The 70,159-nt window shown below is 51.3% G+C and overlaps 3 protein-coding genes across 3 annotated transcripts; 2 read left to right on the top strand and 1 right to left on the bottom strand.

Annotated features, from left to right (window-relative positions):
- Positions 1 to 9,324: 9,324 nt before the first annotated feature.
- On the bottom strand, positions 9,325 to 10,278 carry LOC144505412 (beta-1,3-galactosyltransferase 5-like). Its single transcript, XM_078231524.1, has one exon. The coding sequence runs from the start codon at positions 10,276 to 10,278 to the stop codon at positions 9,325 to 9,327; it is 954 nt and encodes a 317-aa protein (XP_078087650.1).
- Positions 10,279 to 30,428: 20,150 nt separating this feature from the next.
- On the top strand, positions 30,429 to 31,382 carry LOC144505411 (beta-1,3-galactosyltransferase 5-like). Its single transcript, XM_078231523.1, has one exon. The coding sequence runs from the start codon at positions 30,429 to 30,431 to the stop codon at positions 31,380 to 31,382; it is 954 nt and encodes a 317-aa protein (XP_078087649.1).
- A 15,788-nt stretch (positions 31,383 to 47,170) lies between these two features.
- On the top strand, positions 47,171 to 69,115 carry LOC144505315 (uncharacterized). The gene is made up of 3 exons (XM_078231430.1): positions 47,171 to 47,356; positions 49,836 to 49,938; positions 68,048 to 69,115. Exons 1-3 carry the CDS (start codon positions 47,219 to 47,221, stop codon positions 68,431 to 68,433), a joined length of 627 nt encoding a protein of 208 aa, XP_078087556.1. The 5' UTR covers positions 47,171 to 47,218; the 3' UTR covers positions 68,434 to 69,115.
- The last annotated feature ends 1,044 nt before the right edge of the window (positions 69,116 to 70,159 follow it).

The following is a 70,159-nucleotide window of genomic DNA, read 5'->3' as shown; positions in this document are numbered from 1 at the left end:
CGTCACAGGTGGAGAAGGTTATGAATAAGGCATATGGCATGCTTGCCTTTATAGGATGGGGCATAGAGTATAAAAGTTGGGGTCTGATGTTGCAGATGTATAGAACGTTGGTTCGGCCGCATTTGGAATACTGCGTCCAGTTCTGGTCGCCACACTACCAGAAGGACGTGGAGGCTTTGGAGAGAGTGCAGAGGAGGTTTACCAGGATGTTCCCTGGTATGGAGGGCTTAGTTATGAGGAGAGATTGGGTAAACTGAGGTTGTTCCCACTGGAAAGACAGAGGATGAGGGGTGACCTAATAGAGGTGCATAAAATTATGAAAGGCATAGATAGGGTGAACGGTGGGAAGCTTTTTCCCAGGTCGGTGGTGACGTTCACGAGGGGTCATAGGTTCAAGGTGACGGGGGGGGGGGGGGGGGGGGCGTTTAACACAGATATCAGAAGGACGTATTTTACACAGAGGGTGGTGGGGGCCTGGAATGCGCTGCCGGGCAAGGTGGTGGAGGCGGACACACTGGGAACGTTTAAGACTTATCTAGATAGCCACATGAATGGAGTGGGAATGGAGGGATACAAAAGAATGGTCTAGTTTGGACCAGGGAGCAGCGCGGGCTTGGAGGGCCGAAGGGCCTGTTCCTGTGCTGTATTGTTCTACCCAGACCCTCTCCCCGTTACCCCACATATTTACCCCGCTAATCCCTCTAACCTACGCATCCTGGGACACTAAGGGGCAATTTACCATGGCCAATGCACCTAACCCGCACATCTTTGGACTGTGGGAGGAAACTGGAGCACCCGGAGGAAACCCACGCTGACATGGGAAGAACGTGCAGACTCCACACAGACAGTCACCCAAGCCGGGAATCGAACCCGGGTCCCTGGAGCTGTGAGGCAGCAGTGCTAACCACTGTGTCACTGTGCCCCCGGGAATCGAACCCGGGTCCCTGGAGCTGTGAGGCAGCAGTGCTAACCACTGTGTCACTGTGCCCCCGGGAATCGAACCCGGGTCCCTGGAGCTGTGAGGCAGCAGTGCTAACCACTGTGCCACTGTGCCCCTGGGAATCGAACCCGGGTCCCTGGAGCTGTGGGGTAGCAGTGCTAACCACTGTGCCACTGTGCCCCTGGGAATCGAACCCGGGTCCCTGGAGCTGTGAGGTAGCAGTGCTAACCACTGTGCCACCGTGCCCCCGGGAATTGAACCCGGGTCCCTGGAGCTGTGAGGTAGCAATGCTAACCACTGTGCCACTGTGCCCCCGGGAATCGAACCCGGGTCCCTGGAGCTGTGAGGTAGCAGTGCTAACCACTGTGCCACCGTGCCCCCGGGAATTGAACCCGGGTCCCTGGAGCTGTGAGGTAGCAATGCTAACCACTGTGCCACTGTGCCCCCGGGAATTGAACGCGGGTCCCTGGAGCTGTGAGGTAGCAGTGCTAACCACTGTGCCACTGTGCCCCTGGGAATCGAACCCGGGTCCCTGGAGCTGTGAGGTAGCAGTGCTAACCACTGTGCCACTGAGCTGCCCCAATAGGCTGGAGTTTTGTTTCCTCAGAGCAGAGAAGGCTGAGGAAGGGAGATGGTTGAGGTGTACAGAATTCTGAGGGACATAGATAGCATGGATAGGAAGAAACTTTTCCCCGAGTAGAGGGGTCGATAACCAGAGGCCAGAGATCCACAGTGAGGAGCAGGAGATTTTGAGGGCATTCAAGGAAAAGCTTTTTCACCCAGCGGGTGGTGGGAATCTGGAACTCACTGCCTGAAAGGTGGTGGAGGCCGGAACCCTCACAACATTTAAGAAGCATTTCGACGAGCACTCGAAACGGCCGAGCACACAAGGCTACGGACCAAGTGCTGGGAAATGGGCTGAGGATAGATAGGTATTTGAAGGCCAGCACGGACAAGATGGGCCGAAGGAGCCTCTTTTTGTGTAAAACTCGATGAGATAACTGGCAACCGCCATCAATCTTCTCTGCTGGGAAAGCAGGTGAACTTGTCTGAAATGAACCTGTCTTCATAACCTCCCCATTTAAACAAGAGACCAGTTTCTCTAATGGAGGGACCACTCCCTTCAGGAATTGGAAGCTGTTTAACAAAGGGTCTGTTGATTGCCCCCTCCCCGCTCCCCCTCTCCATTTACCCAGGATTGTTTGTGGTGGTTTCTGCATGAGCTGCTGGACTCCAGGGTTTACACGCCCTGGGCTGGGGGACAGATCACACAAACACACCTTCTCAACAATAAAAATGGAATGAGCGTTTCGAATCGCGCCTGGTGTTTCGATTCCCACACACATTTGTTGTTTTAGTCAATAATTACTCGGCACTGGTCCAATCAGCTCCGATTATTCTCTCTATCAGTGGCAATTCCGGACACAGCGGTGAGTTAACCGTGCAGTGCAAACGCTCCGAACCAAAGTTCAGAGTCCTGCCCTCCGCACACAACGTTTTGAGTCTTATCAAGTCGTTCTCAATGAGGAACATCTCTCGCCCACCCCCCCATCGTGTGATGACCCAGCTGTGGGCTATAAATGAATTTAACAGCTGAACCTGGGTCAATGTTCTGCCATTGCCACCTCCCAGCCACCAGGAAAGACAGCTCCGCTTTCATCAGCAGGTCAGAAATCCACACTCGACCATTTTAAAAGGGGCCTGACCTCTTCGTTTGGGAAGCCGTGTTGCTTCTGTTTGCTGGCGGGCACATTTGGTCTAGTTTTTCTCATAACCTGCCCCTCTCACCTTAAACCTATGCCCTCTAGTTTTAGACTCCCCTACCTTTGGGAAAAGATATTGACTATCTCGCTGATCTATGCCCCTCATTATTCTATAAACCTCTATAAGATCACCCCTCACCCTTCTACGCTTCAGAGAAAAAAGTCCCAGTCTATCCAGCCTCTCCTTATAACTCAATCCATCAAGTCCCGGTAGCATCCTGGTAAATCTCTTCTGCACTCTTTCTAGTTTAACAATATCCTTTCTATAATCGGGTGACCAGAACGGTACACAGTATTCCAAGTGTGGCCTTACCAATGTCTTGTACAACTTCAACAAGACGTCCCAACTCTTCTATTCAATGTTCTGACCAATGAAACCAAGCATGCTGAATGCCTTCTTCACCACTCTGTCCACCTGAGACTCCACTTTCAAGGAGCTATGAACCTGTACCCCAAGATCTCTTTATTCTGTAATTCTCCCCAACGCCCTACCATTAACTGAGTAAGTCCTGCCCTGGTTCAATCTACCAAAATGCATCACCACGCATTTATCTAAATTAAACTCCATCTGCCATTCGTCAGCCCACTGGCCCAATTGATCAAGATCCCGTTGCAATGGGAGATAACGTTCTTCCCTGTCCACTATGCCACCAATCTTGGTGTCATTTACAAATTTATGAACCATGCCTCCTATATTCTCATCCAAATCATTAATATAAATGACAAATAACAGTGGGCCCAGCACTGATCCCTGAGGCACACCGCTGGTCACAGGCCTCCAGTTTGAAAAACAACTGTCTACAACCACCCTCTGGCTTCTGTCATCAAGCCAATTTTGTATCCATTTAGATACCTCACCCTGGATCCCGTAAGATTTAACCTTATGCAGCAACTTACCATGCGGTACCTTGTCAAAAACGTTGCGAAAGTCCATGTAGACAACATCAACTGCACTGCCCTCATCTACCTTCTTGGTTACCCCTTCAAAAAACTCAATCAAATTTGTGAGACATGATTTTCCACTCACAAAGCCATGCTGACTGTCGCTAATCAGTCCTTGCGTCTCTAAATACCTGCAGATCCTGCCTCTCAAAATACCTTCCAACAACTTACCCACCACAGATGTGAGGCTCACTGGCCTGTAGTTCCCAGGCTTTTCCCCGCAGCCCTTTTTAAACAAAGGCACAACATTTGCCACCCTCCAATCTTCAGGCACCTCACCCATGACTATCGATGATTCAAATATGTCGGCTAGGGGACCCGCAATTTCCTCCCTAGCCTCCCACAATGTCCTGGGATACATTTCATCAGGTCCCGGGGATTTATCTACCTTGATTTGCTTTAAGACTTCCAGCACCTCCTTCTCTGTAATATGTACACTCCTCAAGACATCACTATTTATTTCCCCAAGTTCCCTAACATCCATGCTTTTCTCAACAGTAAATACTGATGAGAAATATTCATTTAGGAACTCACTCATCTCTTGTGGATCCGCACATAGATGACCTTGTTAATCCTTAAGAGGCCCGACTCTCTCCCTAGTTATTCTTTTGGCTTTTATGTATTTGTAGAAGCTCTTTGGATTCTCCTTTGCCTTATCTCACAATCTCGTATCCCCTTTTAGCCCTCCTGAATCCTCTCTTAACTTGGGCGGCACGGTAGCGCAGTGGTTAGCACTGCTGCTTCACAGCTCCAGGGTCCCGGGTTCGATGCTCGGGTCACTGTCTGTGTGGAGTTTGCACATTCTCCTCGTGTCTGCGTGGGTTTCCTCTGGGTGCTCTGGTTTCCTCCCACAGTCCAAAGATGTGCGGGTTAGGTTGATTGGCCAGGTTAAAAATTGCCCCTTAGAATCCTAAAATGCGTAGGTTAGAGGGATTCGCGGGTAAATATGTGGGGGTAGGGCCTGGGTGGGATTGTGGTCGGTGCAGACTCGATGGGCCGAATGGCCTCCTTCTGCACTGTAGGGTTTCTAAAAAAAAAACTCTACTCCTATACTCTTCAAGGGATTCACTTGGTCCCAGCTGCCTATGCATGTCATGTGCCTCCTTCTTCTTCTTGACCAGGGCCTCAATATCCCGAGTCATCCAGGGTTCCCTAATTCTACCAGCCTTGCCCTTCACTCAAAGAGGAATGTGCTTACCCTGAAACCTGGTTAACACACTTTTGGAAGCCTCTCTCTTACCAGATGTCCCTTTGCCTTCCCACAGACTCCCCCAATTAACTTTTGAAAGTTCCTGACTGATACCATCAAAATTGGCCTTGCCCCAATTTAGAATTTTAACTTTTGGGCCAGACCTATCATTCTCCATAGCTATGTTAAAACTAATAGAATTATGGTCACTGGTCCCAAAATGATCCCTCACTAACACTTCTGTCACCTGCCCTTCCTTATTTCCCAAGAGGAAGTCAAGTTTTGCCCCCTCTCTAGTCGGGCCATCCACATACTGACTGAGAAATTCCTCCTGAATACACTCAACAAATTTCCCTCCATCCGACCCTCTAATACTATGGTTGTCCCAGTCAATGTTGGGAAAGTTAAAATCCCCTCCTATTACCACCCTATTTTTCTTGGAGCCATCTGTAATCTCCTTACATATTTGCTCCTCAATTTCCCGCTGACTATTTGGGGGCCGATAGTACAACCCTATCAAAGTGATTTCCCCCTTCTTATTTCTCAGTTCCACCCACATAGACTCAGTGGCCGAACCCTCGGATATATCCCCTCTCAGTACGGCCGTGATGCTTTCCCTAATCAAAAGTGCAACTCCCCCTCCTCTCTTACCTCCTGTTCTACCTTTCCTATACTCATCTGTACCCTGGAACATTGAGCTGCCAGTCCTGTCCCTCCCTTACCCATGTTTCAGTAATTGCTATAATATCCCAGTCCCACGTATCCATCAATGCCCTGAGTTCATCTGCCTTGTCCGTCAGGCTTCTTGCATTGAAATAAATGCAGTTTAATCTGGACTTCCCTTGCTCTCTGTCTTGCGTTTGCCTGATCTGTCGGGTACTAGGATTACTGACACTGCCTTTACTACTTAATGTACTCCCTTTAACTTCTGTGCTGTCCTCAAACTTGTCTTCTGTCCCCCTACTGCTTTGGGTTCCACTCCCCTGCCAAACTAGTTTAAACCCTCCCGAGTAGTTCTAGCAAATCTCCCCGCCAGGATATTAGTCCCCCTCCAGTTCAGGTGTAACCCATCCCTCTTGAACAGTTCACCCCTTCCCCAGAAGAGATCCCAATGATCCAAAAATCCAAATCCCTGCCCCCTGCACCAGCTCTCAAGCCACGCATTCATCTGCCTAATCCTCCGATTCCTCCTCTCACTAGCACGTGGCAGCGGTAGTAGTCCTGAAATTACTACCTTCGAGGTCCTGCGCTTCAGCCTTCTGCCGAACTCTCTATATTCACATTTCAGGACCTCATCCCTTTTCCCACCTATGTCGTTGCTACCAATATGTACAACGACCTCTGGCTGCTCCCCCTCCCCCTTAAGAATGTCCTGCAATCGCTCAGAGACGTCCTTGACCCTGGCACCAGGGAGGTAACATACCATCCTGGAGTCTCGATCGCAGCCACAGAAACGCCTGTCTGTGCCTCTAACTAGCGAGTCCCCTATCACTACTGCTCACTTGCTCGTTGCCCGACCCTGTCCCACAGCAGAACCAGCTGTGGTGTCACAGGCCTGGCTGTTGCTGGTATCTCCCCCTGACAGGCTGTCCCCCTCAACAGTATCCAAAACCTGTTTGAATGGGGAATAGCCACAGGAGACTCCGGCACTACCTGTCTGCCTCTCCTGGCGGTCACCCATCTACCTGACTGAACCTGTGGTGTGACACCCTCCCTGTAACTGGTGTCTATCACACTCTCTGTCCCCTGTACGCTCCGCAGTGCATCCACCTGCTGCTCCAACCAAACAATGCGATCTGCGAAGAGCTGCAACTGGACACACTTCCTGCAGACAAAGATGTCAGGGAGACTAGATTGCTCCCCAGTTTCCCACATCTGGCAGGAGGAGCATACCACTGCCTTAGCTGCCATGCTGCCCTTATACAGGTAAAAGTATAAAAGAATCTCAACTCACCTTTTCCTTGCTTGTGGCCCTCCCGACGTCCTTTTTTTGTTTAGAGGAGGAGGTAGGAAGGGAAACACTGAAGCAGTGTTTGGGGTTTAACTGTCACTTCACAACAGCTCCTCCACAAACCACCTTCTGGTCGCAGTGACTGCGCCGATGCAAATCTTGCCTGCAACTGCCAATCAGCTCCGCCGCTCTGCTGCCCTCACCTGCGAGGATGGTTAATTCTTTAAATCCTTTGCATAATGGCCGATTGGAACCAGAATGGGAACACTACATGCTGCTACTGAGGCTGTATCTCGATTAACCTATCTCTGAACCTCCATTGTTCCTTCACTTTACCTCGCTCTGCTTTCATTCACATGACTATCCTCATTTCAGTTTAAAACGCAAGCCTTGGACCTGCTCTTCTCTCCCTCAAACTGAAAGTTCAATACAAACATATGATCACTGACACCTGGGTGCGCCTTTGCTATGAGGTCATTAATTCCTCTGATCTTGTTGAATAATAGCATAGCGTGGTGGTATAGTGGGTTGGCACTGTTGCCTCACAGCGCCAGGGACCCGGGCTCCATTCCACCCTTGGGTCACTGTCTGTGTGGAGTCCCCACGTTCTCCCCGTGTCTGCGTGGGTTTCTTCCGGGTGCTCCGGTTTCTTCCCACACTCCAAAGATGTGCAGGTTAGGTGGGTTAGCCATGCTAAATTGCCCTTAGCGTCCAAAGATGTGCAAGTTAGGTGGATTGGCCATGCTAAATTGCCCCTTTACTGTCCAAAGATGTGCAGGTTAGGTGGATTGGCCATGCTAAATTGCCCCTTTACTGTCCAAAGATGTGCAGGTTAGGTGGATTGGCCATGCTAAATTGCCCCTTTACTGTCCAAAGATGTGTAGGTTAGGTGGATTGGCCGTGCTAAATTGCCCCTTAATGTCCAAAGATGTGCAGGTTAGGTGGTTTGGCCATGCTAAATTGCCCCATAGTGTCCAAAGATGTGCAGATTGGGTGGATTGGCCATGCTAAATTGCCCGTTAGTGTCCAAAGATGTGCAGGTTAGGTGGATTGGCCACGTTAAATTGCCTCTTAATGTCCAAAGATGTGCGGGTTAGGAGGATTAGCCATGGTAGATGCCGGGAATTATGTGAATTGAGCAGGGGTTGGGCCTGGATAAGCTGCTCTTTTGGAGAGTTGTGTAGTCTCAATGGGCCGAATGGCCTCCTTCTGCAGTGTCTGGATTCTGTGCATTCTATAGCCTTCTGTCTGGTTGGCTGTAGAATGTTCTGTTGTCAGTAGCTATCTCAAAAATGTTCTTTGAATTCCCCTCAGCTGATGAATCAGTTTTCCTCCATGTTGAACAACACTTGGAGGAAGCACTGAGGGTGGCAAGGGCGCAAAATGTACTCTGGATGGGGGATTTCAATGACCACCACCAAGAGTGGCTCGGCAGCAGCACTACTGATCGAGCTGATCGGGTCCTAAAGGATGTAACTGTTAGACTGGGTCTGCAGCAGGTGAAGGAACTAACAAGAGGAAATACCTCATCCTTACCGATCTGCTGGCTGCAGATGCATCTGTCCAGGACAGGATCAGTAAGAGTGACCACCGCACAGTCTTTGGAGACAAAGTCCCGCCTTCACATTTAGAATAACCTCCCTCGTGTTGTGTGGCACTATCACCGTGCTGAATGGGACAGACTTCGAACCGATCTAGCAACACAAGACTGGGCATCCATAAGGCGCTGTGGGCCATCAACAGCAGTGGAACTGTATTCCAGCACAATCTGCAACCTCATGGCTCAGCAGATCCCCCACTCAACCATTACCATCAAGCCCGGGGATCAACCCTGGTTCAGTGGAGAGTGCAGGAGGGCATGCCAGGAGCAGCACCAGGCAGACCTAAAGATGAGGTGTCACCCTGGTGAAACAGGACTACTTGCATGGAAAACAGCACAAACAGCAAGTGATAGACAGAGCTAAGTGATCCCACAACCAGCAGATCAGACCTAAGCTCTGCAGTCCTGCCACATCCAGTCGTGAATGGTGGTGGACAATTAAACAGTTCACTGGAGGAGGAGGCTCCACAAATATCCTCTTCAAATATGGTCAGTGCAGGCTCGATGAGCCAAATGGTGTCTTTCTGCACTGTAGAGATCCTATAATTCTGTGAACACCATTATAACAATTAGATTTAATCCATTTCATGTGATCTATGCTTTTATTTGCCATCTGATTTTAATGATTAAAACATTTCAGTTACTGTACAAAAATTGTGAAAAATTTCTACCTTCCTGAAAGCACCTATTAGCCTCGCATTCCATCCACTGCCCGACCTGATCAAAGCTCTCTCATTACAGCTCCTCCAATTATATCCGTAATTCCCTCTTGAAACTTCCTGTCAAATCAGCTCCCCTCAGTCCCATTTAAGCAGCCCAGTGTCGATCCAAACACCTCGCTGTGCAGAATTGTCCTCACCCCCCCGCTGTGGCTCGTGCAGTTTTGCCATTTTTGACGGGGGGGTCAGTGTGAGGCCTCTCCAAAATGGCCTCCCTCCTTCACTCGTCTCCAGGGCAACGCGTATCTGCTGCATCCTCCAGTGTTTTCCAGAAGCTCAGCAGCTCAGAGGGATTCACGCTGTGAGAGGTGACGAGTTTCCGAAAACCACAAACAGAAAATGGTATTTTCCAGTGGTGGAATTTCCGTTCCGAGTGGATTTCCACAGGATCAATCTTCAACTCCGCCAAGCACAACCCGACGTAAACATCCTCCAGTTTAAAGTAGGGAATGATCCTGGAAACAGTCCAGATTCCATTGGCAACATCGGTTGAAAGCACGAACCCAGTGCCGGAACAGAATGGTGGATATTTCTCCTGAGGATATTCCTGTTCACTAATATACCATTGACTGGATCGGTCCCTGTTGGGCCTTAAACTCCTCATGATAAAGCCGGTGAAGAAGTCCTTGCGATTCTTTCCCAACAAGAGCTCGGTCAGATAATCCGTGTTGACAAACATGTCGGAATCGGTCTTCATCACGAAGGAGGTGGACGGACAGAATCGGTTCACCCACTCCAGCCCCATCAGTACCTTGGTGGTCAGGTTGTAATAAGAGTCGGTGAAATTTTTCTGGATGATGTCCTTGTGCAGTGAACTTTCTTTCAGCAGCTGCTCCTGATGCTCTTGGCTGTACCCCAGCAGGAAGTAGGTCACCACCCTCTGGCCATGGGTTGTCCGCTCTCTCCCCCATGTCTGCCGAATGGCCGAGCGAGCTTCCAACAGGTCCTGGGCACTGGTGACCAGAAGGACCAGAAATGGGGGATTGGTGTCACAGCTGCTGTTGGGCAGCATGAGGAAGGAGTGGTCATCAAACTTCATCAAATGCAGAAAATCAAGCCTGAACTGGCTAAAATATCCACGTATAATAAATATCAGCAACAAGGGGACAAAAACCAAAAGATTTTTCTTTTCTCGACATGACTGGAAATGTCTTGCAGCAGAAAATAGCCCCATGCTTGGAACTCCCTGCAAAATAAAATAATAAGCTTGGTTTTCATGGAATCCCGGTAATCTAAGGGAAAATACTTTCCAAAATTAAGAGTATTTGGCTTGCCTTCAAACACGGGAACAGGAGGAGGCCATTCAGCCCCTTCTCCAGCCTGTTACACAGGAACAGGAGGAGGCCATTCAGCCCCTTCTCCAGCCTGTTACACAGGAACAGGAGGAGGCCATTCAGCCCCTGCACCAGCCTGTTACACATGAACAGGAGGAGGCCATTCAGCCTCTTCTCCAGCCTGTTACATAGGAACAGGAGGAGGCCATTCAGCCCTCTGAGCCTGTTACACAGGAACAGGAGGAGGCCCCATTCAGCCCCTTCTCCAGCCTGTTACACAGGAACAGGAGGAGGCCATTCAGCCCCTTCTCCAGCCTGTTACACAGGAACAGGAGGAGGCCCCATTCAGCCCCTTCTCCAACCTGTTACACAGGAACAGGAGGCCCCATTCAGCCCCTTCTCCAGCCTGTTACACAGGAACAGGAGGAGGCCATTCAGCCCCTTCTCCAGCCTGTTACACAGGAACAGGAGGAGACCCCATTCAGCCCCTTCTCCAGCCTGTTACACAGGAACAGGAGGAGGCCATTCAGCCCCTTCTCCAGCCTGTTACACAGGAACAGGAGGAGGCCCCATTCAGCCCCTTCTCCAACCTGTTACACAGGAACAGGAGGCCCCATTCAGCCCCTTCTCCAGCCTGTTACACAGGAACAGGAGGAGGCCCCATTCAGCCCCTTCTCCAGCCTGTTACACAGGAACAGGAGGAATTCCTTTAATCAGAGGCTAATGAGAAGTTCAGTAAAGGTACGAACAGAGCGACAGAACCATTCAGTGCAGGTGGACAAAAGAAAACACAAGCAGTTGTCACAGAACAAAATACCTCAGGGATTGGTCAGTCCTCGTGTAAGATGTTCGATTTCAGGGTCACGGTTGAGGTTCCAATTGGGTCTGTCTGTTTCGGGGTGTGGTGATGCTGATGGTAAATAATGGACCCTGAAGCAGCCTCGATAACAAACGGACACAACTCCACAGCTCAGATCTTGCCCGCAATCACTACCACAAGCACTGAGTCTCCTCTGTGACTGCAAGCAAGAAGGTGTGGCTTTGGAATGCATCAGAAAACTTTCACTGTCTCCTTTCGGTTAATGTGTAAACTTGCTGTTTGAAAATCCTTGTCAGCGAATCTTATGAGCTTCCTCCAGATGACGTGTGTGCAATAAAATGGCCCATCCATAAAATTCCTACAGTGCAGAAGAAAGACATTTGGACCTATTGAGTCCACATCAACTCTCCGGAAGAACACGTTACCCAGGCCCAACTTGCTGCATTATCTCCGTAACCCCACGCATTTACCATGACAAATGTGTCTAACCTGCACATCTTTATACTGGGATGAAAGTGGAGCACCGAGGAAACCCATGCAGACACGGGGAGAACATGCGGACTCCGCACAGACAGTCCCAAGATTGAAATTGAACCTGGGTCCCTGGCGCTGTGACGCAGCAGTGCTAACCACTGTGCCACAGTGCTGCCCAAGGAGATTCCTTCAAACCGCGTCAACAATAATCAAACTCAGAGTCCAATATTACTGGATAAAGAAGAAAAATGTTGTAAGCATGGACATTGTTGATGGCCAATTGAAATCCATTGAAGAGCAGTGAGTCTCTCCATTGAAGAGCAGTGAGACTCTCCATTGAAGAGCAGTGAGACTCTCTCCATTGAAGAGCAGTGAGATTCTACATTGAAGATGAATGAATCTCTCTATCTGGGAGGAGTGTGATTCTTCCTTCGTGTAGTAACCCTGTCACTACCCATTCAGTCTCCTTTAAACCCCTTTCAAGATTCCACTCATTTCTGACTCTGTCCCTGATCTCCCTCAGTTCTATCCATCTGTTCTGATTTCACTTTTGTGTTGTTTGTGCAGGACTTTCTCTTTCAAACTCTTTCCAAAGCAATGTGGTGATAATTACTCCCTCTCTGAACATCTGTCCGTGTTACTGAATTAATTTATTGATATTTTATGGTCCTTTCCGGATAACAACCTTGTTAACTGTTGCTCTTTGCTGCAGCCAATTCTAGAAGCATTTTATGGCAGCAGTTCCTCTTGGAGCAGGGAAGCAGAAAGGATGAGTTTTGAAAATGGACAGGGTCTTTGATCAAGCAGTGGCTGATGACAAGATCTCACCAAATCCCTTTCCATTTTTCCATTTCAGTGTTTACCCAGTTCCCTTTTACTTGGGGCATTGTGCGCATAAATCATTTAAAAAATATTCGCTTCTGTGGTGGGTAAACGCTGGCATTATACTACTCTGCTTTTTTTCTGTGTTGTTGAGACCTCTATATGACAATCTTCCAGGAGTTCCCGTTAGTTTGAGGATCAATGCTTGGGATTGGGAGTCTTGGGAAGCATTGGGATGTGAATTGGAGGTGGTCTGATGCTGTGAACTACCCAAGTCAGTCCAAGCACATCACATGTAAATTCCTCAACACATTCTTCAATTGCTCCTTACAGATACATTTCCTGTTTCATCCTTCAATACATTGTACTTTAGCTTGTGGTAAACACTAACAGTGGTTAGCACGGTTGCCTCACAGCACCAGGGACCCGGGTTCAATTCCCGGATTGGGTCACTGTCTGCGTGGAGTTCTCTCTGTGTCTGCGTGGGTTTCTTCTGGGTGCTCCGGTTTCCTCCCACAGTCCGAAAGACATGTGTGTTAGGTTCATTGGCCATGGTAAATTCTCCCTCAGTGTAAGAGAACAGGTGCTGGAGTGTGTCAACTAGGGGATTTTCTCAGTAACTTCACTGTGGCATTAATGTAAGCCTACTTGTGACACGAATAACAAAACTATAAAAGCTACTTTCAGTGAAAATAAACATAATAAATAACATTGTCTTGTGCATTTGCAACTGTTGCCAGTTTTAACCCTTTGTTTGAAATTCAACGAGTAAGAAGAAACAAACCTTTCTTATCTCCTCATGCAAATTTCCATCCACGCTCTATACTTATCCCAACTTAACTTTGTTCATCGCCACTTCAAACTGCCTGTCTTGACATTTTAATGATTTAAGCTTTGCAGTCAGAGCATTATTGAAAAGAAATTATATCTCCTGACACAAGATATTACTGGAGGAACTCTTATATTGTTTAAGATGACATGACTCAGTGAGGGCCAAAGGGACACATCTGTTATTGAAGGAACTGGAGGAGGCCATTCAGTCCATTGAGCCTGCCAGGGAGGTACAGGAGGAGGCCATTCAGTCCATTGAGCCTGCCAGGGAGGTACAGGAGGAGGCCATTCAGTCCATTGAGCCTGCCAGGGAGGTACAGGAGGAGGCCATTCAGTCCATTGTGCCTGCCAGGGAGGTACAGGAGGAGGCCATTCTGCCCTGACAATCATTCACAAAGAAAGAAGAATTGCACTGTCCAAATGTTCCGTTGGGCTCCAACACAGAGCTTCCGGGGACTGAGCTGATGCAGGCTCATTGAGCATTCAGTGAAAGATAGGTGCAAACACGTGGACAGAATAATACGCTGTAGCTAAGCAGGACAAAGGGCCAGCAATCTTCATTGAATGAAACACCTGAGGGAGTTGTCAATATTTATGAGCAGTGATTGACATCAGGGTCACGGTTCATCCAATCAGGTTCCAATTGGGTTTGACTGTCTCGGGGTGGATGCTGATGGTAAATAATGGACCACGAAGCATTCTCAATAACATATGGACACAATGCTACAGCTCAGATCTTGCCCATAATCATTGCCACAAGCACTGAGTCTCCTCTGTGACAGCAAGCAAGAAGGTGTGGCTGCGAAATGCATCAGACAAACGTCACACTCTCCATAATGTTAACATGTGAATTCGCTGTTTGGAAACCATTGTCAAGAAACGCTTCCTGCAAATAATGTCGGTGCAGAAAAGCTGTACAACTCACAAAGAGAAGACAACAAACCGTACCAGAACTGGCCAAATGTCAACTCCTGCTGCTGACACGAACAGGATAAAGGAGTCGATGCTGCAAATGCTTAACTTGCAGCAAGAATGGACAATCTTCAATCCATTGAGGGGCAGAGCGATTCCCTCCATTGAAGAGCAGTGAGACTTTCTATGTTGAAGAGCAGTGAGACTCTCCACTGAAGAACAGTGAGTCACTCTATTGAAGAGCAGTGAGCATACCGATTGAAGAGCAGTGAAACCCTCCATTGAAAAGCATTGGGTCTCTCCCCATTGAAGAGCAGTGAGACTCTCCATTGAAGAGCAGTGAGACTCTCCCCATTGAAGAGTAGTGAGTCTCTCCATTGAAGAGCAGTGAGACTCTCCCCATTGAAGAGCAGTGAGACTTTCCATTGAAGAGCTGTGAGACTCTACATTGAAGAGATGTGAGACTCTCCATTGAAGAGCAGTGAGACTCTTCGTTGAAGAGCAATGTCTCTCTCCATTGAAGAGCAATGATTCTCACCATTGAAGAGAAGTGAGTGTCTCCAGTGAAGAGCAGTGAGTCTCTCCATTGAAGAGCAGTGAGACTCTCTCCATTGAAGAGCAGTGACTCTCTCCATTGAAGTGCAGTGAGTCTCTCCATTGAAGAGCAGTGAGACTCTCCAATAAAGAGCAGAGAGTCTCTCTATTGAGGACAAGTAAGTCTCTCCATGTCTGAGCAGTGAGTCTCTCCATTGAAGAGCATTGAGTCTCTCCATTGAAGAGCAGAGCAATTCCCTCCATTGAAGAGCAGTGAATCTCTCCATTGAAGAGCAGAGAGTCTCTCTATTGAGGACAAGTAAGTCTCTCCATGTCTGAGCAGTGAGTCTCTCCATTGAAGAGCATTGAGTCTCTCCATTGAAGAGCAGAGCAATTCCCTCCATTGAAGAGCAGTGAATCTCTCCATTGAAGAGCAGTGAGTCTCTCCATTGAAGAACAGTGAGTCTCCCCATTGAAGAGCAGCGAGTCACTCTGTTGAAGAGCAGTGAGCATCCCGATTGAAGGGCAGTGAAACCCTCCATTGAAGAGCATTGGGTCTCTCCCCATTGAAGGGCAGTGAGACTCTCCATTGAAGAGCAGTGAGACTCTCCATTGAAGAGCATTGGGTCTCTCTCCATTGAAGAGCAGTGAGACCTCCATTGAAGAGCAGTAAGTCTCTCCTTTGAAGAGTAGAGAGACTCTCTCCATTGAAGAGCTGTGAGACTCTCCATTGAAGAGCTGTGAGACTCTCCATTGAAGAGCAGTGAGACTCTCCATTGAAGAACAGTGAGTCTCTCCATTGAAGAGCAGTGAGACTCTCCCCATTGAAGAGCAGTGAGACTCTCCCCATTGAAGACCAGTGAGACTCTCCATTGAAGAGCAGTGAGAATCTTCGTTGAAGAACAATGTCTCTCTCCATTGATGAGCAGTCAGACTCTCTCCATTGAAGAGCAATGATTCTCTCCATTGAAGAGAAGTGAGTGTCTCCATTGAAGAGCAGTGAGTCTCTCAATTGAAGAGCAGTGAGACTCTCTCCATTGAAGAGCAGTGAGACTCTCCAATAAAGAGCAGAGAGTCTCTCTATTGAAGACCAGTGAGTCTCTCAATGGCTGAGGAGTGAGTCTCTCCACTGAAGAGCAGAGCGATTCCCTCCATTTAAGAGAAGTGAGTCTCTCCGTTGAAGAGCAGTGAGTCTCTCCATTGAAGAGCTGTGAGTCTCTCCATTGAAGAGCAGTGAGACACTCTCCATTGAAGAGCAGTGAGTCTCTCTCCATTGAAGAGCAGTGAGACACTCTCCATTGAAGAGCAGTGAGTCTCTCTCCATTGAAGAGCTGTGAGTCTCTCCATTGAAGAGCAGTGAGACTCTCTCTCCATTGAAGAGCAGTGAGTCACTCAATTGAAGAGCAGTGAGACTCTCTCCATTGAAGAGCGGTGAGACTCTCTCCATTGAAGAGCAGTGATACACTCTATTGAAGAGCTGTGAGACTCTCCATTGAAGAGCAGTGAGACTCTCTCCATTGAAGAGCAGTGAGACTCTCTCCATTGAAGAGCAGTGAGACTCTCTCCATTGAAGAGCAGTGAGTCACTCAATTGAAGAGCAGTGAGACTCTCTCCATTGAAGAGCGGTGAGACTCTCTCCATTGAAGAGCAGTGATACACTCTATTGAAGAGCTGTGAGACTCTCCATTGAAGAGCAGTGAGAATCTTCGTTGAAGAGCAATGTCTCTCTCCATTGATGAGCAGTCAGACTCTCTCCATTGAAGAGCAATGATTCTCTCCATTGAAGAGAAGTGAGTGTCTCCATTGAAGAACAGTGAGTCACTCCATTGAAGACCAGTGAGACTCTCCATTGAAGAGCTGTGAGTCTCTCCATTGAAGAGCAGTGAGACACTCTCCATTGAAGAGCAGTGAGTCTCTCTCCATTGAAGAGCAGTGAGACTCTCTCCATTGAACAGCAGTGAGACTCTCCAATAAAGAGCAGAGAGTCTCTCTATTGAAGACAAGTGAGTCTCTCCATGTCTGAGCAGTGAGTCTCTCCATTGAAGAGCATTGAGTCTCTCCATTGAAGAGCAGAGCGATTCCCTCCATTGAAGAACAGTGAGTCTCTCCATTGAAGAGCAGCGAGTCACTCTATTGAAGAGCAGTGAGCATCCCGATTGAAGAGCAGTGAAACCCTCCATTGAAGAGCATTGGGTCTCTCCCCATTGAAGGGCAGTGAGACTCTCCATTGAAGAGCAGTGAGACTCTCCATTGAAGAGCATTGGGTCTCTCTCCATTGAGGAGCAGTGAGACCTCCATTGAAGAGCAGTAAGTCTCTCCTTTGAAGAGCAGTGAGACTCTCCCCATTGAAGAGCAGTGAGACTCTCCATTGAAGAGCTGTGAGACTCTCCATTGAAGAGCAGTGAGACTCTCCATTGAAGAGCAGTGAGTCTCTCCATTGAAGAGCAGTGAGACTCTCCCCATTGAAGAGCAGTGAGACTCTCCATTGAAGAGCTGTGAGACTCTCCATTGAAGAGCAGTGAGAATCTTCGTTGAAGAGCAATGTCTCTCTCCATTGATGAGCAGTCAGACTCTCTCCATTGAAGAGCAATGATTCTCTCCATTGAAGAGAAGTGAGTGTCTCCATTGAAGAGCAGTGAGTCTCTCAATTGAAGAGCAGTGAGACTCTCTCCATTGAAGAGCAGTGAGACTCTCCATTGAAGAGCAGTGAGTCTCTCCATTGAAGAGCAGTGAGTCTCTCCATTGAAGAGCAGTGAGTCTCTCCATTGAAGAGAAATAAGTCTCTCCATGAAGAGCAGTGAATCTCTTGAATGAAGTGCATTGAGTTTCTCAATTGAAGAGCAGTGAGACTCTGCATTGAAGAGCAGTGAATTTCTCCATTGAAGAGAAGTGTCTCTCCTTTGAAGAGCAGTGAGACCCTCTCTGATGAAGAGCAGTGAGTCTCTTCATTGAATAGCAGTGAGTCTCTCCATTGAAGAGCAGTGAGTCTCTCCATTGAAGGGCAGTGAGACTCTCCATTGAAGAACAGTGAGACTCTCTCCATTGAAGAGCAGTGAGTCTCTCCATTGAAGAGCAGTGAATCTCTCCATTGAATAGCAGAGAGACTCTCCATTGAAGACCAGTGAGTCTCTCCATTGAAGAGAAGTATGTCTCTCCATGAAGAGCAGTGAGTCTCTCGATTGAAGAGCATTGAGTCTTTCCATTGAAGAGCAGTGAGACTCTCCATTGAAGAGCAGTGAGACTCTCCATTGAAGAGCAGTGAGTCTCTCCATTGAAGAGAAGTAAGTCTCTCCATGAAGAGCAGTGAATCTCTCGATTGAAGTGCATTGAGTTTCTCAATTGAAGAGCAGTGAGACTCTCCATTGAAGACCAGTGAGTCTCTCCATTGAAGAGAAGTAAGTCTCTCCATGAAGAGCAGTGAATCTCTCGATTGAAGTGCATTGAGTTTCTCAATTGAAGAGCAGTGAGACTCTGCATTGAAGAGCAGTGAATCTCTCCATTGAAGAAGAGTGAGACTCTCCATTGTAGAACAATGTGAATCTCCATTGACCATAGAACCATAGAAAATTAGAGCTCAGAAACAGGCCTTTTGGCCCTTCTTGTCTGTGCCGAACCATCTTTTGCCTAGTCCCACTGACCTGCACTTGGACCATATCCCTCCACACCCCTCTCATCCATGAACCCATCCAAGTTTTTCTTAAATGTTACAAGTGACCCCGCATTTGCCACTTTATCCGACAGCTCTTTCCACACTCCCCCCACCACTCTCTGCGTGAAGAAGCCCCCCCCTAATATTCCCTTTGAACTTTTCTCCTTTCACCTTTAACCCATGCCCTCTGGTTTTTTACTCCCCTAGCCTCAGCGGAAAAAGCCTGCTTGCATTCACTATCTATACCCATCAAAATCTTATACACCTCTATCAAATCTCCCCTCAATCTTCTGCGCTCCAGAGAATAAAGTCCCTACCTATTCAATCTCTCTCTGTAACTCAGCTTCTCAAGTCCCGGCAACACCCTTGTGAACCTTCTCTGCACTCTTTCAACCTTATTTACATCCTTCCTGTAACTAGGTGGCCAAAACTGTACACAATACTCCAAATTCGGCCTCACCAATGCCTTATATAACCTTACCATAACACTCTAACTTTTATACTCGATACTCCGATTTATAAAGGCCAATGTACCAAAGGCACTCTTTACGACCCTATCCACCTGTGACGTCAGTTTTAGGGAATTCTGTACCTGTATTCCCAGATCCCTCTGTTGAGCTGCACTCTTCAGAGTCCTACCATTTTCCCTGTACGTTCTACTTTGGTTTGTCCTTCCACTGTGCAATATCTCACACTTGTCTGCGTTAAATTCCATTTGCCATTTTTCAGCTCATTTTTCTAGTTGGTCCAAATCCCTCTGCAAGCTTTTGAAAACCTTCCTCACTGTCCACTACACCTCCAATCTTTGTATCATCAGCAAACTTGCTGATCCAATTGACCACATTATCATCCAGATCATTGATGTAGATGACAAACAACAATGGACCCCACACCGATCCCTGCGGCACACCACTAGTCACAGGCCTCCACTCAGAGAAGCAATCCTCCACAACCACTCTCTGGCTTCTTCCATTGAGCCAGTGTCTTATCCAATTTACTACCTCCCCATGTATACCCAGCGACTGAACCTTCCTAACTAACCTCCCATGAGGGACCTTGTCAAAGGCCTTGCTGAAATCCAGGTAGACAACATCCACCGCCTTCCCTTCATCCACTTTCCTGGTAACCTCCTCGAAAAACTCTGATTGGTCAAACATGACCTACCACGCACAAAGCCACGTTGACTCTCCCTAATAAGTCGCTGTCTATCCAAATATTTGTAGATCCTATCCCTTAATCACACCTTCCAATAACTTGCCCACCACCGACGTCAAACTTACTGGCTTATAATTTCCTGGATTTCTTTTGGAACCTTTTTTAAACAACGGAACAACATGAGCCACCCTCCAATCATCCGGCACCTCCCCCGTGAATACTGACATTTTAAATATGTCTGCCAGGGCCCCTGCAAGTTTAACACGAGCTTCCCTCAAGGTCCGAGGGAATACCCTGTCCGGTCCTGGGGATTTATCCACTCTGATTTGCCTCAAGACAGCGAGCACCTCCTCCCCTTTAATCTGTAAAGGTTCCATGACCTCCCTACCTGTTTGCCCTATCTCCGTAGACTCCATACCCGTTTCCTCAGTAAAGACGGATGCAAAAAAATCATTTAGTATCTCCCCCATCTCTTTTGGTTCCATACACAGTCTACCACTCTGGTCTTCAAGAGGACCAATTTCATCCCTCACTATCCTTTTGCTCCTAACATACCTGTAGAAGCTCTTTGGATTTTCCTTCACTGTGTCTGCCAAAGCAACCTCATGTCTTCTTTTAGCCCTCCTGATTTCCCTCTTAAGTAGCTTCTTGCACTTTTTATACTCCTCGAGCATCTGATCTGTTCCTTGCTGCCTATACATTTCATACAACTCTCTCTTCCTCTTAATCAGTGTTACAATCTCCCTCGAGAACCAAGGTTCCTTATTCCTATTTACTTTGCCTTTAATCCTGACAGGAACATACAAACTCTGCACTCTCAAAATGTCTCCTTTGAAGGCCTCCCACCTTCCATTTACATCCTTACCAGAGAACAGCCTGTGCCGATCCACACTTCCCAGATCCCTTCTCATTTCATCAAATTTGGCCTTTTTCCAGTTCAGAACTTCAACCCAAGGACCAGATCTATCCTTATCCATGATCAGGTTGAAACTAATGGCATTATGATCACTGGATCCAAAGTGTTCCCTCACACTCACATCCATCACCTGCCCTAACTCATTTCCCAATAGGAGATCCAATATCGCATCCTCTCTAGTTGGCACCTCTATATACTGATGGTGACGAGCTGTGAGACTCTCCATTTAAGAGCAGTGAGTCTCTCCATTGAACAGAAGTGAGCCTCTCCTTTGAAGAACAGTGAGACTCTCTCTGAGGAAGTGCAGTGAGTCTCTCCATTGAAGAACAGTGAGACTCTCCATTGAAGATAAGTGACACTCTCTCCATTGAAGCGAAGTAAGTCTCCCCATTGAAGAGCAGTGAGCCTCTGCATTGAAGAGGAGTGAGACTCTCCATTGAAGGTCAGTGAGTCTCTCCATTGTAAAGCAGTGACTCTCTCCTTGTCGAGCAGTGAGTCTCTCCATTGAATAGCAGCGAGTCTCCCCATTGAAGAGCAGTGAGTCTCTCCATGAAGGGCAGTGAGTCTCTCTATTGAAGAGCAATGAGCCTCTCCATTGAAGAGGAGTGAGTTTCTACATTGAAGATCAGTGAGTCTCTCCATTGTAAAGCAGCGAGTCTCTCCATTGAATAGCAGTGAGTCTCCCCATGAAGAGCAGTGAATCTCTCAATCTAAGAGCAGTGAGACTCTCCATTGAAGAGCAGTGAGTCTCTCCATTGAAGAGCAGTGAGTCTCTCCATTGAAGAGCATTGAGTCTCTCCATTTAAGAGCCGTGAGACTCTCCATTGAAGAGCATTGAGTCTCTCCATTGAAGAGCAGTGAGTCTCTCCATTGAAGAGCAGTGAGACTCTCCATTGAAGAGCCGTGAGACACCCTCAATTGAAGAGCAGTGACACGCTTCATTAAAGACCAGTGAGACTCTCCATTGAAGAGCAGTGAGTCTCTCCATTGAAGACCAGTGAGTCTCTCCATTGAAGAGAAGTAAGTCTCTCCATGAACAGCAGTGAGTCTCTCGATTGAAGAGCATTGAGTCTCTCCATTGAAGAGCAGTGAGACTCTGCATTGAAGAGCAGTGAATCTCTCCATTGAAGAGTAGTGAGTCCCTCTATTGAAGACCAGTGACTCTCTCCGTTGAAGAGCAGTGAGTCTCTCCATGAAGAGCAGCGAGTCTCTCGATTGAAGAGCATTGAGTCTCTCCATTGAAGAGCATTGAGTCTCTCCATTGAAGAGCAGTGAATCTCTCCATTGAAAAAATAGTGAGACTCTCCATTGAAGAGCAGTGAGTCTCTCCATTGAAGAGCAGTGAGACTCTGCATTGAAGTGGAGTGAGACTCTCCATTGAAGATCAGTGAGTCTCTCCACTGTATAGCAGTGACTCTCTCCTTGAAGGGCAGTGAGTCTGTCCATGGAACAGCAGCGAGTCTCTCCGTTGAAGAGCAGTGAGACTCTGCATTGAAGAGCAGTGAATCTCTCAATTGAAGAGGAGTGAGTCCCTCTATTGAAGACCAGTGAGTCTCTCCGTTGAAGAGAAGTCAGTCTCTCCATGAAGAGCAGTGAGTCTCTTCATTGAAGAGCAGTTAGACTCTCTCAATTGAAGAGCAGTGAGACTCTCCACTGAAGAGAAGTGAGTTTCTCCATGAAGGGAGTCTCACTGCTCTTCAATGGAGAGTCTCACTGCTCTTCAATGGAGAGTCTCACTGCTCTTCAATGGAGAGTCTCATCCTCTCCAAAGGAGAGAGTCTCACGACTCTTCAATGGAGAGATTCACCGCTCTTCAATGCAGAGTCTCACTGCTCTTCAACGGAGAGACTCGCTGCTGTTCCATGGACAGACTCACTGCTCTTCAAGGCGAGAGTCACTGCTATACAGTGGAGAGACTCACTGATCTTCAATGGAGAGTCTCACTCCACTTCAATGCAGAGACTCACTGGTCTTCAATGGAGAGTCTCACTGCTCTTCAATGGAGAGTCTCACTGCTCTTCAATGGAGAGATTCACTGCTCTTCAATGGAGAGATTCACTGCTCTTCAATGGAGTGACGCAGTGATCTTTGATGGAGAGACTCACTGCTCTTCAATCGAGAGACTCACTGCCTTTCATGGAGAGACTCGCTGCTATTCAATGGAGAGACTCACTGCTCTTCAATCGAGAGACTCACTGCTATTCAATGGACAGACCCACTGCTCTTCAAGGGGAGGGTCACTGCTTTACAGTGGAGAGACTCACTGATCTTCAATGGAGAGTCTCACTCCTCTTCAATGGAGAGACTCACTGCTCTTCAATGGAGAGACTCACTGCTCTTCAATGGAGAGACTCACTGCTCTTCAATGGAGAGACTCACTTCTCTTCAATGGGGAGACTCACTTCTCTTCAATGGAGAGTCTCACTATTCTTCAATGGAGAGATTCACTGCTCTTCAATGGAGAGACTCACTGAACAAAGAACAAAGAACAGTACAGCACAGGAAACAGGCCCTTCGGCCCTCCAAGCCCGCGCCGCTCCTTGGTCCAAAGAGAACAATCGTTTGTATCCCTCCATTCCCAGGCTGCTCATGTGACTATCCTGGTCAGTCTTAAACGATGTCAGCGTGCCTGCCTCCACCACCTAGGTCCCACTGCTTTTCATTGGAGAGTCTCACTGCTCTTCAATTGAGAGAGTCTCACTGATCTTCAATGGAGTGACTCTCTGCTATTCAATGGAGAGACTCACTGCTATTCAATGGACAGACTCACTGCTCTTCAAGGAGAGAGTGACTGCTTTATAATGGAGAGACTCACTGCTCTTGAATGGAGAGACTCACTATTCTTAAATGGAGAGATTCACTGCTCTTCAATGGAGAGACTCACTGCTTTTCATTGGAGAGTCTCACTGCTCTTCAATTGAGAGAGTCTCACTGCTCTTCAATGGAGAGACTCTCTGCTATTCAATGGAGAGACTCACTGCTCTTCAATGGAGAGTCTCACTGCTCTTCAATGGAGAGTCTCACTGCTCTTCAATGGAGAGTCTCACTGCTCTTCAATGGAGAGTCTCACTGCTCTTCAATGGAGAGACTCGCTGCTCTTCAATGGAGAGTCTCACTCCTCTTCAATGGAGAGTCTCACTCCTCTTCAATGGAGAGACTCATTGCTCTTCAATGGAGAGACTCACTGCTATTCAATGGACAGACTCACTGCTCTTCAAGGAGAGAGTCACTGCTTTATAATGGAGAGACTCACTTCTCTTCAATGGAGAGTCTCACTATTCTTAAATGGAGAGATTCACTGCTCTTCAATGGAGAGTCTCACTGCTTTTCATTGGAGAGTCTCACTGCTCTTCAATGGAGAGACTCACTGCTCTTCAATTGAGAGAGTCTCACTGCTCTTCAATGGAGAGACTCTCTGCTATTCAATGGAGAGACTCACTACTCTTCAATGGAGAGTCTCACTGCTTTTCAATGGAGACTCTCACTGCTCTTAAATTCAGTGACTCACTGCTCTTCAATGGAGAGGTACACTTCTCTTCAATGGAGAGTCGCACTACTCTTCAATGGAGAGTCTCACTGCTCTTCAATGGAGAGTCTCACTCCTCTTCAATGGAGTGACTCATTGCTCTTCAATGGAGAGACTCACTGCTCTTCAATGGAGAGAGTCACTGGTCTTCAATGGAGAGACTCACTGCTCTTCAATGGAGAGACTCACTGGTCTTCAATGGAGAGACTCACTACTCTTCAATGGAGAGATTCACTGCTTTTCAATGTAGACTCTCACTGCTCTTAAATTCAGTGACTCACTGCTCTTCAATGGAGAGGTACACTTCTCTTCAATGGAGAGTCGCACTACTCTTCAATGGAGAGACTCACTGCTCTTCAATGGAGAGACTCACTGCTCTTCAATGGGGAGACTCACTACTCTTCAATGGAGTGATTCACTGCTCTTCATGGAGAGACTCACTGCTCTTCAATTGAGAGACTCACTTCTCTTCAATGGAGAGTCGCACTACTCTTCAATGGAGTGATTCACTGCTCTTCATGGAGAGACTCACTGCTCTTCAATTGAGAGACTCACTTCTCTTCAATGGAGAGACTCACTGCTCTTCAATGGAGAGACTCACTACTCTTCAATGGAGAGACTCACTGCTCTTCAATGGAGAGATTCAGTGCTCTTCAATGGAGAGACTCACTGCTCTTCAATGGAGAGTCTCACTGCTCTTCAATGGAGAGATTCACTGCTCTTCAATGGAGAGTCTCACTGCTCTTCAATGGAGAGTCTCACTGCTCTTCAATGGAGAGAGTCACTGCTCTTCAATGGAGAGTCTCACTGCTCTTCAATGGAGAGACTCACTGCTCTTCAATGGAGAGATTCACTGCTCTTCAATGGAGAGTCTCACTGCTCTTCAATGGAGAGTCTCACTGCTCTTCAATGGAGAGACTCACTGCTCTTCAATGGAGACTCTCACCGCTCTTAAATTCAGTGACTCACTGCTCTTCAATGGAGATACTCACTGCTCTTCAATGGAGAGGTACACTTCTCTACAATGGAGAGTCGCACTACTCTTCAATGGAGAGTCTCACTGCTCTTCAATGGAGAGATTCACTGCTCTTCAATGGAGAGTCTCACTCCTCTTCAATGGAGTGACTCATTGCTCTTCAATGGAGAGACTCACTGCTCTTCAATGGAGAGAGTCACTGCCCTTCAATGGAGAGACTCACTGGCCTTCAATGGAGAGACTCACTGCTCTTCAATGGAGAGACTCACTGGCCTTCAATGGAGAGACTCAGTACTCTTCAATGGAGAGATTCCCTGGCTTCAATGGAGAGTCTCACTGCTCTTCAATGGAGAGACTCATTGCTGTTCAATGGAGAGATTCACTGCTTTTCAATGTAGACTCTCACTGCTCTTAAATTCAGTGACTCACTGGTCTTCAATGGAGAGGCACACTACTCTTCAATGGAGAGACTCACTGCTCTTCAATGGAGAGACTCACTACTCTTCAATGGAGTGATTCACTGCTCTTCATGGAGAGACTCACTGCTCTTCATGGAGAGACTCACTGCTCTTCAATTGAGAGACTCACTGCTCTTCAATGGAGAGACTCAATGCTCTTCATGGAGAGACTCACTGCTCTTCAGTGGAGAGACTCACTGCTCTTCAATTGAGAGACTCACTTCTCTTCAATGGAGAGACTCACTGCTCTTCAATGGAGAGACTCACTACTCTTCAATGGAGAGATTCACTGCTCTTCAATGGAGAGACTCAATGCTCTTCATGGAGAGACTCACGTCTCTTCAATGGAGTGACTTGCTGCTCTTCAGAGGAGAGACTCACTGCTCTTCAATGGAGCCTCTCATCTGCACTTCACTGGAGAGAATCATTGCTCTTCAGTGGAGGGACAAACTGCTCTTCAATGGAGAGTCTCGCTTCTCTTCAATGGAGACTCTCACTTCTCTTGAATGGAGATGTTCAATGCTCTTCAATGGAGAGACTCACTGCTCTTCAATGGAGAGATTCACTGCTCTTCAATGGAGAGTCTCACTGGTCTTCAATGGAGACTCTCACTTCTCTTGAGTGGAGAGGTTCAATGCTCTTCAATGGAGAGACTCACTGCTCTTCAATGGAGAGATTCACTGCTCTTCAATGGAGAGACTCACTGCTCGTCAATGGAGAGATTCACTGCTCTTCAATGGAGAGACTCACTGCTCTTCAATGGAGAGATTCACTGCTCTTCAATGGAGAGACTCACTGCTCTTCAATGGAGAGATTCACTGCTCTTCAATGGAGAGTCTCACTGGTCTTCAATGGAGCGTGCTACTGCTCTTCAATGGAGAGAGTCTCACTGCTCTTCAATGGAGAGACCCAATGCTCTTCAATGGAGAGTCTCACTGCTCTTCAATGGAGAGATTCACTGCTCTTCAATGGAGTGACTCGCTGCTCTTCAGTGGCGAGTCTCACTGCTCTTCAACGGAGAGAGTGTCACTGCTCTTTAATGGAGAGCCTCACTGCTCTTCAATGGAGAGTCTCACTGCTCTTCAATGGAGGGAATCGCTCTGCCCTTTAATGGATTGAAGATTGTCCATTATTGCTGCAAGTTAAGTATTTGCAGCATCGACTCCTTTATCCTGTTCGTGTCAGCAGCAGGAGTTGACATTTGGCCAGTTCTGGTACGGTTTGTTGTCTTCTCTTTGTGAGTTGTACAGCTTTTCTGCACCGACATTATTTGCAGGAAGCGTTTCTTGACAATGGTTTCCAAACAGCGAATTCACATGTTAACATTATGGAGAGTGTGACGTTTGTCTGATGCATTTCGCAGCCGCACCTTCTTGCTTGCTGTCACAGAGGAGACTCAGTGCTTGTGGCAATGATTATGGGCAAGATCTGAGCTGTAGCATTGTGTCCATATGTTATTGAGAATGCTTCGTGGTCCATTATTTACCATCAGCATCCACCCCGAGACAGACAAACCCAATTGGAATCTGATTGAATGAACCGTGACCGTGATGTCTATCACTGCTCATAAATATTGACAACTCCCTCCCTCCTTCATTCAATGAAGATTGCTGGCCCTTTGTCCTGCTTTGCTACAGCGTATTATTCTGTCCACGTGTTTGCACCTATCTTTCACTGAATGCTCAATGAGCCTGCATCAGCTCAGTCCCCGGAAGCTCTGTGTCGGAGCCCAACGGAACATTTGGACAGTGCAATTCTTCTTTCATTGTGAATGATTGTCGGGGCAGAATGGCCTCCTCCTGTACCTCCCTGGCAGGCTCAATGGACTGAATGGCCTCCTCCTGTACCTCCCTGGCAGGCTCAATGGACTGAATGGCCTCCTCCTGTTCCTTCAATAACAGATGTGTCCCTTTGGCCCTCACTGAGTCATGTCATCTTAAACAGTATAAGAGTTCCTCCAGTAATATCTTGTGTCAGGAGATATAATTTCTTTTCAATAATGCTCTGACTGCAAAGCTTAAATCATTAAAATGTCAGCTGTCAAGACAGGCAGTTTGAAGTGGCGATGAACAAAGTTAAGTTGGGATAAGTATAGAGCTTGGATGGAAATTTGCATGAGGAGATAAGAAAGGTTTGTTTCTTCTTACTCGTTGAATTTCAAACGAAGGGTTAAAACTGGCAACAGTTGCAAATGCACAGGACAATTTTATTTATTATGTTTGTTTTCACTGAAAGTAGCTTTTATAGTTGTTTTATTCGTGTCACAAGTAGGCTTACATTAATGCCACAGTGAAGTTACTGAGAAAATCCCCCAGTTGACACACTCCAGCTCCTGTTCTCTTACACTGAGGGAGAATTTACCATGGCCAATGAACCTAACACACATGTCTTTCGGACTGTGGGAGGAAACCGGAGCACCCAGAAGAAACCCACGCAGACACAGAGAGAACTCCACGCAGACAGTGACCCAATCCGGGAATTGAACCCGGGTCCCTGGCGCTGTGAGGCAACCGTGCTAACCACTGTTAGTGTTCACCACAAGCTAAAGTACAATGTATTGAAGGATGAAACAGGAAGTGTGTCTGAAAGGAGCAATTGAAGAATGTGTTGAGGAATTTACATGTGATGTGCTTGGACTGACTTGGGTAGTTCACAGCATCAGACCACCTCCAATTCACATCCCAATGCTTCCCGAGACTCCCAATCCCAAGCATTGATCCTCAAACTAACGGGAACTCCTGGAAGATTGTCATATAGAGGTCTCAACAACACAGAAAAAAAGCAGAGTAGTATAATGCCAGCGTTTACCCACCACAGAAGCTAATATTTTTTAAATGATTTATGCGCACAATGCCCCAAGTAAAAGGGAACTGGGTAAACACTGAAATGGAAAAATGGAAAGGGATTTGGTGAGATCTTGTCATCAGCCACTGCTTGATCAAAGACCCTGTCCATTTTCAAAACTCATCCTTTCTGCTTCCCTGCTCCAAGAGGAACTGCTGCCATAAAATGCTCCTAGAATTGGCTGCAGCAAAGAGCAACAGTTAACAAGGTTGTTATCCGGAAAGGACCATAAAATATCAATAAATTAATTCAGTAACACGGACAGATGTTCAGAGTGGGAGTAATTATCACCACATTGCTTTGGAAAGAGTTTGAAAGAGAAAGTCCTGCACAAACAACACAAAAGTGAAATCAGAACAGATGGATAGAACTGAGGGAGATCAGGGACAGAGTCAGAAATGAGTGGAATCTTGAAAGGGGTTTAAAGGAGACTGAATGGGTAGTGACAGGGTTACTACACGAAGGAAGAATCACACTCCTCCCAGATAGAGAGATTCATTCATCTTCAATGTAGAATCTCACTGCTCTTCAATGGAGAGAGTCTCACTGCTCTTCAATGGAGAGTCTCACTGCTCTTCAATGGAGAGACTCACTGCTCTTCAATGGAGAGACTCACTGCTCTTCAATTGAGAGACTCACTGCTCTTCAATGGAGAGTCTCACTGCTCTTCAACGGAGAGTCTCACTGCTCTTCAATGGAAAGACTCACTCCTCTTCAATGGAGAGACTCACTGCTCTTCAATGGAGAGACTCACTGCTCTTCAGTGGAGAGTCTCACTGCTCTTCAATGGAGAGTCTCACTGCTCTTCAACGGAGAGTCTCACTGCTCTTCAATGGAAAGACTCACTCCTCTTCAATGGAGAGTCTCACTCCTCTTCAATGGAGAGTCTCACTGCTCTTCAATGGAGAGACTCACTGCTCTTCAGTGGAGAGTCTCACTGCTCTTCAATGGAAAGACTCACTCCTCTTCAATGGAGAGTCTCACTGCTCTTCAATGGAGAGACTCACTGCTCTTCAATGGAGATGTGCAGGTGAGACACATTTGTCATGGTAAATGCGTGGGATTACGGAGATAATGCAGCAAGTTGGGCCTGGGTAACGTGTTCTTCCGGAGAGTTGATGTGGACTCAATAGGTCCAAATGTCTTTCTTCTGCACTGTAGGAATTTTATGGATGGGCCATTTTATTGCACACACGTCATCTGGAGGAAGCTCATAAGATTCGCTGACAAGGATTTTCAAACAGCAAGTTTACACATTAACCGAAAGGAGACAGTGAAAGTTTTCTGATGCATTCCAAAGCCACACCTTCTTGCTTGCAGTCACAGAGGAGACTCAGTGCTTGTGGTAGTGATTGCGGGCAAGATCTGAGCTGTGGAGTTGTGTCCATTTGTTATTGAGGCTGCTTCAGGGTCCATTATTTACCATCAGCATCACCACACCCCGAAACAGACAAACCCAATTGGAACCTCAACCGTGACCCTGAAATCGAACATCTTACACGAGGACTGACCAATCTCTGAGGTATTTTGTTCTGTGACAACTGCTTGTGTTTTCTTTTGTCCACCTGCACTGAATGGTTCTGTCGCTCTGTTCGTACCTTTACTGAACTTCTCATTAGCCTCTGATTAAAGGAATTCCTCCTGTTCCTGTGTAACAGGCTGGAGAAGGGGCTGAAAGGGGCCTCCTCCTGTTCCTGTGTAACAGGCTGGAGAAGGGGCTGAATGGGGCCTCCTCCTGTTCCTGTGTAACAGGCTGGAGAAGGGGCTGAATGGGGCCTCCTCCTGTTCCTGTGTAACAGGCTGGAGAAGGGGCTGAATGGGGCCTCCTCCTGTTCCTGTGTAACAGGCTGGAGAAGGGGCTGAATGGGGCCTCCTCCTGTTCCTGTGTAACAGGCTGGAGAAGGGGCTGAATGGGGCCTCCTCTTGTTCCTGGGTAACAGGCTGGAGAAGGGGCTGAATGGGGCCTCCTCCTGTTCCTGTGTAACAGGCTGGAGAAGGGGCTGAATGGCTTCCTCCTGTTCCCGTGTTTGAAGGCAAGCTAAATACTCTTAATTTTGGAAAGTATTTTCCCTTAGATTACCGGGATTCCATGAAAACCAAGCTTATTATTTTATTTTGCAGGGAGTTCCAAGCATGGGGCTATTTTCTGCTGCAAGACATTTCAAGTCATGTCGAGAAAAGAAATATCTTTTGGTTTTTGTCCCCTTCTTGCTGATATTTATTATACGTGGATATTTAAACCATTACAGGGTTGACTTTTTGTATTTGACAAAGTTTGATGACCACTCCTTCCTCATGCTGCCCAACAGCAGCTGTGACACCAATCCCCCATTTCTGGTCCTTCTGGTCACCAGTGCCCAGGACCTGTTGGAAGCTCGCTCGGCCATTCGGCAGACATGGGGGAGAGCGCGGACAACCCATGGCCAGAGGGTGGTGACCTACTTCCTGCTGGGGTACAGCCGAGAGCATCAGGAGCAGCTGCTGAAAGAAAGTTCACTGCACAAGGACATCATCCAGAAAAATTTCACCGACTCTTATTACAACCTGACCACCAAGGTACTGATGGGGCTGGAGTGGGTGAACCGATTCTGTCCGTCCACCTCCTTCGTGATGAAGACCGATTCCGACATGTTTGTCAACCCGGATTATTTGACCGAGCTCTTGTTGGGAAAGAATCGCAAGGACTTCTTCACTGGCCTCGTCATGAGGGGTAATGGACCCGTCAGGGACCGATCCAGTAAATGGTATATTAGTGAACAGGAATATCCTCAGGAGAAATATCCACCATTCTGTTCCGGCACTGGGTACGTGCTTTCAACCGATGTTGCCAATGGAATCTGCAATGTTTCCAGGATCATTCCCTACTTTAAACTGGAGGATGTTTACGTCGGAATGTGCTTGGCGGAGTTGAAGGTTGATCCTGTGGAAATCCACTCGGAACAGAAATTCCACAATTGGAATGTACCATTTTCTGTTTGTGGTTTTCGGAAACTCGTCACCTCTCACTGGGTGACTCCCTCTGAGCTGCTGAGCTTCTGGAAAACACTGGAGGATGCAGCAGATAAGCGTTGCCCTGGAGACGAGTGAAGGAGGGAGGCCATTTTGGAGAGGCCTCACACTGACCCCCCCGTCAAAAATGGCAAAACTGGCACGAGCCACAGCGGGGGGTGAGGACAATTCTGCACAGCGAGGTGTTTGGATCGACACTGGGCTGCTTAAATGGGACTGAGGGGAGCTGATTTGACAGGAAGTTTCAAGAGGGAATTACGGATATAATTGGAGGAGCTGTAATGAGAGAGCTTTGATCAGGTCGGGCAGTGGATGGAATGCGAGGCTAATAGGTGCTTTCAGGAAGGTAGAAATTTTTCACAATTTTTGTACAGTAACTGAAATGTTTTAATCATTAAAATCAGATGGCAAATAAAAGCATAGATCACATGAAATGGATTAAATCTAATTGTTATAATGGTGTTCACAGAATTATAGGATCTCTACAGTGCAGAAAGACACCATTTGGCTCATCGAGCCTGCACTGACCATATTTGAGGAGGATATTTGTGGAGCCTCCTCCTCCAGTGAACTGTTTAATTGTCCACCGCCATTCACGACTGGATGTGGCAGGACTGAAGAGCTTAGGTCTGATCTGCTGGTTGTGGGATCACTTAGCTCTGTCTATCACTTGCTGTTTGTGCTGTTTGCCATGCAAGTAGTCCTGTTTCACCAGGGTGACACCTCATCTTTAGGTCTGCCTGGTGCTGCTCCTGGCATGCCCTCCTGCACTCTCCACTGAACTAGGGTTGATCCCCGGGCTTGATGGTAATGGTTGAGTGGGGGATCTGCTGAGCCATGAGGTTGCAGATTGTGCTGGAATACAGTTCCACTGCTGTTGATGGCCCACAGCGCCTCATGGATGCCCAGTCTTGTGTTGCTAGATCGGTTCGAAGTCTGTCCCATTCAGCACGGTGATAGTGCCACACAACACGAGGGAGGTTATTCTCAATGTGAAGGCGGGACTTCGTCCGAAAGGACTGTGCGGTGGTCACTCTTACTGATACTGTCCTGGACAGATGCATCTGCAGCCGGCAGATCAGTAAAGATGAGGTATTTCCTCTTGTTAGTTCCTTCACCTGCTGCAGACCCAGTCTAACAGTTACATCCTTTAGGACCCGACCAACTCGATCAAAGAACAAAGAACAAAGAACAGTACAGCACAGGAAACAGGCCCTTCGGCCCTCCAAGCCTGTGCCGCTCCTTGGTCCAACTAGACCAATCGTTTGTATCCCTCCATTCCCAGGCTGCTCATGTGACTATCCAGGTAAGTCTTAAACGATGTCAGCGTGCCTGCCTCCACCACCCTACTTGGCAGCGCATTCCAGGCCCCCACCACCCTCTGTGTAAAAAACGTCCCTCTGATGTCTGAGTTATACTTCGCCCCTCTCACCTTGAGCCCGTGACCCCTCGTGATCGTCACCTCCGACCTGGGAAAAAGCTTCCCACTGTTCACCCTATCTATACCCTTCATAATCTTGTATACCTCTATTAGATCTCCCCTCATTCTCCGTCTTTCCAAGGAGAACAACCCCAGTCTACCCAATCTCTCCTCATAGCGAAGACCCTCCATACCAGGCAACATCCTGGTAAACCTTATCTGCACTCTCTCCAATGCCTCCATGTCCTTCTGGTAGTGCGGCGACCAGAACTGGACGCAGTACTCCAAATGTGGCCTAACCAGCGTTCTATACAGCTGCATCATCAGACTCCAGCTTTTATACTCTATACCCCGTCCTATAAAGGCAAGCATACCATATGCCTTCTTCACCACCTTCTCCACCTGTGTTGCCACCTTCAAGGATTTGTGGACTTGCACACCTAGGTCCCTCTGTGTTTCTATACTCCTGATGACTCTGCCATTTATTGTATAACTCCTCCCTACATTATTTCTTCCAAAATGCATCACTTCGCATTTATCCGGATTAAATTCCATCTGCCACCTCTCCGCCCAATTTTCCAGCCTATCTATATCCTGCTGTATTGCCCGACAATGCTCTTCGCTATCCGCAATTCCAGCCATCTTCGTGTCATCCGCAAACTTGCTGATTACACCAGTTACACCTTCTTCCAAATCATTTCCATATATCACAAATAGCAGAGGTCCCAGTACAGAGCCCTGCGGAACACCACTGGTCACAGACCTCCAGCCGGAAAAAGACCCTTCGACCACTACCCTCTGTCTCCTATGGCCAAGCCAGTTCTCCACCCATCTAGCCACTTCTCCTTGTATCCCATGAGCCTTAACCTTCTTAACCAACCTGCCATGTGGGACCTTGTCAAATGCCTTACTGAAATCCATATAGACGACATCCACGGCCCTTCCTTCATCAACCGTTTTTGTCACTTCCTCAAAAAACTCCACCAAATTTGTAAGGCACGACCTCCCTCTCACAAAACCATGCTGTCTGTCACTAATGAGATTGTTCCGTTCTAAATGCACATACATCCTGTCTCTAAGAATCCTCTCCAACAACTTCCCCACCACGGACGTCAAGCTCACCGGCCTATAATTTCCTGGGTTATCCCTGCTACCCTTCTTAAACAACGGGACCACATTTGCTATCCTCCAATCCTCAGGGACCTCACCCGTGTCCAAAGAAGCGACAAAGATTTCCGTCAGAGGCCCAGCAATTTCACCTCTCGTCTCCCTGAGCAGTCGAGGATAGATGCCATCAGGCCCTGGGGCTTTGTCAGTTTTAATGTTCCCTAAAAAACCTAACACTTCCTCTCTTGTAATGGAGATTTTCTCTAACGGGTCAACACCTCCCTCCGAGACACTCCCGGTTAACACGCCCCTCTCCTTCGTGAATACTGATGCAAAGTATTCATTTAGGATCTCCCCTATTCCCTTGGGTTCTAAGCATAATACCCCTCCTTTGTCCCTGAGAGGTCCGATTTTCTCCCTGACAACTCTTTTGTTCCTAACGTATGAATAGAATGCCTTAGGATTCTCCTTAATCCTGCCTGCCAAGAACATCTCGTGACCTCTTTTTGCCCTTCTAACTCCCCGTTTGAGATCTTTCCTACTCTCTCAGTAGTGCTGCTGCCGAGCCACTCTTGGTGGTGGTCATTGAAATCCCCAATCCAGAGTACATTTTACACCCTTCCCACCCTCAGTGCTTCCTCCAAGTGTTGTTCAACATGGAGGAAAACTGATTCATCAGCTGAGGGGAATTCAAAGAACATTTTTGAGATAGCTACTGACAACAGAACATTCTACAGCCAACCAGACAGAAGGCTATAGAATGCACAGAATCCAGACACTGCAGAAGGAGGCCATTCGGCCCATTGAGACTACACAACTCTCCAAAAGAGCAGCTTACCCAGGCCCAACCCCTGCTCAATTCACATAATTCCCGGCATCTACCATGGCTAATCCTCCTAACCCGCACATCTTTGGACGCTAAGGGGCAATTTAGCATGGCTAACCCACCTAACCTGCACATCTTTGGAGTTTGGGAAGAAACCGGAGCACCCGGAAGAAACCCACGCAGACACGGGGAGAACGTGGGGACTCCACACAGACAGTGACCCAAGGGTGGAATGGAGCCCGGGTCCCTGGCGCTGTGAGGCAACAGTGCCAACCCACTATACCACCACGCTATGCTATTATTCAACAAGATCAGAGGAATTAATGACCTCATAGCAAAGGCGCACCCAGGTGTCAGTGATCACATGTTTGTATTGAAATTTCAGTTTGAGGGAGAGAAGAGCAGGTCCAAGGCTTGTGTTTTAAACTTAAATGAGGATAGTCATGTGAATGAAAGCAGAGCGAGGTAAAGTGAAGGAACAATGGAGGTTAAGAGATAGGTTCATCGAGATACAGCCTCAGTAGCAGCATGTAGTGTTTCCATTCTGGTTCCAATCGGTCATTATGCAAGGGATTTAAAGAATTAACCATCCTCGCAGGTGAGGGCAGCAGAGCGGCGGAGCTGATTGGCTGTTGCAGGCAAGATTTGCATCGGCGCAGTCACTGCGACCAGAAGGTGGTTTGTGGAGGAGCTGTTGTGAAGTGACAGTTAAACCCCAAACACTGCTTCAGTGTTTCCCTTCCTACCTCCTCCTCTAAACAAAAGAAGGACGTCGGGAGGGCCACAAGCAAGGAAAAGGTGAGTTGAGATTCTTTTATCCTTTTACCTGTATAAGGGCAGCATGGCAGCTCGGGCGGTGGTATGCTCCTCCTGCCAGATGTGGGAAACTGGGGAGCAATCTAGTCTCCCTGACAACTTTGTCTGCAGGAAGTGTGTCCAGTTGCAGCTCCTCACAGACCGCATTGTTCGGTTGGAGCGGCAGGTGGATGCACTGCGGAGCGTACAGGGGACAGAGAGTGTGATAGACACCAGTTACAGGGAGGGTGTCACACCACAGGTTCAGTCAGGTAGATGGGTGACCGCCCGGACAGGCAGGCAGGTAGTGCCGGAGTCTCCTGTGGCTATTCCCCTTTCAAACAGGTTTTGGATGCTGTTGAGGGGGACAGCCTGTCGGGGGGAGATACCAGCAACAGCCAGGCCTGTGGCACCACAGCTGGTTCTGCTGTGGGACAGGGTCGGGCAACGAGCAAGTGAGCAGTAGTGATAGGGGACTCGCTCGTTCGAGGCACAGACAGGCGTTTCTGTGGCTGCGATCGAGACTCCAGGATGGTGTGTTGCCTCCCTGGTGCCAGGGTCAAGGACGTCTCTGAGCGATTGCAGGACATTCTTAAGGGGGAGGGTGAGCAGCCAGAGGTCGTTGTACATATTGGTAGCAACGACATAGGTGGGAAAAGGGATGAGGTCCTGGAATGTGAATATAGAGAGTTCGGCAGAAGGCTGAAGACCTCAAAGGTAGTAATTTCAGGACTACTACCGCTGCCACGTGCTAGTGAGAGTAGGAATAGGAGGATTAGGCAGATGAATGCGTGGCTTGAGAGCTGGTGCAGGGGGCAGGGATTTGGATTTTTGGATCATTGGGATCTCTTCTGGGGAAGGGGTGAACTGTTCAAGAGGGACAGGTTACACCTGAACTGGAGGGGGACTAATATCCTGGCGGGGAGATTTGCTAGAACCACTCGGGAGGGTTTAAACTAGTTTGGCAGGGGGGTGGGATCCAAAGCAGTAGGGGGACAGAAGACAAGTTTGAGGACAGCACAGAAGTTAAAGGGAGTACATTAAGTAGTAAAGGCAGTGTCGGTAATCCTCGTACCCGACAGATCAGGCAAACGCAAGACAGAGAGCAAGGGAAGTCCAGATTAAACTGCATTTATTTCAATGCAAGAAGCCTGACGGACAAGGCAGATGAACTCAGGGCATTGATGGATACGTGGGGCTGGGATATTATAGCAATTACTGAAACATGGCTAAGGGAGGGACAGGACTGGCAGCTCAATGTTCCAGGGTACAGATGCTATAGGAAAGGTAGAACAGGAGGTAAGAGAGGAGGGGGAGTTGCACTTTTGATTAGGGAAAGCATCACGGCAGTACTGAGAGGGGAGATATCCGAGGGTTCGGCCACTGAGTCTATATGGGTAGAACTGAGAAATAAGAAGGGGGAAATCACTTTGATAGGGTTGTACTCTCGGCCCCCAAATAGTCAGCGGGAAATTGAGGAGCAAATATGTAAGGAGATGACAGATGGCTCCAAGAAAAATAGGGTGGTAATTGTAGGGGATTTTAACTTTCCCAACATTGACTGGGACAGCCATAGTATTCGAGGGTTGGATGGAGAGAAACTTATTGAGTATATTCAGGAGGAATTTCTCATTCAGTATGTGGATGGCACGACTAGAGAGGGGGCAAAACTTGACTTCCTCTTGGGAAATAAGGAAGGGCAGGTGACAGAAGTGTTCGTGAGGGATCACTTTGGGACCAGTGACCATAATTCTATTAGTTTTAACATAGCTATGGAGAATGATCGGTCTGGCCCAAAAGTTACATTTCTAAATTGGGGCAAGGCCAATTTTGATGGTATCAGGCAGGAACTTTCAAAAGTTAATTGGGGGAGTCTGTGGGAAGGCAAAGGGACGTCTGGTAAGTGGGAGGCTTTCAAAAGTGTGTTAACCAGGGTTCAGGGTAAACACATTCCTCTTAGTGTGAAGGGCAAGGCTGGCAGAAGTAGGGAACCCTGGATGACTCGGGATATTGAGGCCCTGGTCAAGAAGAAGAAGGAGGCACATGACGTGCATAGGCAGCTGGGATCAAGTGAATCCCTTGAAGAGTATAAGGGGCATAGGAGTAGAGTTAAGAGAGGAATCAGGAGGGCTAAAAGGGGATACGAGATTGTTAGATAAGGCAAAGGAGAACCCAAAGAGCTTCTACAAATACATAAAGGCCAAAAGAATAACTAGAGAGAGAGTCGGGCTTCTTAAGGATTAACAAGGTCATCTTTGTGCGGATCCACAAGAGAAGTTCTTCCCATGTCAGCGTGGGTTTCCTCCGGGTGCTCCAGTTTCCTCCCACAGTCCAAAGATGTGCGGGTTAGGTGCCTTGGCCATGGTAAATTGCCCCTTGGTGTCCCAGGATGCGTAGGTTAGGGGGATTAGTGGGGTAAATATGTGGGGTTACGGGGAGAGGGACTGGGTAGGAATGTTGTTGGTGCAGACTCGATGGGCCAAATGGCTTCCTTCTGTACTGTAGGGTTTCTATGATTCTACACAGTCTCTCTTCAAAGCTGAAATGCTCCAGGCCAGGTAACATCCTGGTGAACCTCCTCCTCACCCTCTCCAGCGCAATCACATCCAAAGATGTGCAGGTTAGGTTGATTGGCCATTCTAAATTGCCCCTTAGTGTAAGGGGGACTAGGAGGGCAAGTATGTGGGGTTACGGGGATAGAAGCTGGGTGGGATTGCTGTCAGTGCAGGCTCGATGGGTCTAATGGGCCTCCTTCTGCTCTGTAGATTCTATGATCCTTCCTGTAGTGTGGTGACCAGAACTGCACACAGTACTCTAGCTGTGGCCTAACAAGTGTTTAATACAGCTCCATCATAACCTCCCTGTTCTTATATTCTATGCCTCGGTTAATTAAGGCAAGTATACCCATGTCTTCTTAACTTACACCTTATCTACCTGTCCTGTTGCCTTCGGAGGGGGGCCAATGGACATTCATCCCAAGGTTCCCGCTGGTCCTCTGTACTTCAAGCAAGCTACCGTTCATATCGGAAACTGGATTTTGCAACACAGTCTGTTCTCCCATTGTGCGAGAAGTCCCAGCTCAAATGTTCCAGCCTCATTCCAAACATCAGGGCGGCACGGTGGCACAGGGCGGGATTTGGGAATTCTCCTGATCCCTTTGGGGTGGGGTTAGGGGTTAGGTTAGGAGTTGGTGTCTTTTTCACTGTCGAGGTTTGGCTTCTCCCAGAGGTGCCCATTGACTAAGGAAAACCCAGAAGTCCAATTCGGGAAATGGGAATGTTGGTCCCAACTTGTCCTGTCGACCTTAAAATGGATTCATAAACATTCACAACACAGAAAGAGGCCATTCGGCCTCTCGCGTCTATGCTGGTCAAGAAAGATCTGACCACGCCAATCCTATTTTTCAGTGCTTGGCCTATAATTGTGGAGGTTACGGCAGCGCAAGTGCCTTCCTATCCACTCTATCTACGCCCCTCATAATCTTGTACATCTTTATTGGTTCCTCTCAACCTCCGCTGCTCCAAGGAAAATAACCCCAGCCTGTCCAATCTTTCCTCATAGCTCAGATCCTCCAGTCCAGGCAACATCCTGGTAAATCTTCTCTGCATCCGCTCCAGTGTAATCATATCCTTCCTATAGTATGCCGACCAGAACTACACACAATTCTCCAGCTGTGGCCTAACCAGCATTTTTTATCGTATTGTTCATAGAAATCATAGAAGCCGTACAGTACAGAAAGAGGCCATTCGGCCCATCGAGTCTGCACCAACCACAATCCCACCCAGGCCCTACCCCCATATCCCTACATATTTTACCCACTAATCCCTCTAACCTACGCATATCAGGACGCTAACGGGCAATTTTAGCATGGCCAATCAACCTAACCCGCACATCTTTGGACTGTGGGAGGAAACCGGAGCACCCGGAGGAAACCCACGCAGACACGAGGAGAACGTGCAAACTCCACACAGACAGTGACCCAAGCCGGGAATCGAACCCAGGTCCCTGGCGCTGTGAAGTAGCAGTGCTAACCACTGTGCCACCGTGCCGCCCTTGTTGACGGACATTTGCGCCACACAAATGCCAGGCAATGACCATCACCAATAAGAGACACTCTAACCAATACCCAATGACATTGAATGGTGTTGCCATCACTGAATCCCCCACTGTCAACATCCTTGGGATCACCATTGACCAGAAACTCAACTGGACTCACCACATAAACACAGTGGCTGAGAGCAGGTCAGAGGCTGGGAATACTGCAGTGAGTAACTCACCTCCTGACTCCCCAAAGCCTGTCCACCATCTACAAGGCACAAGTCAGGAGTGTGATGGAATACTCCCCACTTTCCTGGATGGGTGCGGCTCCAACAGCACTCAAGAAGCTCGACACCATCCAGGACAAAGCAGCCCGCTTGATTGGCACCACATCTACAAACATTCAATCCCTCCTGACGCTCAGTAGCAGCAGTGTGTACCATCTACAAGATGCACTGCAGCAATTCACCAAGGATCCTTAGACAGCACCTTCCAAACCCACGACCACTTCCATCCAGAAGGACAAGGGCAGCAGATAAATGGGAACACCACCACCTGCAAGTTCCCCTCCAAGCCACTCACCATCCTGATTTGGAAACATATCGCCGTTCCTTCGCAGTCACTGGGTCAAAATCCCGGAATTCCCACCCAAAAGGCATTGTGGGTCAACCCACAGAACATGGACTGCAGCGATTCAGGAAGGCAGCTCACCACCACCTTCTCAAGGGCAGCTAGGGATGGGCAATAAACGCTGTCCCAGCCAGCGGTGCCCGTGTCCCATCAATGAGTAAAATAAAGATGGAAAAACACAGTGAAACGGGGAGGTAGGAATACTGGTCCAAACTGATTTCCTGCTCTCTGGGCTTCTCCAGCTGAAGAGGAGGCAGCTTTAAAATGGCTGCTTGGTGGTTCAGGCCGCTCCCAGATCATGTTGTCGTTTCTAGGTCATCACCAGGATATCCTGAGCCTCCTGCAGGCCGGACAGGAACTGAGGATCCCGGTGTCACCTTCCAACCTCCCCCCTTCCCTCCCTTCCCCATCGCTACACTTGTTGAGTTGCCGTTGGAGCGGGCACTTAGTTTCTGCCTGCGTGGCACAGCTTTAAGGTGGAGGAGAGTTTGCTCCAACTGAACAAAGAACAAAGTAAAGAGCAGCTGAGTACAAACAATACCCTTCACTGTCCACTAATACACGTGGCAATAATAAATCAAACCAAAAGGAACAGGCCCGTCGGCCCTGCAAACCCATGCCAATCATGATGCCCTCACTAAACTAAAAATAACCTTCCGCCCTTACTCAGTCTGTATCACTCTATTCCCTCCATCTTGCCTAAAGAGAATCTTACCCACCCCACCACCCCACCCAGGCGCTATCCCTAGAACCCCACACATTTCCCATGGCCAATCCACCTAACTACCCATCTTTAGACACTAAAGGGCAATTTAGCATGGCCAATCCACCTAACTACCCATCTTTAGACACTAAAGGGCAATTTACCATGGCCAATCCACCTAACTACCCATCTTTAGACACTAAAGGGCAATTTACCATGGCCAATCCACCTAACCTACCCATCTTTAGACACTAAAGGGCAATTTAGCATGGCCAATCCCCCTAACCTACACATCTTTGGACACTAAGGGACAATTTAGCATGGCCAATCCCCCTAACCTACACATCTTTGGACACTAAGGGACAATTTAACAAGGCCAATCCACCTAACCTGCACATCTTGTGATACTAAGGGAAAATCATGCCAATCATGATGGCCTAACTAAAGTAAAAAAATAACCTTCCGCCCTTACTCAGTCTGTATCCCTCTATTCCCTCCCTCTTGTCTCAAGAGAATCTTACCCACCCCACCCCCCCATGCAGGCCCTATCCCTGTAACCCCACACATTTCCCCTGGCCAATCCAGCTAACCTACACATCTTAAGACACTAATGGGTAATTTAGCAAGGCCAATCCACCTGACCTGAACATCTTGTGACACTAAGGGACAATCATGCCAATCATGATGCCCGACTTAAACTAAAAAAATAACCTTCCGCCCTTACTCAGTCTGTATCCCTCTATTCCCTCCATCTTGCCTAAAGAGAATCTTACCCACCCCACCACCCCACCCAGGCCCTATCCCTGTAACCCCACACATTTCCCATGACCAATCCCCCTAACCTACACATCTTTGGACACTCAGGGGCAATTTAGCATGGCCAATCCACCTAAACTACACATCTTTGGACACTAAGGGGCAATTTGGCATGGCCAATCCTCCTTACCTACACATCTTTGGACACTAAGGGGCAATTAAAATGGCCAATCTACCTAACCTGCACAGCTTTGGACACTAAGGGGCAATTTGGCATGGCCAATCCACCTAACCCGCACATCTTTGGACTGTGGGAGGAAACCGGAGCACCCGGAGGAAACCCACGCAGACACGGCAGAACGTGCAAACTCCACACAGACCATGACCCGATGCCAGAATTGAACCCAGCTCCCTGTGGCATTATGAGGCCGCAGTGCTACCCACCGTGCCACCCTATCCGACCCAATCGAAGTCCCTCCTTATTTTGAACACCTCCTCCTTCTGTCGATCTGCTCCAAGGGGGAAGAGCTCTCTGAGATTCGCTGCAGCTGACCGGGGTTAGTGTAATAGCTGGCACCTTTAAGGGGTTTATTTGGTAGCAAACAGAGCAGCGCTCTGAAAGCTAATGGTGTTAGCTACCAAATAAACCTGTTGGACTTTAACCTGGTGTTGTTAAAACTCTTCCTGTGTTCACCCCAGTCCAACGTCGGCACCTCCACATCGTGACCTTTAAGGGGTGCAGAGAGGGAGGGAAAGCACAAGCTCCCCGTGTTTGATTTTGTTCAGTCTCACAGCTGTCCTCGGATTGTAAATTCCTTGTTTCAGAGCTCAAAGTTTGTATTTATTTCATAGAATCATAGAAATCCTACAGTACAGAAAGAGGCCATTCGGCTCATCGAGTCTGCACCGACCACAATCCCACCCAGGCCCTACCCCCATATCCCTACATATTTTACCCACTAATCCCTCTAACCTACGCATCTCAGGACACTGAGGGCAATTTTAGCATGGCCAATCAACCTAACCCGCACATCTTTGGACTGTGGGAGGAAACGGGAGCACCCGGAGCAAACCCACGCAGACACGAGGAGAATGTGCAAACTCCACACAGACAGTGACCCAAGCCGGGAATCGAACCCAGGTCCCTGGAGCTGTGAAGCAGCAGTGCTAACCACTGTGCTACCGTGCCGCCCTATTTATCCGAATCAACGTTGACGGATATGTCGTTAAATCCCATTGTGAAATGATGCGAAAACATGGAACTGGTTCGAGTAAAACTGAGGACAAACAGTCCTAATTGTAGGTTGTCTCAGAATAGTAATAAAAATGTCACACATTAACTTACTAACTCATGCCATAAAGCAGGTAAAGAACTGCAAGGGTGAAATACTTCGATATAAGCAGAGGAAACAGAAGCTGCAGCTGAGAATGAACACAATAGAGGACGGATTAATAGATGTCTAATAGCAAGGCATCTCTCATTTCAGTGATATTCATGGGATCTTGCTGTGCACACATTGGCCTGCCGTGTTTCCTACATCACAGCAGCGGATCAACACGAGGCATCACTTTTTTTATTCAGGGGCCCTGGGTGTTGCAGGCTGGGCCAACATTTATTGCCTCTCCCGAATTGCCCATGAGTGGCTCACTGGGCCAAGTCAGAGGGACGGTTCAGAGTTAACCACGTTGCTGTGGGTCTGAATCATAGAATCCCTGCAGTGCAGAAGGAGGCCACTCGGCCCATCGAGTTTGTACCCATAACAATTAGAAATGCCAGGGCTCAGAAACCAATGAAGTCCCATTACTGCTCTTCATAGAAATCATAGAAACCCTACAGTGCAGAAGGAGGCCATTCGGCCCATCGAGTCTGCACCGACCACAATCCCACCCAGGCCCTATCCCCACATATTTTACCCATTAATCCCTCTAACCTACGCATCCCAGGACTCTAAGGGGCAATTTTTTTAACCTGGCCAATCAACCTAACCCGCACATCTTTGGACTGTGGGAGGAAACCGGAGCACCCGGAGGAAACCCACGCAGACACGAGGAGAATGTGCAAACTCCACACAGACAGTGACCCGAGCCGGGAATCGAACCCGGGACCCTGGAGCTGTGAAGCAGCAGTGCTAACCACTGTGCTACCGTGCCACCCAAGCCCTATTCCAGTAATCCCTCATTTTTACCCCGCCATTCCCTCTAACCTACGCATCCTGGGACACTCTGGGGCAATTTAGCATGGCCAATGATTTTCATTTGATTTATTATTGCCACATGTGTTAACATACGGTGAAAAGTATTGTTTCTTGCGTGCAGCCAAAACATACCGTTCATAGAGAAGGAAACAACAGAGTGCAGAATGCAGTGTTACAGTCATAGCTAGGGTGCAGAGAAAGATCAACTTAATGCAAGGTAGGTCCATTCAAAAGTCTGACAGCGGCAGGGAAGAAGCTGTTCTTGAGTCGGTTCTCAACGTGATCTCAGACTTTTGTATCTTTTTCCCAAAGGAAGAAGGTGGAAGAGAGAATGTCCGGGGTCCGTGGGGTCTTTAATTATGCTGGCTGCTTTGCCGAGGCAGCGGGAAGTGTAGACAGAGTCAATGGATGGGAGGCTGGTTTGCGTGATGGATTGGGCTACATTCACGACCTTTTGTAGTTCCTTGTGGTCTTGGACAGAGCAGGAGCCATACCAAGCTGTGATACAACCAGAAAGAATGCTTTCTATGGTGCATCTGTAAAAGTTGGTGAGAGTCGTAGCTGACATGCCAAATTTCCTTGGACCTAAAATGCACCTAATCCATGCATCTTTGGAGTGTGGGAGGAAACTGGAGCACCCGGAGGAAACCCACGCAGACACAAGGAGAATGTGCAAACTCCACACAGACAGTGTCCCAAGCCAGGAATTGAACTCAGGTCCCTGGCACTGTGGGGCAGCAGTGCCAACCACCATGTCACCCACTGGGGTCACATGTTGGCCAGACCAGGTAAAGACAGCAGATTTCCTTCCCTAAATTGGTGAACCGGATGGATTTTCTCAACAATCGACGATGGTTTTCATGGTCGTCGTCAGACTTTTAAGTCCAGATTTTTTAAAAATTCAAATCTCACTATCCGCTGTGGTGGGATTCGAACTTGGGTCCCCAGAGAATTACCCTGGCTGCTTGGATCACTAATCCAGTGACAATACCACTGCTCCACCACCTCCCTTGAAAGTTACAGTCATAGCTAGGGTGTAGAGAAAGTGACCTATCGCTCCGTTAAGTTTCTTCCCACATCTCCTTTGGCTGTGGATTGAGACTGGAACTGGAGGAGGGCGGGGTGAGGGGATATGGTTTTAAAATAAGAGCTCTGTAAGGAGTCTCCCAGTGAAGGCGACAGGAATCTTTTCACACCGAGAGTCGCAACTCGTTGGAATTCTTTTTCCCCTGAGAGTGGCGGAATTGGTGGGTTCTTGACCGATGGAGGGAGGGGGTCAAAGGTTATCGGAGGTAGGCGGGATTGTGGAGCTGGAGACTGGGTTGGATCAGCTGTGATCTTAGTGAACAGGGGACATCAGGCTCGAGGGGCCGAGTGGCCAACTCCTGCTCCTAATCAGTGTCTTTTTAATTTCAATTCACCAGCCACTGAGATACCTTCTCGTTTCTAGAGCACTGTGTGCAGGTCTCTCGCTGTACTACAGGGTGTGATTGCACTGGAGAGGGTGCGGAGGAGATTCACCAGGATGCTGCCTGGGACGGAGCATTTGGGCTACAAGGAGAGGCTGGTTAGGCTGGGGTTCTTTTCCTGAGAGCAGAGGAGGCTGAGGGACATAGATAGCATGAATCGGAAGAAACCCCTTTCCCCTTTGTAGAGGCGTCAATAACCAGGGGGCAGAGATTTAAGGTCAGGAGCAGGAGACTGAGAGGGGATTTGAGGAAAAACTTTTTCACCCAGATGGTGGTGGGAATCTGGAACTCACGGCCTGAAAGGGTGATAGAGGCCGGAACCCTCACAACATTTAAGAAGCTCCTGTCAATGGGACTGTAATGTGCCTATTGCCCTTCTGGTAGTGGGACGGTAATGTGTCCACTCCCGTCCTGTCAATGGGAGTGTAATGTGTCCATTACCCCTCTGTCAATGGGACTGTAATGTGCCCATTACCCTCCTGTCTGTGGGACTGTAATGCGTCCATTACGCTCCTGCCAATGGGGGTGTAATGTGTCCATCACCCCCCCTCCCCGTCAATTGGAGTGTCATGTGCCCATTATTTTCCTGTCAATGGGACTGTAATTTATCCATTACCTCCTATCAATGGGACTGTAATGTGTCCATTGTCCTCTTGTCAACGGGACTGTAATGTGCCCATTTCCCTCCTGTCAGCAGGACTGTCATATGTCCATTGCCCTCCTGTCAGTGGAACTGTAATGTGTCCATTACTCTCCTGCCAATGGGGGTGTAATGTGTCCATTACCCCCCCTCCCCGTCAATTGGAGTGTCATGTGCCCATTATTCTCCTGTCAATGGGACTGTAATTTGTCCATTGTCCCCCTATCAATGGGACTGTAATGTGTCCATTGTCCTCTTGTCAATGGGACTGTAATGTGTCCATTTTTCTGTCAGTGGGGCTGTATTGTGTCCATTACATTCAGATGAGCACTTGAAACGCCGTGGCATACAAGGCTACGGACCAAGTGCTGGAAAATGGGACTAGAATAGACAGGTGCTTGATGGCTGGCACAGTTCGGATGGACCGAAGGGCCTCTTTCAGGATGGCATGTTGCAGCTTCATAGAAGTTCGGTCAGGCTGCACTGAAGGGTATTGCTTTCAATTCTGGTCTCCACGTTACTGGAAGAATGTGGAAGCTTTGGAGAGGGTGCAGAGGAGGTTTACCAGGAGGCTGCCTGGATTAAAGGGTATGAACTATCAGGAGAGGCTGGATAAACTAGGGTTGCTTTCTCTGGAGCGGCGGAGGCTGAGGGGTGATAGAAATGGAGAAAATGATGAGAGGCGTAGATGAGGTGGATCGTCAGAATCTTTTCCCCAGAGTTGAAATGTCTAATACTCGGAGGCACGCACTTAAGGTGAGAGAGGGGGAAAGTTCAGAGGAGATGTGAGGGGCAAGTTCGTTATTCAGAGAATGATAGGTGTCTGGCACGTGGTGGTGATGGAGGCAGATACGATAGGGGCATTTAAGGGTCTATTAGATAAGCACATGAGTATGTGAGGAATAGAGGGATATGGAGCAAGGGCAGGCAGAAGGGATTAGTTGAAGTTGGCATCATGTTGGGCACAACATTGTGGGCCGAAGGGCCTGTTCCTGTGCTGTACTGTTCTGTGCTGTATGACTACCTGAATCCATCCTGCTGGGTGGGAATGAAAGAGCTCCAGTTAAACCGTGCTACAAATGGACCTCAGACTTGCAGGAAGCAGGGACTGGAACACCACTGCACTGGGAGAAGGTGGGATGAGGTGAGGTCTAATGGCGATGGAGGGAATCGAACCAATGTCTCTCAAACTGGATCCTGCTCAGAGACGGAGGCGGTAACGCGGCGCCACCAGGCGCGCATGCGCCGTGCCGTCCGGGGCGCTGTTATTTATCCCTGCGGCGGCTCCGCGGTGTCTGTGAAGCGGCCGCGCCCCCGGCCCCGGGCCGTGGACTGATGGCGGCGGCGGAGTTCCTCCTCCTCCTCCCGCTGCTCCTCCCGCGGGGCTGCGGCGCCGAGCACCGGGACCGGCCCAATGTCTTCCGGGCGGCGGCGGCCGCGGTGGAGGAGCTGCTGCCGGGCGGAGCGAGAGAGGTGAAGCGGGGTCCCGGGGGAGCAGGAAAGGCCCAGGCTTCAGGGAGGGGAGTAGGCCCCAAACTCCCAGAGCGGGAACCGGCCGAGAGCGGGACTGTAACGTGTCCATTACCCTCCTGTCAGTGGGACTGTAATGTGTCCATTACCCTCCTGTCAGTGGGACTGTAACGTGTCCATTACCCTCCTGTCAGTGGGACTGTAATGTGTCCATTACCCTCCTGTCAGTGGGACTGTAATGTGTCCATTACCCTCCTGTCAGTGGGACTGTAATGTGTCCATTACCCTCCTGTCAGTGGGACTGTAATGTGTCCATTACCCTCCTGTCAGTGGGACTGTAACGTGTCCATTACCCTCCTGTCAGTGGGACTGTAACGTGTCCATTACCCTCCTGTCAGTGGGACTGTAATGTGTCCATTACCCTCCTGTCAGTGGGACTGTAATGTGTCCATTACCCTCCTGTCAGTGGGACTGTAATGTGTCCATTACCTTCCTGTCAGTGGGACTGTAATGTGTCCATTACCCTCCTGTCAGTGGGACTGTAATGTGTCCATTACCCTCCTGTCAGTGGGACTGTAATGTGTCCATTACCCTCCTGTCAGTGGGACTGTAATGTGTCCATTACCCTCCTGTCAGTGGGACTGTAACGTGTCCATTACCCTCCTGTCAGTGGGACTGTAACGTGTCCATTACCCTCCTGTCAGTGGGACTGTAACGTGTCCATTACCCTCCTGTCAGTGGGACTGTAACGTGTCCATTACCCTCCTGTCAGTGGGACTGTAACGTGTCCATTACCCTCCTGTCAGTGGGACTGTAATGTGTCCATTACCCTCCTGTCAGTGGGACTGTAATGTGTCCATTACCCTCCTGTCAGTGGGACTGTAATGTGTCCATTACCCTCCTGTCAGTGGGACTGTAACGTGTCCATTACCCTCCTGTCAGTGGGACTGTAACGTGTCCATTACCCTCCTGTCAGTGGGACTGTAATGTGTCCATTACCCTCCTGTCAGTGGGACTGTAATGTGTCCATTACCCTCCTGTCAGTGGGACTGTAATGTGTCCATTACCCTCCTGTCAGTGGGACTGTAATGTGTCCATTACCCTCCTGTCAGTGGGACTGTAATGTGTCCATTACCCTCCTGTCAGTGGGACTGTAATGTGTCCATTACCCTCCTGTCAGTGGGACTGTAATGTGTCCATTACCCTCCTGTCAGTGGGACTGTAACGTGTCCATTACCCTCCTGTCAGTGGGACTGTAACGTGTCCATTACCCTCCTGTCAGTGGGACTGTAACGTGTCCATTACCCTCCTGTCAGTGGGACTGTAACGTGTCCATTACCCTCCTGTCAGTGGGACTGTAACGTGTCCATTACCCTCCTGTCAGTGGGACTGTAACGTGTCCATTACCCTCCTGTCAGTGGGACTGTAACGTGTCCATTACCCTCCTGTCAGTGGGACTGTAATGTGTCCATTACCCTCCTGTCAGTGGGACTGTAATGTGTCCATTACCCTCCTGTCAGTGGGACTGTAACGTGTCCATTACCCTCCTGTCAGTGGGACTGTAATGTGTCCATTACCCTCCTGTCAGTGGGACTGTAACGTGTCCATTACCCTCCTGTCAGTGGGACTGTAACGTGTCCATTACCCTCCTGTCAGTGGGACTGTAACGTGTCCATTACCCTCCTGTCAGTGGGACTGTAACGTGTCCATTACCCTCCTGTCAGTGGGACTGTAACGTGTCCATTACCCTCCTGTCAGTGGGACTGTAATGTGCCCATTACCCTCCTGTCAGTGGGACTGTAATGTGCCCATTACCCTCCTGTCAGTGGGACTGTAATGTGCCCATTACCCTCCTGTCAGTGGGACTGTAATGTGCCCATTACCCTCCTGTCAGTGGGACTGTAATGTGCCCATTACCCTCCTGTCAGTGGGACTGTAATGTGTCCATTACCCTCCTGTCAGTGGGACTGTAATGTGTCCATTACCCTCCTGTCAGTGGGACTGTAATGTGTCCATTACCCTCCTGTCAGTGGGACTGTAATGTGTCCATTACCCTCCTGTCAGTGGGACTGTAACGTGTCCATTGTCCTCCTGTCAGTTGGACTGTAACGAGTCCATTGTCCTCCTGTCAGTGGGACTGTAACGTGTCCATTACCCTCCTGTCAGTGGGACTGTAATGTGTCCATTACCCTCCTGTCAGTGGGACTGTAACGTGTCCATTACCCTCCTGTCAGTGGGACTGTAATGCACCCTCTGTGAACGGGTTTGTAATCTACCCTTTTTTCCTCGTTCGCTGGGTTTGCAACGCATTCCACTCTCGCTCTTTCTTGAATCCGTTCGCTGTCGGGTCTGTTCCCCGCTGTGTCTTCCTGTCTCTCAGTCGGGGGATTCTGCGGCCCCCCCCCTCTCTCTCTGGGCTCTCTGCCTCTCGTCTCCCCAACATTGAGGCGATGTGACTCCTGTTTTGCGTTTCTAACTGTAGACGCTTCTACGTTACTGGAAACTGGCGCTCAATGGAACCACAGCCGTCGCCAACCTCTTCACTGAGTCATGTTCTGACTTGCTGGATGCCTTGGGAATTAAAGGTAAGCGGTTTGTGTGGGGATTGACTGTGGGGGGAGCTTGTGGGTGGGTGATTGTTCATGGGGACACCTTGTGGACTGGCAGGACTGCTCCCGCTGTGTGCAGAGGGCCGCCACTGAAATTGGTCGCGAGGTGCCCGCTTCCAGAGACCTGGAGGGTCCCGCGCAGCTGCCAATGGCGGAACGGGTCCTGGGGCGATGGGATTGGAGGAGCGCAGAGATTTCAGAGCGGCTGTGGGACTGGAGCGGGAACTGATCGCATTGCTCTTTTCAACAGGAAAGTGGCGCAGTGGGGTCTGCCATGGAGCAGCGACGGGATGGGGGTTCCCCGGGGGACAGCGACGTACAGTGGGCTCCCCCCGTGGGGTGGTACAGTGGGCTCCCCCCCGTGGGGTGGTACACTGGGGTCGCCCCCGTGGGGTGGTACACTGGGGTCGCCCCCGTGGGGTGGTACAGTGGGGTCGCCCCCCTGGGGTGGTACAGTGGGGTCGCCCCCGTGGGGTGGTACAGTGGGGTCGCCCCCCTGGGGTGGTACAGTGGGGTCGCCCCCGTGGGGTGGTACAGTGGGGTCGCCCCCCTGGGGTGGTACAGTGGGGTCGCCCCCCTGGGGTGGTACAGTGGGGTCGCCCCCGTGGGGTGGTACAGTGGGGTCGCCCCCCTGGGGTGGTACAGTGGGGTCGCCCCCCTGGGGTGGTACAGTGGGGTCGCCCCCCTGGGGTGGTACAGTGGGGTCGCCCCCCTGGGGTGGTACAGTGGGGTCGCCCCCGTGGGGTGGTACAGTGGGGTCCCCCCACCCCCCGTGGGGTGGTACAGTGGGCTCCCCCCCGTGGGGTGGTACAGTGGGCTCCCCCCGTGCGGTGGTACAGTGGGCTCCCCCCCGTGGGGTGGTGCTGTTCTATGACTGGGAGAGCACGGAGCAAGTGGAGGGGAAAGGATGAGTGTGTCGGAGAGGATAGAGAGAGAGAGAGAGAGAGAGAGAGGGAATGAAAGGAAGGAATTAAAAACATTTACAATTCTGATCTTCAAAAGAACATCGTCAGGGAAACGGCAGCATTCAGAACCTGTTCTCCCCTCACTGCCCCCATCTCCCTCTGGTTCCTGAGTTTGCTTTCAAACATTGATCCAGTTCCCTCATTTGGAAGTTGCTGTTGGATCTGGAATCCGCCATCCTTTATCAGCCGGTGCATCCCGAATCGAGAGAAACCTTTCCCTCGCGACACCCCAACCCGGACTCTGGAAGCGTCCTTTTGGTTTTCCTTCCAGCTCGAGGGTCAGCATCGTCCTGAGGGGCCGAATGGCCTTCACCTTGTGCCCGCGCACACTCGCACTCCTCCCCTTAAACCCCTTGCCCCTTTCAAACACTTTTCAATCACGGGTACGAACCTTTCTAAATCAGAACGACTCGTAAAAGGACAGAGTGACTTCTGAACCCAAAATACTGGAGGGTCAGAGACAGTGGGAATTGATTTGATTTATTATTGTCACTGGTATTAACACACAGTGAAAAGTATTGTTTCCTGCGCATTATACCGACAAAGCATACCGTTCATAGAGATGGAAACGAGAGGGTGCAGAATGTCGTGTTACAGTCGTAGTTAGGGTGTAGAGAAAGATCAACTTAGTGCGAGGTCGGTCCATTCAAAATGTCTGACAGCAGCGGGGAAGAAGCTGTTCTTGAGGCGGTCGGTACCTCAGACTTTTGTATCTGTTTTCCCGACAGAAGAAGGTGGAAGAGAGAATGTCCGGGGTGCGTGGGGTCCTGGATTACGCTGGCTGCTTTGCCAAGACAGCGGGAAGTGTAGACAGAGTCAATGGATGGGAGGCTGAGGGCTCCCGAGGGGGGGGTGCAGCGGGAGGGAGGGGGGGGGTGCAGGGGGAGGGGGGGGTGCAGGGGGAGGGGGGGGTGCAGGGGGAGGGAGAGGGGGGGTGCAGGGGGAGGGAGGGAGGGAGGGGAGGTGCAGGGGGAGGGAGGGGGGGTGCAGGGGGAGGGAGAGGGGGGGTGCAGGGGGAGGTAGGGGGGGCGGTGCAGGGAGAGGGAGGGGGGGTGCAGGGGGAGGGAGGGGGGTGCAGGGGGAGGGAGGGGGGTGCAGGGGGAGGGAGGGGGGGTGCAGGGGGAGGGAGAGGGGGGGTGCAGGGGGAGGGAGAGGGGGGGGGTGTAGGGGGGGAGGGAGGGGGGGTGCAAGGGGAGGGAGAGGGGGGGTGCAGGGGGAGGGAGAGGGGGGGTGCAGGGGGAAGGAGAGGGGGCGGTGCAGGGGAAGGGAGAACGGGGTGTGGGGAGAGGCAGAGTGGGAGGGCGGGGGTGAGTGGGGTGCCGGGGTGAGTGGGGGGCGGGGGTGAGTGGAGTGGGGAGGGTTGCGGGAGCAGTATTTAGATACACGGATCATTAAAAGGTCATGAGCAGATGCAAAAACAAATCGAATGGACTGAGAGAATGTTAGTCTCTATGAGGGGAGGCAGTGGTGCAGTGGTATTATCACTGGGTTAGCAATCCAGAGACCCAGGGTAATGGGTCTGGGGATCCGAGTTCAAATCCTGCCGCGGCAGATAAAAACCTGGAAGCGAACATTGTCGGAAAAACCCATCTGGTTCACTAATACCCTTTAGGGAAGGAATTCTGCCGTCCTTTCCAGGTCTGGCCTGTGCGAGGCCTCTGAGGTGGCAGTTCATAGAATCTCCAGAGGAGGCCATTCGGCCCATCGTGTCTGTACTGACTCTGACAGAGAGTAACTCCCCAATAATCGCCCTAACCTACACTCGGGGGCAATTTAGCACAGCCAATCCACCTAACCCGCACATCTTTGGACTGTGGGAGGAAACCGGAGCACCCGGAGGTAACCCACGCAGCCACGGGGAGAATGTGCAGAGACTCCGCACAGACAGTGACCCGAGCTGGGAATCGAACCTGTGTCCCTGGCGCTGTGAGGCAGCAGTGCTGACCCACTGTGCTTCAGGAGAGTGTAGGGTTGTTCCAATTCCACAACCCACTGACCGAGTTTCTCCCAGCTGCTGCAGTCCTGCTTGCCGCCAGCATGTGGCAGTGTTGCTTCACCACGGGACAGCGTCTCTGCGGGGAGGAACAGCCAGACAAGTCATTCAAATCATAGAAATCATAGAAACCCTACAGTGCAGAAGGAGGCCATTCGGCCCATCGAGTCTGCACCGACCACAATCCCACCCAGGCCCGACCCCCACATATTTTACCCGCTAATCCCTCTAACCTACGCATCTCAGGACTCTAAGGGGCAATTTTTAACCTGGCCAATCAACCTAACCCACACATCTTTGGACATCTTTGGACAATTTCACAATAATAAATTATCCTTCAAACAACTCCATCCTAATGAGAATGGAGTCCATTATAAATTGTCTCCAGGTCTTCCGGGGCTAGGTTTTCCAGAGCTGGGCCTTCCGGGGCTAGGTTTTCCAGAGCTGGGCCTTCCGGGGCTATGTTTTCCAGAGCTGGGCCTTCCGGGGCTAGGTTTTCCAGAGCTGGGCCTAGCCCCAGAAGGCCTATCAGCGTAACAAACAAGTCATCCAGATGCATTACAATCAAAGTAAACACAATATCAGCAACTAATATTCCTTTCCTAATAAAGTCGCAAACAACTCCACCCTAATGAGAGTGGAATCCATTGTAAATTATCTGTAACCTTCCGGGATTTTGCCTCCAGAGGTTTCCCGGGGCTAGGCTCCCGGGGCTACGCCCACCCAGCCACAGTCGATAGCAGCTCCGGAGAGTGAGCGGACAGTTCACGCCCGGCAGCCTTCACTCAATTGCCTTAAGATAAGCTTGCCTGATGAAAGTGCCTCCGATGGGTAAATCACAATGTTCACCCCAAGCGACGGAGGGAGATATGGAAAGCATCTGATCAAAGTCTTGCTCAAAGGGGAGGGTTTGAAAGACCGTCTTCAAGGAGCAAGGAGGGAGCGTTAGAGAGGGAAATCCAGCGTCTGGGTCCGGACAGCATGAAATTGGAGCGACAGAAACCTGACTGGAGGAGGTGACAGAGACAGGGAGGGGTGTGGGGGATGGAGGAGGTTACAGAGATAGGGAGGGGTGTGGGGGCTGGAGGAGGTTACAGAGATAGGGAGGGGTGTAGGGGATGGAGGAGGTTACAGAGATAGGGAGGGTTGTAGGGGCTGGAGGAGGTTACAGAGATAGGGAGGGGTGTGGGGGCTGGAGGAGGTTACAGAGATAGGGAGGGGTGTAGGGGCTGGAGGAGGTTACAGAGATAGGGAGGGGTGTAGGGGGTGGAGGAGGTTACAGAAATAGGGAGTGGTGTAGGGGCTGGAGGAGATGACAGCGATAGGGAGGGGTGTAGGGGCTGGAGGAGGTGACAGAGACAGGGAGTGTTGTCGGGGCTGGAGGAGGTTACAGAGATAGGGAGGGGTGTAGGAGCTGGAGGAGGTTACAGAGATAGGGAGGGGTGTATGGGCTGGAGGAGGTTACAGAGATAGGGAGGGGTGTAGGAGCTGGAGGAGGTTACAGAGATAGGGAGGGGTGTAGGTGGTGGAGGAGGTTACAGAGATAGGGAGGGGTGTAGGGGCTGGAGGAGGTTACAGAGATAGGGAGGGGTGTAGGGGCTGGAGGAGATGACAGCGATAGGGAGGGGTGTAGGGGCTGGAGGAGGTTACAGAGATAGGGAGGGGTGTAGGGGCTGGAGGAGGTTACAGAGATAGGGAGGGGTGTAGGGGCTGGAGGAGGTTACAGAGATAGGGAGGATTGTAGAGGCTGGAGGAGGTTACAGAGATAGGGAGGGGTGTAGGGGCTGGAGGAGGTTACAGAGATAGGGAGGGGTGTAGGGGCTGGAGGAGGTTACAGAGATAGGGAGGATTGTAGAGGCTGGAGGAGGTTACAGAGATAGGGAGGGTTGTAGGGGCTGGAGGAGGTTACAGAGATAGGGAGTGTTGTCGGGGCTGGAGGAGGTTACAGAGATAGGGAGGGGTGTAGGGGCTGGAGGAGGTTACAGAGATAGGGAGGGGTGTAGGGGGTGGAGGAGGTTACAGAGATAGGGAGGGGTGTAGGGGGTGGAGGAGGTTACAGAGATAGGGAGGGGTGTAGGGGCTGGAGGAGGTTACAGAGATAGGGAGGGGTGTAGGGGCTGGAGGAGGTTACAGAAATAGGGAGTGGTGTAGGGGCTGGAGGAGATGACAGCGATAGGGAGGGGTGAAGGGGCTGGAGGAGGTGACAGAGACAGGGAGTGTTGTCGGGGCTGGAGGAGGTTACAGAGATAGGGAGGGGTGTAGGGGCTGGAGGAGGTTACAGAGATAGGGAGGGGTGTAGGGGCTGGAGGAGGTTACAGAGATAGGGAGGGGTGTAGGGGCTGGAGGAGGTTACAGAGATAGGGAGGGGTGTAGGGGCTGGAGGAGGTTACAGAGATAGGGAGGGGTGTAGGGGCTGGAGGAGGTTACAGAGATAGGGAGGATTGTAGAGGCTGGAGGAGGTTACAGAGATAGGGAGGGTTGTAGGGGCTGGAGGAGATGACAGCGATAGGGAGGGGTGTAGGGGGTGGAGGAGGTACAGAGATAGGGAGGGGTGAAGGGGCTGGAGGAGGTACAGAGATAGGGAGGGGTGAAGGGGGTGGAGGAGGTTACAGAGATAGGGAGGGGTGAAGGGGGTGGAGGAGGTTACAGAGATAGGGAGGGTTTTAGGGGGTGGAGGTGGTTACAGAGTTAGGGAGGGGGTGGAGGGGCTGGAGGAGGTTGCAGAGATAGGGAGGGATGTAGGGGGTGGAGGTGGTTACAGAGATAGGGAGGGTTGTAGGGGCTGGAGGAGGTACAGAGATACGGAGGGGTGAAGGGGCTGGAGGTGGTTACAGAGATAGGCAGAGGTGTAGGGTCTGGAGGAGGTTACAGAGATAGGGAGGGTTGTAGGGTCTGGAGGAGGTTACAGAGATAGGGACGGGTGTAGGGGCTGGAGGAGGTTACAGAGATAGGGAGGGTTGTAGGGGCTGGAGTAGGTTACAGAGATAGGGAGGGGTGTAGGGGCTGGAGGAGGTTACAGAGATAGGGAGGGTTGTAGGGGCTGGAGGTGGTTACAGAGATAGGGAGGGTTGTAGGGGCTGGAGGAGGTTACAGAGCTAGGGAGGGGGGTGTATGGGCTGGAGGAGGTTACAGAGATAGGGAGGGGTGTGGGGGCTGGAGGAGGTTACAGAGATAGGGAGGGGTGTCGGGGCTGGAGGAGGTTACAGCGATAGGGAGGGGTGTAGGGGCTGGAGGGGGTTACAGAGATAGGGAGGGGTGTCGGGGCTGGAGGGGGTTACAGAGATAGGGAGGGGTGTAGGGTCTGGGAGAGGTTACAGAGATAGGGAGGGGTGCAGGGACTGGAGGAGGTTACAGAGATAGGGAGGGTTGTTGGGGCTGGAGGAGGTTACAGAGATAGGGAGGGGTGTAGGGGCTGGAGGTGGTTACAGAGATAGGGAGGGTTGTAGGGTCTGGAGCAGGTTACAGAGATAGGGAGGGGTGTAGGGGCTGGAGGAGGTTACAGAGATAGGGAGGGGTGTAGGGGCTGGAGGAGATGACAGCGATAGGGAGGGGTGTAGGGGCTGGAGGAGGTTACTGAGATAGGGAGGATTGTAGAGGCTGGAGGAGGTTACAGAGATAGGGAGGGTTGTAGGGGCTGGAGGAGGTTACAGAGATAGGGAGGGTTGTAGGGGCTGGAGGAGATGACAGCGATAGGGAGGGGTGTAGGGGCTGGAGGAGGTACAGAGATAGGGAGGGGTGAAGGGGGTGGAGGAGGTTACAGAGATAGGGAGGGGTGAAGGGGGTGGAGGAGGTTACAGAGATAGGGAGGGTTGTAGGGGGTGGAGGTGGTTACAGAGTTAGGGAGGGGGTGTAGGGGCTGGAGGAGGTTACAGAGATAGGGAGGGTTGTCGGGTCTGGAGGAGGTTACAGAGATAGGGAGGGATGTAGGGGGTGGAGGTGGTTACAGAGATAGGGAGGGTTGTTGGGGTTGGAGGAGGTTACAGAGATAGGGAGGGGTGTAGGGGCTGGAGGTGGTTACAGAGATAGGGAGGGTTGTAGGGTCTGGAGCAGGTTACAGAGATAGGGAGGGGTGTAGGGGCTGGAGGAGGTTACAGAGATAGGGAGGGGTGTGGGGGCTGGAGGAGATGACAGCGATAGGGAGGGGTGTAGGGGCTGGAGGAGGTTACAGAGATAGGGAGGATTGTAGAGGCTGGAGGAGGTTACAGAGATAGGGAGGGTTGTAGGGGCTGGAGGAGGTTACAGAGATAGGGAGGGTTGTAGGGGCTGGAGGAGATGACAGCGATAGGGAGGGGTGTAGGGGCTGGAGGAGGTACAGAGATAGGGAGGGGTGAAGGGGGTGGAGGAGGTTACAGAGATAGGGAGGGGTGAAGGGGGTGGAGGAGGTTACAGAGATAGGGAGGGTTGTAGGGGGTGGAGGTGGTTACAGAGTTAGGGAGGGGGTGTAGGGGCTGGAGGAGGTTACAGAGATAGGGAGGGTTGTAGGGGCTGGAGGAGGTTACAGAGATAGGGAGGGGGGTGTATGGGCTGGAGGAGGTTACAGAGATAGGGAGGGGTGTGGGGGCTGGAGGAGGTTACAGAGATAGGGAGGGGTGTCGGGGCTGGAGGAGGTTACAGCGATAGGGAGGGGTGTAGGGGCTGGAGGGGGTTACAGAGATAGGGAGGGGTGTAGGGGCTGGGAGAGGTTACAGAGATAGTGAGGGGTGCAGGGACTGGAGGAGGTTACAGAGATAGGGAGGGTTGTTGGGGCTGGAGGAGGTTACAGAGATAGGGAGGGGTGTCGGGGCTGAAGGAGGTTACAGAGATAGGGAGGGGTGTCGGGGCTGGAGGAGGTTACAGAGATAGGGAGGGGTGTCGGGGCTGGAGGAGGTTACAGAGATAGGGAGGGGTGTCGGGGCTGGAGGAGGTTACAGAGATAGGGAGGGGTGTCGGGGCTGGAGGAGGTTACAGAGATAGGGAGGGGTGTCGGGGCTGGAGGAGGTTACAGAGATAGGGAGGGGTGTCGGGGCTGGAGGAGGTTACAGAGATAGGGAGGGGTGTCGGGGCTGGAGGAGGTTACAGAGATAGGGAGGGGTGTCGGGGCTGGAGGAGGTTACAGAGATAGGGAGGGGTGTCGGGGCTGGAGGAGGTTACAGAGATAGGGAGGGGTGTCGGGGCTGGAGGAGGTTACAGAGATAGGGAGGGGTGTCGGGGCTGGAGGAGGTTGCAGAGATAGGGAGGGTGGTGAATCAGAAGGCATTGTGGGTCAGGACGCGGTTGTGATGACTGACAGGGATTGGTGAGAGTTGGGACCGGGGGTGTGTGGGGGGCGGGGGGGGGGAGGTGTGGGGGGCGGGGGGGGGGAGGTGTGGGGGGCGGGGGGGGGGGTGTGTGGGGGGCGGGGGGGGGGGGTGTGGGGGGCGGGGGGGGTGTGTGGGGGGTGGGGGGGTGTGTGGGGGGCGGGGGGGTGTGTGGGGGGGGGGGGGGGGGTGGTGTGGGGGGCGGGGGGGGGGGGTGTGTGGGGGGCGGGGGGGGGTGTGGGGGGCGGGGGGGGTGTGTGGGGGGCGGGGGGGGGGGGTGTGTGGGGGGTGGGGGGGTGTGTGGGGGGCGGGGGGGTGTGTGGGGGGGGGGTGTGGGGGGGGGGGTGTGGGGGGCGGGGGTGGGGGGTGTGTGGGGGGCGGGGGTGGGGGGTGTGTGGGGGGCGGGGGGGTGTGTGGGGGGGCGGGGGGGTGTGTGGGGGGCCGGGTGGGGGGCCGGGGGGGGGGGTGGGGGGCCGGGGAGGGAGGGGGGTGTGTGTGTGTGGGGCGGGGAGGGGGGAGGCTGAGGGGAGGCAGTGTTCATGGAAAGTTGGCCAGGAGTGGGTTTAAATAAACGGGAGCGATCCGGCTGTGAAATGCAGGAACCTGGCAGTGAGTTCATGGAGCGGCTGACTTGGGAATGACCTATCCTGGGTTATTTACACACTTCCAACACTTCCATAATTGCGAGGTTTTCCTTGGGTCTATAAAAAGGAAAGGTAAAATAATATTTGGGTTTTGAACAGACTAAACAGACTATCCGTTCCACTTCATTTACCTCAGAAATCCTGCTCCACTCACAGTCTGACTCACTTTGCAGTGCCCAATATCCCCTTCTGACTGGCAGCAAGCCCCACTGAACCATCCACCTGCCACCCACCCCTTCACCACCCGGTACTCACTGACTGACATCTGCCCAGTCAAAGTTTACCTCCCTCACCAGCCCTCCGATCTCTCTCTCACTCTTCGTGCACTCGCTCTCTTCGGGTCAGCGCTGAGGGAGTGCCGCACTGTCAGAGGGTCAGTGCTGAGGGAGTGCTGCACTGTCAGAGGGTCAGTGCTGAGGGAGTGCCGCACTGTCAGAGGGTCAGGACTGAGGGAGTGCTGCACTGTCAGAGGGTCAGTGCTGAGGGAGTGCTGCACTGTCAGAGGGTCAGTACTGAGGGAGTGCCGCACTGTCAGAGGGTCAGTGCTGAGGGAGTGCCGCACTGTCAGAGGGTCAGTACTGAGGGAGTGCTGCACTGTCAGAGGGTCAGTACTGAGGGAGTGCCGCACTGTCAGAGGGTCAGTGCTGAGGGAGTGCTGCACTGTCAGAGGGTCAGTACTGAGGGAGTGCCGCAGTGTCAGAGGGTCAGTACTGAGGGAGTGCCGCACTGTCAGAGGGTCAGTACTGAGGGAGTGCCGCACTGTCAGAGGGTCAGTACTGAGGGAGTGCTGCACTGTCAGAGGGTCAGTACTGAGGGAGTGCCGCACTGTCAGAGGGTCAGTACTGAGGGAGTGCTGCACTGTCAGAGGGTCAGTGCTGAGCGAGTGCTGCCCTGTCAGAGGGTCAGTGCTGAGGGAGTGCCGCACTGTCAGAGGGTCAGTGCTGAGGGAGTGCTGCACTGTCAGAGGGTCAGTGCTGAGGGAGTGCCGCACTGTCAGAGGGTCAGTGCTGAGGGAGTGCCGCACTGTCAGAGGGTCAGTACTGAGGGAGTGCTGCACTGTCAGAGGGTCAGTGCTGAGGGAGTGCTGCACTGTCAGAGGGTCAGTGCTGAGGGAGTGCCGCACTGTCAGAGGGTCGGTACTGAGGGAGTGCTGCACTGTCAGAGGGTCAGTGCTGAGGGAGTGCCGCACTGTCAGAGGGTCAGTACTGAGGGAGTGCTGCACTGTCAGAGGGTCAGTGCTGAGGGAGTGCTGCACTGTCAGAGGGTCAGTACTGAGGGAGTGCTGCACTGTCAGAGGGTCAGTGCTGAGGGAGTGCTGCACTGTCAGAGGGTCAGTGCTGAGGGAGTGCTGCACTGTCAGAGGGTCAGTACTGAGGGAGTGCCGCACTGTCAGAGGGTCAGTACTGAGGGAGTGCAGCACTGTCAGAGGGTCAGTACTCAGGGAGTGCCGCACTGTCAGAGGGTCAGTACTGAGGGAGTGCCGCACTGTCAGAGGGTCAGTACTGAGGGAGTGCCGCACTGTCAGAGGGTCAGTACTGAGGGAGTGCTGCACTGTCAGAGGGTCAGTACTGAGGGAGTGCTGCACTGTCAGAGGGTCAGTACTGAGGGAGTGCCGCACTGTCAGAGGGTCAGTACTGAGGGAGTGCTGCACTGTCAGAGGGTCAGTACTGAGGGAGTGCTGCACTGTCAGAGGGTCAGTACTGAGGGAGTGCTGCACTGTCAGAGGGTCAGTACTGAGGGAGTGCTGCACTGTCAGAGGGTCAGTACTGAGGGAGTGCTGCACTGTCAGAGGGTCAGTACTGAGGGAGTGCCGCACTGTCAGAGGGTCAGTGCTGAGGGAGTGCCGCACTGTCAGAGGGTCAGTACTGAGGGAGTGCCGCACTGTCAGAGGGTCAGTACTGAGGGAGTGCTGCACTGTCAGAGGGTCAGTACTGAGGGAGTGCCGCACTGTCAGAGGGTCAGTGCTGAGGGAGTGCCGCACTGTCAGAGGGTCAGTGCTGAGGGAGTGCTGCACTGTCAGAGGGTCAGTGCTGAGGGAGTGCCGCACTGTCAGAGGGTCAGTGCTGAGGGAGTGCTGCACTGTCAGAGGGTCAGTGCTGAGGGAGTGCTGCACTGTCAGAGGGTCAGTACTGAGGGAGTGCCGCACTGTTACTTTTGAGATGAGATATTAAACTCATTTGGCCTGGGTTGTGGTTTAGGTGATTTGAGTGTACTGAGCCAGCTAACTGGGGCCAATATTTCCTCATGTCACCAGATTTGCAGATTATTGTCAACATTGGCACGTGTTGGGATCGATGTTAATGCTTAAATGGATCATATCTCAATTAACATATAGAAAGCAATGTCTCGGAGGAAAGTTATTTGGATCCTGGACGCTGCAGGAGATTGTGTGCTTGGAGCAGTGTTAGTGGACAGCCAGACTGTGGAAGGAGATTGGTGTTGTGGAGAATGTGCAAACTCGAGAGCTTTCGTGTCTGTCCTGAGGTTTATCTCTCAGCCGCTGCTGGAACCCCCAGCCCTGTGACTCCTGCCCCAGGATGTGACTATTCCAACTATGGTGGCACCGTGGGTTAGCACTGCTGCCTCACAGCGCCAGGGACCCGGGTTCGATTCCCGGGGGCACGGTGACACAGTGGTTAGCGCTGCTGCCTCACAGCGCCAGGGACCCGGGTTCGATTCCCGGGGGCACGGTGACACAGTGGGTTAGCGCTGCTGCCTCACAGCGCCAGGGACCCGGGTTCGATTCCCGGGGGCACAGTGGCACAGTGGTTAGCACTGCTGCCTCACAGCGCCAGGGACCCGGGTTCGATTCCCGGGGGCACGGTGGCACAGTGGGTTAGCACTGCTACCTCACAGCGCCAGGGACCCGGGTTCAATTCCCGGCAGCATGGTGGCACAGTGGTTAGCACTGCTACCTCACAGCGCCAGGGACCCGGGTTCGATTCCCGGGGGCACAGTGGCACAGTGGTTAGCACTGCTACCTCACAGCGCCAGGGACCCGGGTTCGATTCCCGGGGGCACGGTGGCACAGTGGTTAGCACTGCTGCCTCACAGTGCCAGGGACCCGGGTTCGATTCCCGGGGGCACAGTGGCACAGTGGTTAGCACTGCTGCCTCACAGCGCCAGGGACCCAGGTTCGATTCCCGGCAGCACGGTGGCACAGTGGGTTAGCACTGCTGCCTCACAGCTCCAGGGACCCGGGTTCGATTCCCGGCAGCACGGTGGCACAGTGGGTTAGCACTGCTGCCTCACAGTGCCAGGGACCCGGGTTCGATTCCCGGCAGCACGGTGGCACAGTGGGTTAGCACTGCTGCCTCACAGCGCCAGGGACCCGGGTTCAATTCCCGGCAGCACGGTGGCACAGTGGGTTAGCGCTGCTGCCTCACAGCGCCAGGGACCCGGGTTCAATTCCCGGCAGCACGGTGGCACAGTGGGTTAGCACTGCTGCCTCACAGCGCCAGGGACCCGGGTTCGATTCCCGGGGGCACGGTGACACAGTGGTTAGCGCTGCTGCCTCACAGCGCCAGGGACCCGGGTTCAATTCCCGGCAGCACGGTGGCACAGTGGGTTAGCACTGCTGCCTCACAGCGCCAGGGACCCGGGTTTGATTCCCGGCAGCACGGTGGCACAGTGGTTAGCGCTGCTGCCTCACAGCGCCAGGGACCCGGGTTCAATTCCAGGTGGCACGGTGGCACAGTGGGTTAGCACTGCTGCCTCACAGTGCCAGGGACCCGGGTTCGATTCCCGGCAGCACGGTGGCACAGTGGGTTAGCGCTGCTGCTTCACAGCGCCAGGGACCCGGGTTTGATTCCCGGCTTGGGTCACTGTCTGTGTGGAGTCTGCACGTTCTCCCCGTGTCTGCGTGGGTTTCCTCCGGGTGCTCCGGTTTCCTCCCATGGTCTGAAAGACGTGCTGGTTAGGTGCGTTGGCCGTGCTAAATTCTTCTTCCGTGTACCTGAACAGTGTGGTGACTTCCACAGTAGCTTCATTGCGGCGTTAATGTCAGCCGACTTGTGACACGAACAAATAAACTTTTTTTTAAAAGTTCACTCCCAGCTGACTGTACATTCTCCCCTCTTTTTGGGATGATGTGGGGATGACGGCGTTGGACTGGGTTTGGCACAGTCAGAAGTTTCACAACACCAGGTTAAAGTCTGAAGGTTTATCTGGAATCAGGAGTTTTCGGAACGCTGCCCCCTTCCTCACCGGATGAAGGACCTGATGAAGGAGCAGCGCTCCAAAAGCTCTTGATTCCAAATAAACCTGTTGGACTTTAACCTGGTGTTGTGAGACTACTTACTGGGCTCTTTTTGGAAGTAACGTCACCCAAAACTCTGCTGTCCTATGTCCTAACTCTCAGGAAGTCCCGACCCTCTATCACCCCGCCACCCAGCCCTGTACTCACTGGTTTTAGGTCGAATGATGTCTTAATTTTAAAATTCTCATACATGGCCTGCTGTTTAAGGATCTTTGGTGAATTGCCGCAGTGCATCCTGTAGATAGTACACACTGCTACTCCTGAGAGTCGGTGATGGAGGGAGCGGATATTTGTCGATGTGTTACCAATCAAGTGGGTTGCTTTGTCCTGGATGGTGCCAAGCTTCTTGAGTGTTGTTGGAGCTGGACCAGTCCAGGCACGTGGGGAGCATCCCATCACACTCCTGACTTGTGCCTCTGGGATCATGACCCATTCCTTTTCTCAGACAGTGGTTGAGAATCTAGGACGAGGTGTCACTGAGGGTAACCGAGGGGAGTAACATTGACAGCTTCAATGATGTGGAGATGCCATCATTGGACTGGGGGAGGCACAGTAAGAAGTCTGACAACACCAGGTTAAAGTTCAACAGGTTTATTTGGTAGCATGAGCTTTCAGAGTGTCGCTCCTTCATCAGGTGATTGAAAGCTTCAGAAGGAGGTTAGACCAGTAGGTGAGAGTGAAGTGAGGCGGATGGAGCAGGTGTGTCGGTGTCTGTGTGTGTGTGTCGGTGTGTGTGTGTGTGTCGGTGTGTGTGTGTGTGTCGGTGTGTGTGTGTGTGTCGGTGTGTGTGTGTGTGTCGGTGTGTGTGTGTGTGTGTGTGTGTCGGTGTGTGTGTGTGTGTCGGTGTGTGTGTGTGTGTCGGTGTGTGTGTGTGTGTCGGTGTGTGTGTCGGTGTGTGTGTCGGTGTGTGTGTCGGTGTGTGTGTCGGTGTGTGTGTCGGTGTGTGTGTGGGTGTGTGTGTGTGTCGGTGTGTGTGTGTGTGTGTGTCGGTGTGTGTGTGTGTGTGTGTCGGTGTGTGTGTGTGTGTCGGTGTGTGTGTGTGTCGGTGTGTGTGTTGGTGTGTGTGTGTGTGTCGGTGTGTGTGTGTGTGTGTCGGTGTGTGTGTGTGTGTCGGTGTGTGTGTGTGTGTGTCGGTGTGTGTGTGTGTCGGTGTGTGTGTGTGTCGGTGTGTGTGTGTGTCGGTGTGTGTGTGTGTGTGTGTCGGTGTGTGTGTGTGTGTGTCGGTGTGTGTGTGTGTGTCGGTGTGTGTGTCGGTGTCGGTGTGTGTGTCGGTGTCGGTGTGTGTGTGTGTGTCGGTGTGTGTGTGTCGGTGTGTGTGTGTCGGTGTGTGTGTGTCGGTGTGTGTGTGTTGGTGTGTGTGTGTCGGTGTGTGTGTGTGTCGGTGTGTGTGTGTGTCGGTGTGTGTGTGTGTGTGTCGGTGTGTGTGTGTGTGTGTCGGTGTGTGTGTGTGTGTCGGTGTGTGTGTGTGTGTCGGTGTGTGTGTGTGTCGGTGTGTGTGTGTGTCGGTGTGTGTGTGTGTCGGTGTGTGTGTGTGTCGGTGTGTGTGTGTGTCGGTGTGTGTGTGTGTGTCAGTGTGTGTGTGTGTGTCAGTGTGTGTGTGTGTGTCGGTGTGTGTGTGTGTGTCGGTGTGTGTGTGTGTCGGTGTGTGTGTGTGTCGGTGTGTGTGTGTGTCGGTGTGTGTGTGTGTGTCGGTGTGTGTGTGTGTGTCGGTGTGTGTGTGTGTCGGTGTGTGTGTGTGTCGGTGTCGGTGTGTGTGTGTCGGTGTGTGTGTGTCGGTGTGTGTGTGTGTCGGTGTGTGTCGGTGTGTGTGTGTGTCGGTGTGTGTGTGTGTCGGTGTGTGTGTGTGTCGGTGTGTGTGTGTGTGTCGGTGTGTGTGTGTGTGTCGGTGTGTGTGTGTGTGTCGGTGTGTGTGTGTGTGTCGGTGTGTGTGTGTGTGTCGGTGTGTGTGTCGGTGTGTGTGTGTGTGTCGGTGTGTGTGTGTGTCGGTGTGTGTGTGTGTGTCGGTGTGTGTGTGTGTGTCGGTGTGTGTGTGTGTCGGTGTGTGTGTGTGTCGGTGTGTGTCGGTGTGTGTGTGTGTCGGTGTGTGTGTGTGTCGGTGTGTGTGTGTGTGTCGGTGTGTGTGTGTGTGTCGGTGTGTGTGTGTGTGTCGGTGTGTGTGTGTGTGTCGGTGTGTGTGTGTGTGTCGGTGTGTGTGTGTGTGTCGGTGTGTGTGTGTGTGTCGGTGTGTGTGTGTGTGTCGGTGTGTGTGTGTGTGTGTGTGTCGGTGTGTGTGTGTGTGTGTGTCGGTGTGTGTGTGTGTCGGTGTGTGTGTGTGTCGGTGTGTGTGTGTCGGTGTGTGTGTGTGTGTCGGTGTGTGTGTGTGTGTCGGTGTGTGTGTGTGTGTCGGTGTGTGTGTGTGTGTCGGTGTGTGTGTGTGTGTCGGTGTGTGTCGGTGTGTGTCGGTGTGTGTGTCGGTGTGTGTGTCGGTGTGTGTGTCGGTGTGTGTGTCGGTGTGTGTGTCGGTGTGTGTGTCGGTGTGTGTGTGTCGGTGTGTGTGTGTGTGTCGGTGTGTGTGTGTCGGTGTGTGTGTGTGTGTGTCGGTGTGTGTGTGTGTGTGTCGGTGTGTGTGTGTGTGTGTGTCGGTGTGTGTGTGTGTGTCGGTGTGTGTGTGTGTGTCGGTGTGTCTGTGTGTGTGTGTCGGTGTGTCGGTGTGTGTGTGTCGGTGTGTGTGTGTCGGTGTGTGTGTGTCGGTGTGTGTGTGTCGGTGTGTGTGTGTCGGTGTGTGTGTGTCGGTGTGTGTGTGTCGGTGTGTGTGTGTCGGTGTGTGTGTGTCGGTGTGTGTGTGTCGGTGTGTGTGTGTCGGTGTGTGTGTGTCGGTGTGTGTGTGTCGGTGTGTGTGTGTCGGTGTCGGTGTGTCCGTGTCGGTGTCGGTGTGTCCGTGTCGGTGTCGGTGTGTCCGTGTCGGTGTGTGTCCGTGTCGGTGTGTGTGTCCGTGTCGGTGTGTGTGTGTGTGTCGGTGTGTGTGTGTGTGTCGGTGTGTGTGTGTGTGTCGGTGTGTGTGTGTGTGTCGGTGTGTGTGTGTGTGTCGGTGTGTGTGTGTGTGTCGGTGTGTGTGTGTGTGTCGGTGTGTGTGTGTGTGTCGGTGTGTGTGTGTGTGTCGGTGTGTGTCGGTGTGTGTGTGTCGGTGTGTGTGTGTCGGTGTGTGTGTGTCGGTGTGTGTGTGTCGGTGTGTGTGTGTGTCGGTGTGTGTGTGTGTCGGTGTGTGTGTCGGTGTGTCGGTGTGTCGGTGTGTGTGTGTCGGTGTGTGTGTGTCGGTGTGTGTGTGTCGGTGTGTGTGTGTCGGTGTGTGTGTGTCGGTGTCCGGGTGTGTGTCGGTGTCCGGGTGTGTGTCGGTGTCCGGGTGTGTGTCGGTGTCCGGGTGTGTGTCGGTGTGTGTGTGTCGGTGTGTGTGTGTCGGTGTGTGTGTGTCGGTGTGTGTGTGTCGGTGTGTGTGTGTCGGTGTGTGTGTCCGTGTCGGTGTGTGTGTGTGTGTCGGTGTGTGTGTGTGTGTCGGTGTGTGTGTGTGTGTCGGTGTGTGTGTGTGTGTCGGTGTGTGTGTGTGTGTGTCGGTGTGTGTGTGTGTGTCGGTGTGTGTGTGTGTGTGTGTCGGTGTGTGTGTGTGTGTCGGTGTGTGTGTGTGTGTCGGTGTGTGTGTGTGTGTCGGTGTCGGTGTGTGTGTGTCGGTGTGTGTGTGTCGGTGTGTGTGTGTCGGTGTGTGTGTGTGTCGGTGTGTGTGTGTGTCGGTGTGTGTGTGTGTGTCGGTGTGTCGGTGTGTGTGTGTCGGTGTGTGTGTGTCGGTGTGTGTGTGTCGGTGTGTGTGTGTCGGTGTGTGTGTGTCGGTGTGTGTGTGTCGGTGTGTGTGTGTCGGTGTGTGTGTGTCGGTGTGTGTGTGTCGGTGTGTGTGTGTCGGTGTGTGTGTGTCGGTGTCCGGGTGTGTGTCGGTGTCCGGGTGTGTGTCGGTGTCCGGGTGTGTGTCGGTGTCCGGGTGTGTGTCGGTGTCCGGGTGTGTGTCGGTGTGTGTGTCGGTGTGTGTGTGTCGGTGTGTGTGTCGGTGTGTGTGTGTGTCGGTGTGTGTGTGTGTCGGTGTGTGTGTGTCGGTGTGTGTGTGTCGGTGTGTGTGTGTCGGTGTGTGTGTGTCGGTGTGTGTGTGTCGGTGTGTGTGTGTCGGTGTGTCGGTGTCGGTGTGTGTGTGTGTGTCGGTGTCGGTGTGTCCGTGTCGGTGTCGGTGTGTCCGTGTCGGTGTCGGTGTGTCCGTGTCGGTGTCGGTGTGTCCGTGTCGGTGTCGGTGTGTCCGTCGGTGTGTGTGTGTGTGTCGGTGTGTGTGTGTGTGTCGGTGTGTGTGTGTGTGTGTGTGTGTGTGTGTGTGTCGGTGTGTGTGTGTGTGTCGGTGTGTGTGTGTGTGTCGGTGTGTGTGTGTGTGTCGGTGTGTGTGTGTGTGTCGGTGTGTGTGTGTCGGTGTGTGTGTGGGTGTGTCGGTGTGTCCGTGTCCGTGTGTGTGTGTGTGTCGGTGTGTGTGTGTGTGTCGGTGTGTGTGTGTGTGTCGGTGTGTGTGTGTGTCGGTGTGTGTGTGTGTGTGTGTGTCGGTGTGTGTCGGTGTGTGTGTGTGTCGGTGTGTGTGTGTGTCGGTGTGTGTGTGTGTGTCGGTGTGTGTGTGTGTGTCGGTGTGTGTCGGTGTGTGTGTGTGTGTCGGTGTGTGTGTGTGTCGGTGTGTGTGTGTCGGTGTGTGTGTGTGTCGGTGTGTGTGTGTGTGTCGGTGTGTGTCGGTGTGTGTGTGTGTCGGTGTGTGTGTGTGTCGGTGTGTGTGTGTCGGTGTGTGTGTGTGTCGGTGTGTGTGTGGGTGTGTCGGTGTGTGTGTGTCGGTGTGTCTGATGGTTTTCTGTTCTCCCTGTCGGTTCCTGTCAGCACCGCTCTCCCTCTCTCTCTCCCTGCAGGTGGGGAGCTGGGGACGGACCGTGAGGCCTTGGTGCGGGCCTTGGCCTTGGCTCTGGCAGCTCTGCTGATCTACCTGACCCTGTTGGCCGCCCTGCGCCTCCTGGGCTACCTGGTCGGCCGTCTCCTCTGGCTGGTCAAGCTGGGCCTCTTCTTGACGGCCGCCGCCTACGTGGTGGCCACCTGCGAGGACGAGAAGCGGAGGAACTCCCTGCTCCTTGGCCTGGGCCTCCTCTACCTGCTGCTGAGCAGGGTGTGGCTGCCAGGCTCGGGAGGCTGCCGGGGGGCTCAGCAGAGGCAGCATCAGCTGGAGAGGAAGATCGGCTCCCTGGAGCAGCAGCTCGCCAAGATGGAGCACAGGCTCCAGCGCAGGAACCTCTACGACTAGGCCGAGCAGAGTGACGCAGAGACCTGACACCTGGAACAGACCAGCCCGTCCACGGAAAGCTGCTTCTCCCACTCACTCACACACATCACAATTGATTGGTCCTTCTTCCCGGTCTTCATCAACGAGACAAAACAAAATAAACTCGGGGGGGGGAAATCTTATTTTCCCCAGAACTCTGGGGCCACCAGCCCCAATCCAGGCGGCATTCCCTGGGGGGACAATCAGCTTGCTGTGTGCTCCGATTGGCATCTACATTGTGCCAAGATCACCGACAATCACCTGGACAATATGGTCGGAACATTGCCGGAAATGGAGACTCGTTGCCAGGGCTCTTCCCCTCCACAGTTTTCTCCCCCTTCCCCCTTCGCTCTCCCCCCACAACATGCCGACCTCAGGACTAACACAAGAATGCCAAATTTGTAAGGATCACAATGACTTATGCTGTCATCGTTGCAATTGTTCCCTCAAAATTTGGCATTTGTCCTGCCTGATGAGTACCAGATGAAAAACTTCAGCAACCACCTCCCTTTTGGGAAATACTCGAGCTCTGCGTTGCCAAGTGACATTGTGACTTCCAACCCTGTTAACCAAAGTGGCCAAGCTACACGCTGTGGATTGTGTCTCAGTGAGAGACCGGCTCCCTCCCTCTCTCTGTGAGACACGGTGACCCACCGCTCCAGCCCTGCCGTCTAATTCCCCAAACCCTTCCCGTGACCTCTTGCTGAGATGCAGTGAGTGGGGGAAGGCCCTCGTGTTTCCCCGTGTTCGCAGACCGAGGCAGCATGGCTGTGAGCGGACTGCCTCAAGGGTCCGTCATTGGCTCCGACTCCTGAGTGTCTCAGAGTGGACTGTTCCCCATATCGATCACTCCGTCCCTCTCGCACTCACTCTCTCCCTCCCCCCCTTTATCTATCTCTCTCTCTCTGTCTCTCCCCCTTACTCCCTCTCGCTCCCTCCCCCGTTTATCTATCTCTCTCTCTCTCTCTCTCTCACTGTCTCTCCCCCTTTCTCTCTCCCTCCTCCCTTTATCTCTCCCTCTCCTGATCTCTGTCCCTCTCTCTCACCATCTCTCTCAATTCCCTCCATCTTATCACCTCCATTTCTCTCTCTCTCCCTTTCTCTCTCTCTCTCCCCCTTTCTCTCTCTCTCTCCCCCTTTCTCTCTCTCTCCATTTCTTTCTCTCCCTTTTTCTCTCTCTCCCTTGCTCTCTCTCTCTCTCTCCCTTTCTCTCTCTCTCCCTTTCTCTCTCCCTTTCTTTCTCTCTCTCTCTCCCTTTCTCTCGCTCTCTCCCTTTCTCTCGCTCTCTCCCTTTCTCTCGCTCTCTCCCTTTCTCTCTCTCTCCCTTTCTCTCTCTCTCTCTCTCTCTCCCTTTCTCTCTCTCTCTCTCTCCCTTTCTCTCTCTCTCTCTCCCTTTCTCTCTCTCTCCCTTTCTCTCTCTCTCTCTCCCTTTCTCTCTCTCTCTCTCCCTTTCTCTCTCTCCCTTTTTCTCTCTCTCTCCCTTTCTCTCTCTCTCTCTCCCTTTCTCTCTCTCTCCTACTCCCTTTCTCCCTCTCTCTCCCTCTCCCTTTCTCTCTCCCTTTCTCACACGCTCTCTGTGTGTCCCCCCCCCCCCCCTCCCAATCTCCAATCTCAGTTCCATTCAGGGGATGTTACCCTTCAGGGATATCTGTATATATCTATCTCTCCATTCTGTGCCTTATTCTGGGGACCTGCTCCAACTACACCA

The sequence above is a fragment of the Mustelus asterias genome, chromosome 16 (assembly GCF_964213995.1).
Source record: "Mustelus asterias chromosome 16, sMusAst1.hap1.1, whole genome shotgun sequence".
NCBI lineage: Eukaryota > Metazoa > Chordata > Chondrichthyes > Carcharhiniformes > Triakidae > Mustelus > Mustelus asterias.
This window is presented reverse-complemented; position numbering and strand designations above follow the sequence as displayed.

Bases quoted from the DNA above. Each gene is read 5' to 3' on its own strand.
- LOC144505412 (XM_078231524.1), bottom strand. From the start codon at position 10,278: ATGGGGCTATTTTCTGCTGCAAGACATTTCCAGTCATGTCGAGAAAAG.
- LOC144505411 (XM_078231523.1), top strand. From the start codon at position 30,429: ATGGGGCTATTTTCTGCTGCAAGACATTTCAAGTCATGTCGAGAAAAG.
- LOC144505315 (XM_078231430.1), top strand. From the start codon at position 47,219: ATGGCGGCGGCGGAGTTCCTCCTCCTCCTCCCGCTGCTCCTCCCGCGG. The intron at 47,357-49,835 runs GTGAAGCGGGGT...TTCTAACTGTAG, and splicing joins TGCCGGGCGGAGCGAGAGAG to ACGCTTCTACGTTACTGGAA. The intron at 49,939-68,047 runs GTAAGCGGTTTG...CTCTCCCTGCAG, and splicing joins GGATGCCTTGGGAATTAAAG to GTGGGGAGCTGGGGACGGAC.